The sequence below is a fragment of the Pan troglodytes genome, chromosome 13 (genome assembly GCF_028858775.2).
Source record: "Pan troglodytes isolate AG18354 chromosome 13, NHGRI_mPanTro3-v2.0_pri, whole genome shotgun sequence".
NCBI lineage: Eukaryota > Metazoa > Chordata > Mammalia > Primates > Hominidae > Pan > Pan troglodytes.
The window spans coordinates 18,764,803-18,836,891 of record NC_072411.2 but is presented as its reverse complement, the minus strand read 5'-3'; the positions used below and the strand labels follow the sequence as shown (position 1 = coordinate 18,836,891).

The following is a 72,089-nucleotide window of genomic DNA, read 5'->3' as shown; positions in this document are numbered from 1 at the left end:
CAAATGCCTGACCTCAGGGTGTCACCCGCCTCGGCCTCCCAAAGTGCTGAGATTACAGGCGTGAGCCAACATGCCCAGCTAAGGTTTTCTATAACTTACAACATAAACTAACCTTAATGCCTAGCACTAGGCATAGAACAGGTGCTCAATAAATATTGTCAAAAAATAAACGTAAATATAATATGGAATGAATAATAGAAGACCTAATGTCAGAACTGTTATGTGGTAATACAGTCGTCCCTCAGTATTCAGAGGAGTTGGTTCCAGGACCCCCTGAGGCTACCCAGATAAACAGTTTCTCAAGTCCCTTATATAATACGATGTAATATTTGCATGTAACCTGCACACAACCTCCCATATACTTTAAATCATTTCTAGAACACTTACAATACCTAATGCAATGCAAATGCTATGTAAAGATTTATTATATTGTATGTTTTATTGTTGGGTTGTTATTTTCATTGTATTGTTTTCTCGAATATTTTTGATTCACAGTCAAAATCCTGGATGTGGAGTCCGAGATATGGAAGGCCAATTGGCTGCCAAATAAACGGGAGAGACAACATGTGCGGTGGCTTCAAGGGAGGAGGAAGAGTTGAGTTTAAACTAATGAAGTAAAGGCAGAGATGGGAGACTGAAAGGAAGGAAGGAAGACGCTGACACTTCTTCAGTGTGATTGTATGCCATACACTGTGCTAGGTGCTGTTAATACAACAACCCTTCTGGCTATGTACTGTTTAACCCCATTAGAAATAAAGCAACAGGAGTTCAGAGAATTTAAGTAACTCGATTTAGGTCACTCAGCAACTAGCCAGGCCAGACATATACCCAGGCTGAAGGATGGCCAAGCTCATTAAGTCAGGCAGCTAGAATTGAGACCAGTGGTGAAATAGAATGAGAGCATTGATATGAATGTGGTTTATAAACTTTTAAGGGCTATGAAGATCATTCCAGAGGAATGAAGGAACAAGGAGAGAATTGTGTCAACAAAGACTGGCACATGGCAGGATTCCACTCACTTTCCACAAACTTTGAAGGAAGAAGTAGCTAACTGAATCTGAAGTTTCATTCACTAGAAACTAATAGAGAATTTACAATAATTTATCCTGGATGGAAAGTAAGATCCATCATGTACATGTTAGACAAGAGAAGCATTTGATCCCTTATCTTCCTAGTTAACATTCATCTTGAACACTGATTATGTGACAGTCTTCCTAATACAAATAGCAAGGGGGATGGGGTTGGGGAGCACACAGATAAGAACAAAGTTTTGATGAGCTTTATGGAGACAGGAGATAATTTGTTGATATAAAAATACACCTGTAATCCCAGCACTTGGGGAGGCTGAGGCGGTGGATCACTTGAGGTCAGGAGTTTGAGACCAGCCTGGCCAACATGGTAAAACCCTGTCTCTACTAAAAATACAAAAATTAGCTGGGCGTGGTAGTGTGTGCTTGTAGTCCCAGCTACTCGTGAGGCTGAAGCAGGTAAATCGCTTGAACCAGGGAGGCAGAGGTTGCAGTGAGCTGAGATCACACCACTGCACTCCAGCCTGGGCGACAGAGCGAGGCTCCGTCTCAAAAAAAAAAGAGACGCTTTTGCATGTACTTCCTTTCCACCACCATCTGTCACCTAGGAAAACCTCTACAATCACAAAGCTTATCTGAAAATCTGACTATATTCAGGCAAGATTCAAACCAAGAGAAGTCAAACCTAGAGACACACAGTTATGAACTATAAACTGTTCATAAGGCCCTGGGGTTTTTCGGACCACTTGTGCCCTAACCAGCCTGTGGGCTCCCGTGTTCATTATCCTCCCAAGTGTTCAGGCACATGGTATCAGGCATCAGGCAGTTTTTGTATTAGGAAGACTATCACATAATCAGTGTTAAAGATCAATGTTAACTAGGAAGATAAGGGATCAAATGCTTCTCTTGTTTAACATATACACGATGGATTTTACTTTCCATCCAGGAGAAGTTATTGTAAATTCTCTATATTAGTTTCTAGTGAATGAAACTTCAGATTCAATTAGCTCCTTCCTCCTTCGAAGTTTGTGGAAAGTGAGTGGAATCCTGCCATGTGCCAGACCTTGTTGACACAATTCTCTCTTTGTTCCTGCATTCCTTTGGAATGATCTTCATAGTCCTTAAAAGTTTGTAAACCATGTTCATATCAATGCTCTCATTCTATTTCACCACTGATCTCAATTCAGGCAGTTTTTGTTGCACAAAACCTCAGAAGCTAAAACAACGAACATTATTTGGCACGTGTCTGCAGAGCCCAGCAGGGCTCTACACTGGGCTTGACTGGACAGCTCTGCTGATCTCGGCTGGGAGCATTGAGGCATCTGGGGCTTGGCTATCACTTGGCCAGTCTAGGCCAGCCTTGGCTGCAGTGACTCAGCTCTGCTCCGGGTGTCTCTCACCCACCTCTGGAATCAGCGGGCTACCTCAGTCACATCATTCTCACAACGATGGAAGCAGTGCAAGAGGAAAAGTGAAACATGCAGGAGCTCTTGAGGCCTAGTCTCCAGACTGGCACACCATCTTGTCTGCCTTATTCCACTGACCAACATAAACCACCAACTTGAGCCCAGAGTCTGGGTAGGAAAGCGCTGCACAGATGCATGGCAATGGACATGAATATAGTGAGGGTGAAGATGGGGACCATTACCGGCTCCAATCACACCTAGTCTGCAAAAGACTTGGCTCACTGGTTGGGCTTCCAAGAGGTTCCCTGAGGACAATGACTATATCTATTTATGTTATTTCATCTTTTCAATCACTTTGCAAAACAATATCATGGACTCCAACTTATAAAAGAGGATATCAAGTTTCCAAAACATGAAGAAATAAACTACTTAAAATCATCTGTCCTTTCACATTGGATAGCCCTTGAAATTGAACTCCAGCACCATTATCAGTTGCTAAAGTTCCCGAACCATTCCGGGGAGGGACCTTCTTAATGGTCCAAATCTCAGCCAGGCATTATTCTTGTGATTTCAGGGAGTGCGCAGCTCTGGGCTGAGGCCATTGAGACTTGTATTTGATGGAGAACCAGGCTTTAAGGAGAAGGAAACAGTATTTTGAATACAAGGCGCTTCTCTTATCTTCTATCAATAGATAAAGTTTTGGGATATGCACCTTCCACTAAGGCTCACAAAAGGTTTGGCAGCATTTTGAAAGGGCAAAACAAGTTTTTCTTTCTTTTCCCTCTCTTTTAGGGTGAAGTAGTTGCATTGATGGCCACTCTTGGCTCCCTACAGTGAAGTGACCTCAGACTTTGAGGGTTTTTCTACAGAGGTGGAGGTCAGGATGGGTCCTGGGAGGTGGGAGGGGGGTGCTGTGTCCAGCTCCCCAGCAGATGTACTATTGTGGCTGCCCTGGGGAAAGGCTGAGAACCTATGGGGAGGGTTGAGAAAAAATTTCCAGGAGCTTCATGGTGGCACCAGGCAGGAGGGAGTCCAGGGCCTTCCTCCACACATACTGTGCTTCTGCCTATAATCCACATCATACTCTACCCTGTGTGCATATCACATACTGAAGGAACCAAGCTTCAGTTCAGTTTGTTTCCAGCACCTTCATCTGCTAATGCCATGTTAGGCATGGGAGATACTAAGATGAACCATAAATGGTCCCTGCCTTTAAAGAGATTACAGGGTAGTGGGAACATTAGGAAAAAACAGAAAGGAAAAGAGAAATGCGATTGGGTGGCATAGATTGAATAGCCGAGGCAGCGTGTAAGAGGCAGTAAGATCCTCTGGAATGATGACTTCGAAGCTAGGAGTTGAAGTACAAGTGGAAATTTACCAGACAGAATCTGGAAGACAGACTTCCAAAGAAAGAGAAGATGCTGACTCAGTCTTGGCTATTAAAATGTCCATATTCCAAAAGCATGAGTATTGAATTCAGATGGCTGTCTAGAATCCTCCAACATACTGGACTCATCCAGGACTCTCTGAGCCTTAGTTGCTTCATCTGTGAAATGGGAATAATCTTAGGTACCTGACAGCAGTGTGCTGACAACTAAATGAAATACAGTTTGTGAAAACATTTTATAGGCTATAAAGTGTAACCTCTGCAGATGTTCATTGCTCTTATCATTGTTAGTGCTATTACTATTCATCATTAATTTGGGGCTTAGTTGGAAACTATGGATTCAGAGACAGATAAAGCAGATCACCCTGCCCTCAAGGTGATCACAGTCTGATAATAATGTCACATTATTGTAGGGCTTATTGTGTGCATGTCCTGTTCCCAGCACTCTATGGCTATTACCTCATTTCATCCTCATGCCCACCTGAGAAGCAGGTGCTATGGTCATCTTCATTTTTCAGTTGGAGGAAACAGGGACACAGAGGGATTAAGGAACTTGTAGAAGGCCACTCAGCTGATGGGTGGTAGTGCCCAGATGTGAACCCAGACATGGTGGCTCCAGAGAATGCACCTTCACCACTACCCCACACGAGTAGACAGTCAGCTAAGAGACAACCACAATATGATGTCATAAATGTTGTGAGCCTGTTACAATGCAGTAAGTGTGCCCGATGTCCTGGGATAATAAGGGGGTGTATGTTGAGTGAGGGGGTGGGGGAGTTGTCAGCAAAGTCTTCTTAGAGGAGATGGTCCCTGAACTGAGGTCTGGCTAAAAGGTGGAGCAAATTGTGCCCTGCAAGAAGAGCAATATGAAAAGCCCCCAGAACTGAGAGCAGAACTGCTGTCCTCAGTGTGGGAGGGACAGAGAGAAGGGGCAGGGTATGGCTGAAGATGTGGCAGGAGCCAGGTCCTGAAGGGCTGGGGCACCATGCTAAGAAGCCCCAACTGTCTTCTGAGGGCAGCAGAGTGCAGAGGTGCACTGTGTGTGGAGGGGAACCCGGGGTGCCTCCCTCCTGCCTGGTCCCACCATGAAGCTCCTGAGCATTTTTTGTCAAGCCTTCCCATAGGTTCTCAGCCTTTCCCCACGGTGGTCCCGTAACACCTCTGCTGGGAAGCTAGACAAGCACATACCTCCCACCACCCAGTACCCATCCTGACCTCCACCTCTGTAGAAAAACACTCAGAAGACAGTTGGGGTTCCTTAGCATGTGTTGGAAGACTCACTCCAACTACAGTGTGGTTGACATACCAGGAGAGGGGATTATGGGCAATAGCTGGAGGCAGAGAGACAGTTCAAGTTCTGACACAAAAATCCAGCTGCTAGGACTGGTATCTGAAGGTGGAGTTGTGGCATAGGGGACGGAATGTTTGAGAACTGCTAAGATATAGCAATTGGTGAAAGAGAAAGAGAAAGAGGAATCAAGAGTGACTACTGAAGCCCAGTCAACATAACAAGACTTTGTCTCTACTAAATATAAAAATAAATTAGCCAGGATTCATGGCGCATGCCTGTAGTCCCAGCTACTCAGGAGGCTAAGGTGGGAGGATCATTTGAGCCCAGGAGGAAGAGGCTGCAATGAGCTATGATCGCACCACTGCACTCTAGCCTGGGTGACAGAGAGAGATCCTGTCTTAAACAAACAAAAAAAAGAGGTCCCTGTTCTGGGTGACTGGGTGGGTCAGGATAGCAGGCAGCAGGATCCGAAGGTGAAGATCTGGGAAATGCTGACATTTAAGGGAGGGCCGAGGAGGCAGAGCCCAGGGAAATCTGACACAAGCAAGCAGAAGAGAAAGAGGAAAACAAGCGAGGATCCTCCAAGAATTCAAAGGAAGTTGAAGGGTGACGAATTTAGGTTAGATACCAAGAATTTACTTCCAACAAGAGTCCTGAGTCCTTAACCTAGAGGAGCATTTTTCCTTGTGATAGAAAAAGTCTTTGTTTTTAGTCTTATTTTTTTGTATTTGTCTTTGTCTTTCCAGACTTCATATTTCACTGCCTCACTCATTTAGTACTGATTAATTAATTTCTCAATATTTTTGTCTACTCATTACTGCTCTCTGCACACAGAGACATAACGGGATGGAGGAGGAGGTTCTGCTCATTGGTATTTGCAATGTGCTGAGACTGATGAATGAAACGCTAAACACACTGTCACCATCACCAATAATAGTAGCAACTGACTCAGCCCCCATTTATTGAGCATCTATTACATACAAGGTGTTCTGTTATGAGTTGCAAAAACATGGCCAAAAAACAAGGTAGACATGATGACATTTCTCTTTTGCAGAGGGAGAAACTAAGCCTTGGAGAAGTTAAGTGAGCAGCTGAATATCACACAGCAAATAATAAATAACAATGGAACATATGCATATAGCCCTCAGGCAGCCCCCCAAAAATTTCACCAAAAGACTTCCTTGCCATCCTTGCTGATTTGTGAGCAGAGAATGAGTTATGTGTGGAACGCGGAGAGGGGGTGGGGGTGGAGCAAAGCAAAGAGGGATAAGAGGACCCAGGTTAGGGAATGACTGTTCTCTACCCCAGTATTCGAAGTCATTAGCTGTGCCTTCACACACTTAGCACAGGCTCTTTCAGAAAACAATAAGCACCTGAATGGCTTTTCATGCTAGCCACAGGAGAAACTGAACACACTGATGCAAAAATTCTGGCCAGCTTTCCTTCAAGAACACAACTTATAAATCATTCATTCACTTAACAAATATTTACCAAGCACCTACTAGATTCAAGCATTGAACTGGGCCAGGGATACAAGAACAAACAACAAACCAACCAATCAGTGGGTGAGAAAGAAGAGGGTGTCTTCTTGGGTTGTCTCTGAGGAGGGGACACTTGGAGAGTGAAAATGGTCAGCAGGGGAGGTGGAGGGCCCTTTGGGCAGAGAGGCAGCTTGGCAAAGGTCTCTCTTCTCACACTGGGTTTGCACCACTCCTCACCTCTTTATCTTGCAAACTCCAACTTATCCCTTAAAACTCTGGGAAGGTTTGCCTGACCTCCAGGGCTAGTTTTGCATGTTTCCTGCGGGCTTCTTGTGCATCTTGAGTGCAGTTCTGTAGTAACAGGTATTTGCAGGTGTCCCAGCCTGTCTATCCCTAAGTCTGAGCTCTCTGGAGGAAGGGGGCGTATCTTCTGGCTCTATGTCTCCAGTTCGGGCTCAGAGTAGATCCTCGATAAACATAGTGGAATTGCTGCAGCATGCTGCAATACATGTCTAAGGATACATCAGGACCCTTTGGGTGGTCTTGGGCAATACTGCCCAGTTAACCACTTTGCAGTTCCTTTTTGAGGAAAGTAATGGAAAGATTGGAGGTCCAGGCTCTACCAGAAGGACTTGAGCAAATCACTTAAGGTTTTGTTTTCCTCTTTTATCCAATGCGAGCGTTAGACCAACCTTATGGGCCTGGGATGGTATATGGTTTATCAGAACCCATGCGTAGGCTGTTTGCACAAGAACAAGTCCAAGTTAGCCTGAAGTTATTGCTACTTTTTGACATTGTGATTTTCTTTGCAATGGTCAATGGTGGGATCGATTACTGTGGCTGTTCCATGGGCACTTGAAACTAGAATATATTCCCTGTAGTCCACGTGGAGCAAAGAGACCTTACAGAAGGAAATTAACAAGCACATTTGGTCTTTGTTTAACTCTGACCTAAAATTCTGTGACATAATACTTCTCTTGTCTGTGATTCACTTGGAGTTTAATTTTGCAACAAGAACACAGCTCAGAGTGCCTGGTATGAGCTAAAATGGTAGCTAAAATATTTAGCATTGGTGAGGAACTTTAATTTTTGAACAGATAAAATGATTACATGGCTCAAAAAGAAAAATGATATAAAAAGATGTACATTGAGAACCTTGCCCCACTCATGCTTTTACCTGCCCCATTTTGTGCTCCCATGAGTCACCAGAATCATTAGTTTCTCATCTGTCCTTCCAGAGCTTCTTATGCAAATACAAGCATGTGTGGGATTTTGTCAAAAGCATCTTTAGTATCTACAGAGATTATTACTCATTGTTGTTGTTGTTGTTGTTGTTTTCTCTCCTTAGGTCTATTTTGATGAACTGTCTTTGCATTCTTAGAATAAGCTGACTTAGTCATGAAGTATTATGCTTTAGGAACGCTGCTGCATTCTGATTGCTAATGTTTTATTTAAGATTTAGGAATCAATATTCATGTGTGAAATTCATTTATCATTTCTTTTTGTACAGCCTTTGTTATCAGTGTTATCCTTTCTTGATAAAAGAAACTGGAAGTCTTTTGTTCCTTTTGTCTAGGCTCAGAAATGGTTGAAATAATGTTGGAGTCATCCGTCTTTATTTTATTTTTTTATTTTTTAAATTTTTTTTGAGTCTGTCGCCCAGGCTGGAGTGCAGTGGCCTGATCTTGGCTCACTGCAAGCTCCGCCTCCCGGGTTCACGCCATTCTCCTGCCTCAGCCTCCCGAGTAGCTGGGACTACAGGCGCCCGCCACCACGCCTGGCTAATTTTTTGTATTTTTAGTAGAGACGGAGGTTTCACCGTGTTAGACAGGATGGTCTTGATCTCCTGACCTCGTGATCTGCCCGCCTCTGCCTCCCAAAGTGCTGGGATTACAGGTGTGAGCCACCGCGCCCGGCCCCGTCTTTAAAGATTTGGTTAAATTTGAGAAACTTCTAGCCCTGGTGCTTTTGAATATTAGTTCCTTCTTAATTTTCTCCAAATTTTTCTATGAAAATCGGTCTATCTGCATGTTCTGGAGTTGGTTTCAGTGAATTATATTCACCTAGAAAAGTAGCCGTATCTTTCAGATTCATGTTTATGTACATAAAATTGTGCAAAATAGTTTTAAATATTTCCTTGGTTTCTGCGTTATCTTCTTGTTACTTATTATGTTTGTTCTTTTGTTCTTGATAAGACTTATTTTGTTGTTTTTATTCCCCCAATGACCCAGTTATTCACTTATCATTTAATTTGCTTTTCCTTCTGTTATTTAACTCATTTATCCTTTTATTTCTACTTTCTTCCTTCTAGTTTTCTTTGGTTTATTTTGTTCCTCTTTTTTTTCTAATTTTGAAGTTTCATTCTTAATTTCTTCAATTTCATTCCCTTTATAAAATTATTTTAGGCTACGACATTTCCTATGAGTACTGCTTTCGTTCTATCCTCTAGATTCAGAACATAATACGTAGTATTTTCATTATCATTGTCTTTTAGGAATCTGCATATTGGATTTGTAGCCAACTTTGACCCAAAAGTTGTTTAAATAACAACTTTCATAAAATTCCCCAATTCTGCATTAATTTTTAATTTTACTGCATTGTGAACAGAAAATGATGTCTACATTATTGCTACCTTTTGACATCGAGATTTTCTTTGCCATGGTCAATGGTAGGATTAATTACTGTGGCTGTTCCGTGGGCACTTGAAACTAAAATATATTCCCTAACTTCAGGGCACATAGTATGACATCTATCCATCATATCTACGTTTGTGATTATGTCGCTTAGGTCTTTTTATAATCTTTATTTTCAGTCAAATTGATTTGAGAGGATGTGCTGCTTTTTCGAAACTGAGATGTAGAGAGGCCGAGGAGGTGCCAGTTCCTGCGGGAAGGTAGAGTATGGAGAAATCACAGGGTCTGTAGATCATCTCCAATCAAACATCACTCTGGCCGTAAAGAAAGGCCCCTGCCCCAAAATTCAACAAGGTCTCTATTTTCTCATTTTTATGGGTATTATTTGAAAGGAGGAAGAATCAACTTTTTATTCAATCAGGTAATTTTTTATTGTTTTCTATCTTTCCTATACATAAATTTTGTTTCCCAAATCAAGTTGGAAAACTCAGTCCTCCTTTTCTATCTCCATGGTGGGTAGGACAAGGTCCTACTCATGGCTTGGTGGGGGATTTTAAATGGTGATGTTGCTAATAATTACACCTAAGCACTTACTATGAGACAAGTTCTCTTCTAGATACTTTGTATGTTTTAGATTATTTAATTCTTAACATCAATTTATAATGCCGCCATTTTACAAATTAAAAAAAAAAAAAAAAAAAGCAAGGCACGTGGATGTAAAATAACTTGCCCAGGTTCAAACTGCTAGTGAGCGGCAGAGCCAGGACCCCAGCCTGAGACACTGTGCTCTGTTGCCGCTTTGAGACCAACTCACCCACTGGCTTCACTACATGCGTGAAGAAACAGGGACTTGAGTCTGCTAAGCAAGCTGCCGGGAGAACTAAAACTAGACCCCTGGTATTTGGACCTTTATCCAGAGCCTTCCTGCTGTGCATCGCTGCCCCTCACAATGCACAGAAGCTGTATTTGTGGCAGCAAGAGGTTGTCATTTGCTGGATGACATGGGCTAATGGTTTAATAGCAACTCCTGCCTACCTCACCTCACAGGACTGCAGGGCCAGCACCATAGGAGAAATAAAGATGATGTAATCAAATATTATCTAAATAATGTATAATTTTGAGTCCTGAATAAATCACCCAGCTGTGGAATACATTCATGTTTAATATTACTAGGATATATAAAATGATTTAGGACTGGGGGGATTGTAAGTAAAGAAAACTAAAATTTCACAAGGGCTAAATCCTTCTAGGTGGGAAGACTTGTATTTTTTATAAGCACCTCCTCTCTCTCCAATTCCCATGCACATGACCTTCGTTCTTTGTTTATAGATTGTGGGTGTCACCCTTGGAAACAGGCATTTTCCCAGAACAAGTAAGAACTAATGTTAGCCAATAGGAGAGAATACTAGTCAGCCCTCAGGGGAGAGGATGGCCATTAAAATATAGTACATAAAGGGATGAGCTGCTGGTATTTATCTCCAAGTCCAGCTCGCAGAGCCTTTCTCTGTTGCCAAAAGTGATCTAACATCTCCCTGCATAGCTTGGCTTCAGATGGTGAGATTTTTATTATTTTTTCATTCCATTCCACATTCATTCCAGTAATTATGAAAAAAGAAAGGAGTTATGACGTATTTGGGGAGACTGACCCAGTGTATCAACTTTACTAAGAAAGGACATAATGGTTTTGGCAAGATAAGAGAATTTCATTCGGAAATTCCAAAGACATCCTATCCCAGTGGAATTACTTGACTTGCCAAAAATCAAAGTTGTTTAGCTGGGTGGGGCAGGGACCTAAGCCAGATGACTAAGGGTGACACTCCTGGACAATCCACACAAGAGGCTTTCAGAAAGACATTCTGATGCTGAGACTGGTGGTGTTCCACCTGCATTCATTCACGATGAGCCAGCAAGGTGAGATCGACAGCAAGCCCCAGAAACCTGGCCCTCTAGTGACACAGAATCTCTGTGAGGGGTATGGGAACAGAAACAGTGGTCTTTATCTCAAATCGTGACACTATAAAGTAGTCCCACTACCTGCCTACTTTGGCCCTACAGCAGAAACTGAATAAAATGCATTCCTATTATCTTAAAGAACAAATTGACTCCCAAGCCCTCTAACCTAATATTAGTATGTGGTAAACGCCAGATGAAGATGAAAGTAGCTAAAACTTGGGATGAATTTCTTGGAAAGATTCTAGAATTTCCTTTCCCAGTTCTCCTAGTTTTCATTTCAAACAAGATTCTGAAATGGTTTCCTTGTGGTTCAGCTCAGATTCAAGAGAATTGCTTCAATGGTGTCTCCAACCCCCTTGGCCTAAATGTTCTCACTTGCAAAGAAGATTCCACTTAAGAGGAAGTGCAGCCAGTTAATGCTTAACCACAGCACCTCCTCCTCTACACCAAGTGAGAAAGTTGGGCTGGGCTGAAAAAAGGCTGAAAAAGGGTTAGTTTTGCATGAAACTGAGTGTAGGTATTGTTTGAAAACCAGAGAACCCCAGAACCTCAAATTTCATGGGCCTCCAAGATCATTTATTTCAAACCATATATCTAATTGCTCCAAAAAGAAAAAATCTCTCATCTGTTTGGCAAGCAGGTTTCTCTTCCCACAGAGGAACACAGTCAACCATAGGGCCTCTGTAACTTACATGTCACATGGAATCCAGCCTTACTTGGTAAAGGGAACATCAGCAAAATATCTTAGTCATGGTCATTTGGTTACAAAGAACAGAAAACCACTCAACTTTTAAATCATTTTTAAAGAGTTTATTGGAAGGAAAGCACAGGTTTCAGGGGAAGTAGAAAAATGTCAGATGCTTTGTCTCCCTCCCTCCCTCTCGCTCTCCCCCATCCTCCCCTTTTCCTCATCTCCAACTTCTGCTTCTCTCTGTAACTCATGCCTTTCTCTTGCTTTTGCAGCTTCCACTTCATTATTATTTTTTGGCTCTGACATAGGACAGTTTTTTTTGTTTGTTTTCTGTTTTTTACGTTTACCCTCATTTTTGTCATATTTTATTTTTTTCTGTGGAGAACCAGCCATGGAATTGGTTTTCAGCAATGGACACCTTACCTGACCAAAGCCAATAAATCATGAGACTTTTGCTGAGACTTCAGAGAGGTGGGATGTGGAGGGGAGAGGACATGAGGATGGAGCTGCCAAAGCCATCCTGCCACTGTGAAGCGCAAGACTAAGGCCAACACAGCAGAAAGGGCGAAGGGCTGGAAAGAAGCTAAGTCCTGATGGAGGCTTTCTGAAGTCTGAATCCCAGCTGTCCGTGAGACCAGTCCTGCTTTTCATTTCATGAGTCAATCACTATATTTCTTGCCTAAGTCATCCATTAGCACAGCTGTCAGCCTTGGATTGCCATTGAGTCAACCCCATTCCTCCACCTGGCCTTGCACTCCAGTTTCACGACTAGCCTAGTTAGGAAGGATGTGCTCAGGGGAAGTGCAGTTTAATGTGGTTTCTAGGATATTCTTTCCAGGGTAAAGGGGGGCAGAGGAAGAAAAAAATAATCAACCTCTTCCATTTATTTTCATTAATCAGAGTCCTTGATCTGACAATTAGCCTAATCATATTTTTACTGTCCTGTCTTCACTAAGGTCATGAATGTCAAAATATAAAAGATCAAAGTATGCAGAAATCACTTCAAACTTCATAAATAATGCTTGTGATTTTTTTCATATGCAAGTCTAGTGAAAATTGAGAAAACGATGTGTGCATTTCATAGTTATTCTCTTGTGGACATGCCAACCTCAGTCTTAAAATTGAAGACTATATTTAATGACTTAGAGGTTCAAATTTCAGTCATAAATGAAATTGCATCTGGTAAGGTGTACCTTACATTCTGCTTCTTCATTATGAGACCATATAACCCAATTCTTTGATTTAGAAATATTTCCACTTTAATAAGTCATGACGCAAATAATCTTTCTCCAAAACTCTTGTTTCAAGACATCCAACTTACTGCACAAAATAGTAAATCTCAGGCTCAGAACTCCTTTCTTTGCCAAGAATTATACTAGTGAAGTTGTTCCTTGCCTCAATTAAAACTTACACTTGTTTAGAAAGGGCAAGAGCGTAACTTCCACATATATGTTTAAGTTCCACATCTAACATTGTATAGGAATAAACCAGATTCCACCAACTTTCTGTGTTGACACCCACAGGCAGTGCAGATTGCATCCTGGGAAAAAGAACAAGGGCCTGGCTCTATGCCCAGCTGTACATACTAGCTGTGTGGCCTTAGCAGGTTGTGTATAATCTCTCTAAGCCTCTGTTTCTTCACATATGAAGTACTGACCTTATACTTTATAGATTGTAATATCAACTTTATGGCTTTATTGGGGACTTGAAATGAGGTGGTGTATGTAAAGCACATAGTAGGCATTCAGTGTTCATTACCAGCTACTACTTAAGGTAATAATTGCCCTTCATAATAGAAACATTCATAATTCATAAATGTCCATTTCCTACCAGTTGTCAACATACATGCTATGTTGCTGTAAACCTTGCATAGTTATAAAATTAAATTTCCATCTTTCATAAATTGAAATGTAACATCACGCTAAAGCTACTGAAATGTCTGATTCTGCCACGGACTGGTTGTATAACTCGGGAGAAACATGTAATCAATTTGTGGCTTTGCTTCTGCGTTTGTAAAATGACAAGATTGGGCTGTTCTAAATGAATTTTAGTGCCTCTTCCAACTTTACCATTCTTCTGAGTCTTATATGTCAGTTAAATGGCTGTTTAATATATACGAGTCATCATGGGATAATTGCATGTTTATCGTAAAGAAACCCATACTCCTCTCGGAGGAAGACAAACTGCTGACATCTAAAATTAGTCTCTCAAATAATATTACCTCATGAAAGAAAAAGAAGTGATGGTAGTACAATTCATGCTCACATTTTGTAATTTTGGAAATCTCTAAAAATTATTCTCAAAGGTAGAAAGTGAAATTGAATTTAGGGACATAGAGATACTCACGGAAAAGTATGTAGCAGAACACACCATTAGGTCTACAATCTGCAACTCCATATATAAATAAGCCTCCAAACCCATGTTGCCTTAGTTATTGGAAATCCGAATGACTGACATATTTCTATTTTTCTAGAAATGCAAAACAGACTTGTGTAATTAACCATTCCTTTGGTATTTATTTTGAAACCAACTGTGCATTTCTTGGCCTCTTCACATACAAATAATGCCAACGCCTACGCAGTTCCACCGAATTCTTGAGCAGTTCTCACTCACTCTGCCCATTTTTTTCTTGCCCCCCTCTCCATTACCTCATAAATGGTGAACATTTCAGAAATAACGATCCCATTAGAAGAAGGTCTCTACATGTCGCCTATAAGGTTTGAGAGGAAAAATTCAAAAGATGCCTTCGCATAAAAGTGGGAAAGGGAGCAGAAATGAAATTTCTAATGGACATAGCAACACAAGAAAGCGCTGTGCATGAAGAACCCAGCTTCTCTCTGACAGATGGTACGCCATGCATGCAGCTAGATGAGCAGCGTTCAGGGGCTTGCTCCATTGCAAATACAGAAACAATAAAAATGCATGTTGATTTTTAAACAGATGTGTAATTAAGCATGACATTCTGATAGAGGTTTACCAAGGCAGAACAGCTGGATTTGAGGAGTCCTAATATGGGATACTGTTTAAGTTATTTAAATGTGATTCCTAGGATGGCAAAACTTCAAGAACTTCAACTTGTCTGTGTGTGTGTGTCTTTGTGTCTGTGGGTTTATGTCTGTGTGTACATGTGTGAATACAACTGGATCTATGGCTTAAGGTGGTGCATACCCAGCCGAAATTTTCTTGGAGCTTAGAAAAGCAAAGGTTGCAACCCTTATACTCAGTTGCCTTGGGCAAGCAAGAAAAATATCTGTCAAGACCCAGGTCTTGCTGTTAAGGCTGGAGTTGAGAAATGCCCTCCAAATGCCTTCAAGTCAACATTAGCTATGACAGAAGCAAGACTATTATTTAACAATAGCAGCAAACATCAAAAACAAACTGTGCCTGGCATTTTGACAAGACACTATTGAAAGAGAACCACTTTTTCAGCACTTGTGTAACCGTGGGGGAGAACTTGACAATTAATATCCTGAGGTCTGGTAACAGGATTTCCAGGCTGCTTGGTGGTTTCCTTCTGATACAAATGAAAGGAGTAGGCAAGTGGAGGACATGGGCAAAAATAATCCGAAACAATGAGGCCTAGAGAAAAGGACTGATACATCAGAAATCAGGTACCTTGTGGCTAATTAAAATGTAACTCCTCCCTCAGGAGACTGCACTCGCACGGTGGTGACACTATAAAGTATGAGGACAGAGCCATCATCCCTAGGTGAAAATAAGATGCTGACAAAACCTATCTCCTATCTCCCACCTCCTTTCCTCACTCTCCAGCAGACTCATGCCATCCTGCGGCACCCTACCTAAGCTTCCCTCCATGGAAGCAGCCCCTGCCTGAACTGGCCAAACCCTCATCCCTGCCGTCAATCAATCAATTAATCAGTATAATAACAACCAGCCAGTTTCTGTCCTATGTCCTTAAGAATTTGCTCCCTGTTAACTAACCGATGAGTGGAGCTGTGGCAAGGTGTCAGCAAGCACAGTGATTTGTGTACTATGCTTCCTCTCATTTTGACAGAAACATTAGGGAAGCAACCTAATCCAAAGAAAATGCCAATGTGCTGGCTCCACACTCATGCTTTGAAGTGAATGAGGAGAGAGGGAAAGGAACCAATATTTCACTGGAAAGCCCTTATGAGCTAAGCCTTTGAAATGTTATCACAGTTGATGTTAACAGCCCTCAGACAAAAGTGGTATTGTGCCTCCATCTTACAGGTAGCAACCTGAAGTTTAGAAAGCATGAGGAACATGCCCAGCGTCCCAGTCTGCGAGTAACTCACCCAGAGTTAAAGCCTGCGTTATCTCTCTCCCGCAGCTGACTCTTCCCTGGCTCTCTCCACCACAACCCAAGATCACACACCTTGATCAGACTCAGAATGTTCTTTTTCTTTTTCTTCCTTTTTTTGAGACGGAGTTTCACTCTTTTTGCCCAGGCTGCAGTGCAATGGCGTGATCTTGGCTCACCGCAACCTTCGCCTCCCAGGTTCAAGTGATTCTCCTGCCTCAGCCTTCCGAGTAGCTGGAATTACAGGCATGTGCCACCATGCCTGGCTAATTTTGTATTTTCAGTAGAAACAGGGTTTCTCCATGTTGGTCAGGCTGGTCTCAAATTCCCGACCTCAGGTGATCCGCCTGCCTCGGCCTCCCAAAGTGCTGGGATTACAGGCGTGAGCCAACGCGCCCGGCCTTCTTTTTACATAAGAGCCTGGCAATGATGCTGCTTAATAAAGGGAACACCAGGAACTGTGGTGGGTGTGGCAGTCTTACTTGCAGGCCTCCTAAAAGGAACCCCCATGGACAGCTGTAGATCCTGCCTGAGCAGAAGCATGCCCTGCCTGAGAAGAAACATGAGTGCAGGAGCCATTTAAATCCTCAAAGAGAAGCCAATCCCTATGTTTTAAAAGTCCTCCCTTCCACCCACTTCCTCTACCTGCGACTTTACTACCACCAGACCAGACTTTCGGTTCTTGAGAGAACATGCACGAATCTGTCCACGTGGGTTTCCTGTCCATACCATCCAAGGAGAAAGGCCTTGGCCTCCTCCAGCTGGGTCTGCTCCTTCCTTTGAACCCCATCGGTACCTATGCCCACACCTTTCAGAGCTTTCCTGATCACTGTCAACATGCTGCTCTTCCTCTTACAAAATGCACCATCAATACAGCCCAGGCACACGGCTCCCACAAAACTAGCCACTTATATAGTACGGGTCACATCAAAAATGACACCATCCAGCACAATCATTCATACAGACTTCTTTCACACTAAACCTTTAAACAAGGTGAGAAGTTAAAACCTGTGAAGACTGTCTCTTTTCAGCTGGGTGCAGTGGCTCACTCCTGAAATCTCAGCACTTTGGGAAGCTGAGGTAGGAGGATTGCTTGACCTCAGGAGTTTGAGACCAGCCTGGGCAACATACTGAGACCCAGTCTCTACAAAAAGTAAACAAAAGTAAACAAAATTAGCCAGGCACGCACCTGAGGTCCCAGCTACTAGGGAGGCTGAGGTGGGAGGACTGCTTGCCCTGGCTGAAGGTTGAGGCTGTAATGAGCCATGATCACACCACTGCACCACTGCACTCCAGCCTGGGTGTCAGAGGAAGACTCCATCTCTCAAAAAAAAAAAAAAAAAACCTATCTCTTTCCTATCTGTCAGAAGCTGCAGCAGGGCAGAACATCTGCTATGGAAAGGGGCTTGAGGTCCAAGTCAAGGCCATTCCCAGGCTTTCTAGAAATGCTTTTTATTAACTTTCTAAAGAAACTCAGACTCCAGAGTGGAGGAACACATTCAACATGAATACGTCTACAAAGTCTTACACTTTTCTACTAAAAAGCTAAGATTGCATTCCTATCAGCAATGCCCACAATGCCAAGTCACTTATTCTAAGCGACGGCATTGGAATTCCGTCAGAAATGCATATGCAACATGAGGCAGGAGCAGCAGCGAAGGGACTTTCAGGGACAGCAGACAGGTCTGTGGTGATGAGGAAAGTCTTTGGTCATTGGAGTGAAGTCAAACCAGGGTTTGAAACTCTGCTGTGCCACCCAGAAAAATGTGGATGTTGGCAGCCGTAAAATGGCATCAATACCCACAGAAGTGTGCTGGGGACATTCCCAGGAGGCACCAGGAAGACACCTGGTTCATTCCCTCCCACACATTTCTCCTTCTAGGCGAGAGGAAAAGATGAAAGTGAATCCCTTCCTTCTTTCTCACCACTCCAAGACTTAGATACAAAGTTTACACTTTAGGTAAAAACCATAATTTTGTTTTAAACTTTGCCACCAAAAACTATTTTCTTATAGTCATGTTCACTATCAATCACTAAGGGAGTAAAGTATTCTATTGTGAACAGAGCACCGCAAAACGTTTTACAACTGTGGCAGACATTACCAGGGATCACCAATATTTGGTTCTCCTCTCCCTTTGGAGGAGGGGTTACACATCCCAGCCCCCTTGCAGTTAGGGCCACAGGATTAGTTCTGGCCAATGTGCGGAGCAGAAGTGCAGTACATTCCTTCTAGGCCCAAGCAGAGAAGAGTGAGTATGAGAACCCATGCCCATTCTTCCCCTGCCTTGGCAAGCGAGTGAGGCTGCCTGTCTGCAGTGGGGCACAGTCTCCCACAAACCGGACTGTACATGTCACGTAAGTGGGAAATAAACCCGGTTATTGTAAAGCCAAGTTACACATCAATGAAAACAAGCTGCCATTTCAAAATCAGATTATCAAACAATATTTAAGGATCAATAACTTATTCTTTCTGGGGAAAAAAGCTGAACCAAACTCAACTTTAGTATGAATTTTACACACATTCTGGGAAGACACGCTTCAACATGCCCTGACATGCCTTCTCAAGAACAGACATGATCTTGATATGCACTAGGATCTGGGACTTTGAAAATTCCACAGAGATTTGTCTTTATAAACATCTTTAAGTTTCATCTTAAATTTGTCGGTCTGCAAGCTTCTCAAGCCCAGGGTGTGAGACTACGCACCCCAGGTGCATCCAGCTGATCCTGAGGTGATGGGCCAGCACTCTGCCTCTCTGTAATGTCCTGCTAGAAAATCTCAAGCTTTTTTATTAATATAAGCAGAAAGAATCGTTTCAAAACAGAACTGCCACTGTCATACTTTGGTGGAGCAGACATTCCCAAAAGATCTAGGAGTGACATGTGATGACTATAAAGGGAATAGAAATGAGTTTGATCCAATGGCAGAAATTCCCAGTGAATGCATTTTAGAAACTTTTCTTCTGAAACAAACAGTTTCAGCACTTGAGTTATTTCTTTGCTTTGTCTACTCAACTGCTCATCACAATGAATTGGTCCATGATCACATTCTGTGCAAGTTTCCTCAAAAAGTGTTTCTAAAAGAGAAGCAAATCTTGCAAATGAAACAGTCTCATGGAAGCACAGTAGCAGTAGATGGATTTATGGTTTTCAGAATGGCAATCAAAAATGATTGTTTTTAAATGGCAATATGTTTCCCAAGTGCCCATTACTTTCAAAGCCCACCTTCGGGGAGGCCACAGAATGATTAGCAGCCATAAATGCTGCCATGTGAAAGCAGCAGAGGACACAGTTACTAGAGCACAATTTTGATTTGGAATCAAAACTGCCCTTGTTCAAGAAAATCCTCACAGAAACTGAAACCAGGGAAACAGTGAAAAGGAAAAATCGCCCATATATGGCAATCAGTTTTGACACGAGGCTCATCAATAGCCCAGTCTTTCCAAGGCACATCATTATCTATCTGATCTGCCAAATCTGATACTTAACAACATTGTCTTCAGAACAGTTGACATAGCCTGGAAAAGTCTATCTTGTAAATCACAAAGATGACAGGTTTCACAGATCTCATCAGTGATAAAAAGAAGGGAGGCATAAAAGAGCAGATGCCAGTATACTTGCTGGCACGATGAACTGAATGAACTATATGTATTTCAAGGAGGAAAAAACCCCTCTACATCCCAATTTTTATTGAGGCCCAGTAAGAAACCACTGACTTAACCTATTTATCTCAGCTCCTAATTAAACCGAGTTTTTGAAAGGTAAAGACAAATGACCAGGGAGATAGCATGATTTTGTGGTATAAAAAAGTGGTGGGGAAAGCTGAATCAGGTCAGCCGGGCAGGCATGCTGCAGCTTCTTCCACCTACCCTAAATCCACAGAAATAACAAAAAGAAAAGAGATTTTTAAAAAGAAAAGGAATCCACAACTATACTGCAAAATAAGTACATTCTGTGAACTAGAAACTACAAGGAATCCCTGAAAGCAAGAGTGAGTAGCTGGATGGAGGGAAACCACAGCTTGAAATACTCAAGGAGAGGACTTGCTAAATATGAAACTAGGGGCATCCTAAGCTCAGAGGTAGCTGATGCTGGGAGCTGGAAATGCCAAGGGCAACTGACCTTATGGGTTCAACCAGGCTTCTGTGAAAGCAGCCAGTCTGGCCAACCCTTCTACACTTCTCCTACTTGCCAACCTTGGACCAGGCAGAGACAGCATGGTATCTACCCCATGATGTAAGTGTTAAGTGTGGACAGTCTCAAGAAGCATGGCGATGTGCCCAAGGCAAACCAGGGGCACTCACATCTGGAGATCAGCTGGTGGCAAGCTCATCCCACCCTTCCCTGCAATGGCTCTTTAGAAGTGCTTAGAACTTTAGAAGAGCAATTAATATCCTTAGAAAAAATACAAGAAGGGCAATATACTTCCATTTCAAAGTACAGTAATCTTAGAAATTAAAATTGCTATCAATAAAATTAAAAACTCAACTGATGGGCTGAATGGATGGATACAGCTGAAGAGCAACTCGCTGAGCTGGAACAACAGTTATGTAATTCTTCTAGAAAGTAACACAACAGAGAAAAGCTAAGGGCTATATAAAAAAACAGAAACAGAAGGTCAAATATGTCTAGAATAGAGGACTTTTAGAAGAAAAGAAAAGAGAAAGTGAAAAAAGGAACACTAACAGCAAATATAGAAGTAAATTGCCCAGAATTCAAAAGATATATCTGACTGAACATGATTAACAGAAAAAGACTCACTCCTAAACATATTGTAGTAAAATCTCAGAACACCTAGGATGATAAATATCTAAAAAATAAATAAATACTCAAGCCTGTAATTCCAGCACTTTGGGAGGCTGAGGAGGGTGGATCACCTGAGGTCAGGAGTTCAAGACCAGCCTAGCCAACATGGTAAAACTCCGTCTCTAGTAAAAATACAAAACTTAGCCGGGCGTGGTGGTGAGTGCCTGTAATCCCGGCTACTGGGGAGGCTGAGGCAGGAGAATCGCTTGAACCCGGGAGGTGGAGGTTGCAGTGAGCCGAGATCGTGCCACTGCACTCCAGCCTGGGTGACAGAGTAAGACCTTGTCTCGAAAAAAATAAATAAAAATAAAAATAAATAAATAAAAGAGGGGGTAAAGGGATTCTAATTAAAATCCCAATACAGTCAAGGCACTGAGATAAGTACCTGCTCAAATGGTCAAAAAGCGTATAGATGACACCCTTCCTTCCCACCTGACCTTTGAGATCACTCCAGGTAACATCAATACCAACATCAACATCTGTTCACCCACGCATTGGACCTCTACTCCGCTGCTGTTCATTTCCACTCACTTCAGTGAACTATGTAAATACAGTGGTTTAGATCACTCCTTGGACTTCATCAAGATCTGGAAATGTTCCACTACATTCCTCTCTGCTTACAAACCCCAAACCTACCACCCTTACCCTTAAACTGGATTTTTAATCTCAACACTTGCAGTCATTTGACTTCATCCTATTTCCTCATGCCATCAGGTCAGCACTGCTGATTCAACTTCATTCCCCAATTTGCCTGGATCCCATGAAAACGTCTGCAGATATTTCACTGGGAGTCTCTATTCATTTTTCACATATCCTCGTGCCATGCCTACCAGTGAATTCTCAGCTACAATCAATGTATTTCATCATGACAAGTCTACACTCCTGGGCTGCTGAGCCCACTAAGACATGGCGTTAACAGTGTCAATTGGCTCTACTGCAAATATCTGACCTCTATCCTCACATGGATCCTTGATGGCCTCAAAACTGTCTGGCAAGTCTTTCTTCATCTTTAGTCAGTTACTATGTCCATTCTTCATAGATATTGTCCAAACATCCATCATTCTTTCAAAGTTCCCTGGTTGCCCCAGATCCCCTCACTCCCAATAAAAGACTCAGTATATAATCAGGCTTTTCTTTATTTTGTGAGCTATTTTATTAGTATACAGGGAGGTATTTTATATGTTAAGAAACAGCAGGTTAGAAAAACATTTTCAATGTAAAACAACACCTTCTCCTTTATCATCAAGATTAATTCATCCTTCCAATTGTACTTCATTGTACCAGTTACTCTCTGCCTGAAACTTCCTCCTACCTTGGCTTCATCCCATCACTCTTCTGGTTTTCCTCTTACTCTTTTTTTTTATTTTTTATTTTTTTGAGACTAAGTCTCACTCTGTCTCCAGGCTGGAGTGCAGTGGCACGATCTCGGCTCACTGAAACCTCCGCCTCCCGGGTTCAAGTGATTCTCCTGCCTCAGCCTCCCGAGTAGCTGGGACTACAGGTGCCCGCCACCACGCCCGGCTAATTTTTGTATTTTTAGTAGAGACACGGTTTCACAATGTTGGCCAGGATGGTCTCGATCTCTTGACCTCATGATCCACCTGCCTCAGCCTCCCAAAGTGCTGGGATGACAGGTGTGAACTTTCCTCCTACTCTTGATCGCTCTTCTCTTTTCACCATAACATGCTCCCTATGTGATTTCATCCACTCCTAAGGCATCATTTATTACGGTCACATGCTGATGACTCCACATTTACATCCTACAGCCCAGACTCAAATATCCAAGTGTTTATGATACCTTTATCAGATGTGCCCTACATAACTCAACCTCAACATATCAAACCAAACTTGTTAACTTTACCCATTCACCTGCTTCTCTACATTCTCTTTTGGTTTATGGAAATATCATCCACCTAGTTTCTCAAGATAAAAAAAGGAACTTACCATCGACTCTTCCTCATCTTTAACCTTCACACCCAAGTCACCACGTTCAGGTGATTTTATTCCAAAATGTGCCCCTCATTCTTCATTTCCAATGTTACTACCCATCTCATCTCTCTCACCTGGACTCTACCCCTTATTTTATGCATAACTACACCAGTGAGTGGCAACCTGGGTTGCACATCAGAATCACCTGGGGAACTTTTAAAAATCCTAATGATCAGGGCATACCCCAAACTAATTGTATCAGAGTCTCTGGGGGTGGAACCCAGACACCAGAATTTTCTATAGGTCCCCATGTGATTCCAATATGCAGGCATATTTAAGAATTTTCCAGAATTGAAAACATGAGCCCACAGATTGAAAGTACATACCAAATACCAAGCAAAAAAAAAATAACAAATCTACAACTAGTCAAATCATAATGAAACTGAAAAATGTTAGAGGATAGAGAGAAAATCATGCAAATATCCTAGAGTGAAAAGATAGATTATCTACAAAGGAAAGAAAATTACGGTAATGGCAGACTTATCTGTAACATTAGGTGACAGAAGACAATGAGTTAAAAATCTTCAAAGTGCTGAGGGAGGGAAAAAAAACTATGAACATAGAATTCTACAGCCTGCTAAATTATTCTTCAGAATGAAACAGACCTTTTCAGACACACAAAGCTAAGACTCTACTACTCAGACCATCACTGGAAGAATTACCTTACACAGAATATACTTCATTATAAAGGTAAGTGAGCCAATGGGATTACAGAAGTATTTACTGGTATTAACCAAGTCTGACTTCTGCCTGCAAAATACAAGATGTATGAAACATATGCATCATTGAGAGGTCCCAATGGCCTTAAAGAAGGTAAAACAGCTCAGTGCAAATAAATAAATTTTACATTAAAAGTTTTAGCAGGGCTCTGGCTAATTTGAATTGTTTTCTTGCACTTTTGTAGAATTTATCCCCAGTTTTCAACTGCGCAAATTTCCATAACTTGAAATAATAAAAGAAAGCACTGCCAATCTAGCAATGTTAAAAAATGTTTCCCATTTTCTTTCATTGAAAAAAATAGGTTCTATACATTTATATATTTATCAAAATTTCAAAACAATTTTATTTTTTGCTATAATTATCTTATTTTCTAGAGGACCTGAAAATAATTTAAGAACACCAACGATAGTCATTCAATCTCACCGATACCGTATACAGCTGACCCTTGAACAGCATGGTTTTCAACTGCGTGGGCCCACTAATAGTGCAAATCTTCTTCCACCCCTGCAACAGCAAGACCAAGCCCCCCTCCTCCTCCTCAGCCTACTACTCAGCATGAAGATAGCATGAGTGAAGACTTTTAGGATGGTCCACTTCCACTGAATGAAGAGTAAATACATTTTCTTTTCCTTAGCTTACACTATTGTAAGAAAACAGTATATAATACATATACCATACACAATATGTGTTAATCCACTGTTTCTTATTGGTAAGGCTTCCCATCAAGAGTAGGCTATTAGTAGTTAAGTTTTGGAGGAGTCAAAAGTTATACATGGATTTTCAACTATGTTGGGGAGTGGTGCCCCTAACTCCTGTTGTTCAAGGGTCAACTATATTTAGTTTCCTTTCATCATTTCTTGGTAACTTCAACCACATATGTTAATTTCATTAGATTAATCCACAGTACCATATTCTAAGACTTACCACAAAGAAGAAAAACAGACTCTTAACCCAGATGATAATTACATATTTAATACGTGTTGCTTTTAACAGCAATTTTTAAAGTAAACACATCATAGACCTTATAACTTATTAAAGATTTTATAGTGCTTACAAAGTTGATTCTAAAAAATATACCTTATTTGTTCTAAATGAATAACATTATCTGGAAGATATAATAATAAATTATAGTAGTATGTTTTCCACCACGATAGTTAAGATTGTGTACACATATTCAATATGAAATCCTCTTAGGATTTTCACACCTTCAGCCTGAAAACATAAAAGCAGATTAAAGTTTGGCATACAAGATCTCAGTCTGATAGTAATTGCTTTAAAACTCAAAGTGTAAAAATATCTACTTGATATTCTAGGAAAGCATGGCCACATGCACAGACACATTCTCTCACTCACTCCAACACACACATGTGTGCACACATACTCACACCCCAGAGTACTCAGAAGATCTTGCCCTTGTGGATCAGACAACTGCCATCAATTTCAAAAACTAATGGAAAAAATTAGCTAAGAATATGTTTAAACCATACTTAAGAGGTGCTGGTTGCCATTAAGATCTTTAACATGCAGAGAATGCTATCTCAATACATTCTTAAACAGACTTGAACTATTCACTAATGGATACACGAATACATAAGAAATTATGTATTCATCCACCCCCAAGGCTGCATGTAAGATGAAAAACCTAGGCATTCCACCAACAATGAGTCATATGACTGAACCCAGCTAAAGCTACAGTGGTTTGCTTCACAGAACCCAATAGAAGACAGAACCCAACAGATTTAGAAACCTCATTGTGATCTGTTTGGAGTTTCCTATATGCTCCATGTGCAAAAGCAATGAGATTCTGTATTGCAGATGACAGCTAATATCACTTTGCACTTTTGTGACACTGCAAGAGGTCACTGTATTTCCAGAACATGTATTTATTCTAATTAAATCCTCTAATGGTCCTTACTTTTAATTATATATACTGTTCCAAATTTAGAACCAAAACAATTTAATGCTGATAACCTCTTCTGCTCATCACATATACTTCCAGTAAAATCTGTCAAAACAGAAAATTACTCTTTGGGCTGTCTCCAGTAACGCAGGTTTGAAACCAGAAGTTCATTTTCACCCTGTATCAAAACACTCCAAACTCTATGAAACAACATTAAATTAGAAACTAACCACAAATTAGGGCACTCATAACTCATACTGCTGTGATTAGAAAAATAAAAAGGCACAACAGTAAGCTAAAGAGAAAATACCAGCTCCCCATATGCTTTTTGTTTGTTTGTTTTTGGCTTTCCTCTTATTTTATTTCACTAAGTCTACAAATTGTTCAAAGCATTCTTATACTCTGCATGACAGGAACAATATCTTGGCACATTAACATTGTGATACAATGTATGGCATGTTTAAAAAATTAATTTAAAAATTTCATCTATTAATCAACACTTTTTAATGTAGTACATATATATCTTACAGTTATTTAAGTCAAATATGTAAAGGTTTGCAACTGATTTACAGATGAAGCAATCACAGATTGCAGTAATATGTGTGTGTGTATATATATATTTATCCATATATACACACACGCCAATCAAGGGGAAAACTGCATCCTGGCAATTTTACAGTCTGAAGTTTTGTTGGTATATCTACCATTTCACATCCTTTTCATCTTGCTTTTCTGTACAAAAGATATTTTTTGCCTTCTTCATTCCTGATGAGATTTTTCTGCGATAACTTTACATTCGTACTGCAAAAATTAAAAGGTTAAAAGGTTAACAGATTAAGACTTCTTTTGAATAGCAACTTCCAAATAAACTGAAAAGCTCTAAAAATGAACATTTTATTACTATGTGCCCATTTATTCCTCAAATAATCCAAGAGTTACATAATTACTATGATTAAATGACAAATGTGACCGGGAAAAAAATAATTCACATTCTGGAAGTGAAAAAGCCACAGCCAAAAGCAAGAGAAAGATGAGATTTCTGCATTACAAGCAAGTAGTGGCAGTATATGATTTAGAATTTAGATCAATCTTTTAATGTCGAAAGGAAGCAAAGCAGGTTTCTTTGAGTATTCAATAAGGCAAATTAGCAAAGAATAGTTCATGAACTTAAGGATAGGGCTGTTGTGGTGAACTCAGATCACTGTATTTTCAAATTGCTATATGATATAAAGGAAAAAATCTGTTACATTAACAAAAGCTTCCAGTCAAAACAACATTTTTAAAGTACAGCTATAAAAGTGTACACCCACAATTCAAAATAAAGGAAACCAACAGGGTAAGATAATTGGTTGGCTATTTTACCAAAAATACAGCAAAGTAAATCACTCAATTCTCCTAACCTGGCTAAAAAGGTAAAAGTGACAGCATTTATTCACAAAACTGCTGTGGCCTCTGAATGTCACTCCCTAACCTTTTCCTTTTCCTTCATAACTAAAATGATCAAACGTCTTGATTTGTTAGAGATGGTCCTAATGTATACCTATTGTAGCAACACACTTAGTAGTAGTGACCTTTTCAACTTTTAAAACTGTCCTTTTCTGATATAGTGGAAACCTGTAGATTAGTTTTTTAAAAACCACTAATATCCCCCATATGGTCAATAAATCATATTGCCCTATCCATAACACATTTTGAGTTTTTCTCTCCAGTGGCTCCTCAACTTTTAAAACACCTGTGATTAAATTCTTCCAAATGATTTATTTCAATGGAAGTGCAAAAAAGCAATCAAAGAATGTTGTCTTCACAAATTGCTTTCCCTTAAAGGACTACCTTTTAGAGAAAACTTGTCATTTGTTCCACATCTTATTCAGAAAAGTGAGCATCAGCTTACCATTGCCAGTTGTCGACCAATGTTTCCCATTGTTATGCCTCCAGCAAAAAATATACATGGTAACCAAGAACGAACATAGAGGAAATCTGGAGATGTATATCTAGAATAACAGACATGCCTTTAATACCCACAGAGGAACTGCAATGACACTTAAGATAATTACAATGAAAATAAACTACTCTGTAGATTAAACTGGCTAACCTCATTTCATAATCTCAATTCTGAAAGCAGTTATCATTTATTTATCTAGCAAACAAGCACCAAAAATTGAAGGATTAATACTTACTGATAAACACCATTATATACTAGCAGTTGAGTGACCACAGTTGCCAAGAAGGCAATTCCTACTCCAAGGCCAAAACCACTTCTAGATCTATCAAAAGTCCACCACAGTCCAATGGATAGTGCAGCCAGTGTGAGAGACAACTGTATGTTGTTATCAAAATCCACTTTCTGAGATCAGTGTTAAGAAGTCATCTTAAAAGTTGTAACCAAATAATATCACCTGTTCATTTTTCTAAATAAGAGATGCCTCTGTTGAGAAGGGAATTAATTGCTTCTACTCAAGTACATTCAGTCTCTTAGTACAATGTATGAAGCTAGGTGGGATTAAAACTGTCTCCAGTATTTACCCAATACGAGATACACAAAATACATTAATCAATAGATCCTACCAACTGTAACCCCTCCAAAACAAAAAACAAAACAAAACAAAAAGAACAGTCTACATACATTCCCAATTATAAGGCTTTACCCATTATTTAAGAAATGCTTTCTTTGCTAAAAATGTAACTGGAAGCCTCAGAACACAAGTATCACTAAAGGAACACACTTTTGCAAAAAAGGAAACCAATATTATTTCTCCAACAGGTTTAGAATTACTTGAGAATCATACAGGAACTTGAAAATAGAAGAGTTGACAGCTATTTAACAGGGTACCACATTCTCTCTATGATTTACTGACAGACACATTTTATAGTAATGCAGTTCAGAAACAAGAGTACCAAGGACACAGTATCCCTTTCTATTATGTCAACTGTTCTAGTTTTAATTTGTTGAGGATAAAGCCTTGAAGTGAACATTATCTTACAACCTGCCAAGCTATTTTGGTGCCTGAGACTACTGGTATAGGACAGTTTGCTCAAATGATATTTTATTTTCATCACCTACTTAAGCATCTATTCACAAATGTATGGCCCTTTTCTACACCAAAATCTCTGGGTAAAATTAAGCTTTACAAATGCAGTTTTCTCATCTCTTTGCTAGAGGATTACACTAAAGGAATTTCAAGTGTCATTAAAAGGGCATTATCTATGTCCCAAAGGCCACATCTTGGCTCTATAACCAGCTACTGGGGAAGGCGGGGGAGGTTTGGGAGAACACGTATCACCAAACTGACCATGCTGCAAGTATAGAGAAATCCAAAAAAGAAATTGCAACGAAGCCATTTCCCACTTCCTTTAACACTCTTTTTCACCATTTCCCTACCCCTACACCAAGCAAGTATCCTAAACACCCAGCTTGCTTATTTCTCAGAATCTCAGGACTATCGTGGGCAACTCCCTCAAGGTCCTTCCTTGTTAAGGCTTGATTTAAAAAGAAACCTACAGTTCATATGGGTATGCTTCTGGAAAAGCTTTTCTTATTGTTATGCTGTCATTATACTTAAAGTTCAAAGAAAAGGTTTAGAGCTCTGATTTCCCTATGAAATAAACACTCATGTAAAGAGTGGAATTTGGTATTAAATGAGTTTCATGTTTGCTAACTAAACTTAATTAAAAGTCACAGCGAAGTAAGGAGGCTTCCAGCGTAAATAGATATATCAATCTTAAAATAGTGCCATATGGGCCAGGTGCGGTGGCTCATGCCTGTAATCCCAGCACTTTGAGAGACTGAGGCGGGCGAATCACAAGGTCAGGAGATTGAGACCATCCTGGCTAACATGGTGAAACCCCATCTCTACTAAAAATACAGAAAAATTCACCGGGTGTGGTGGCGGGTGCCTGTAGTCCCAGCTTACTCAGGAGGCTGAGGCAGGAGAATGGCGTGAACCCAGGAGGCGAAGCTTGCAGTGAGCCAAGATTGTGCCACTGCACTCCAGCCTGGGTGACAGAGCAAAACTCCGTCTCAAAAAATAAAAAAATAGTGCCACATGATTTTGTAAAGTCTAAGTAACCTAATATTAGAAGTGTATGCTATAAATTTGGTAAACATTTTGGACTTTACTTGAAGGACAACAGGATATCTAAGATTGCTATATTTAAGTATTTCATTGAGAAAGAGAGTGAACAAAGCAAAGAATTTGAACTTATTAAGTTTTTAGAATTTCAGAAAAGACTATTTAAATTTCTCTACTTAAAAACAAAAATCAAAGTGGAAGTGTCTAAGAGAGAAAGATCTAATCCACCGGACAGAGAGGAACTGACACAGTTTTGAGGTTCCTGGGTAGGAAAATGAGATGTTTCTAGACTTTAGTCAGGCTGTCTCAGGGCTGTTCTCAGCTCTGCTGCAATGTCGCAGTATAAATGACTTAGTAAATTACCTAACCTCTTTAGCTTCTGTTTGTTTTATTATCTTTACAAAGAAAATGTGGAACTAGGTGATTTCTAAGTTCTCTTCTAGATATAATAGTATATGATTTTAACTTTTTAAGCCCTCCTGACCACTAGATTTTTTATAGAATCTTAAATCTCAAAAAGTTCACCAAAATAAACATGTGGAAATGTCCTCAATACAAATGGAAATTAAAACTAATAATAGCCACTGAGGGACTTCCAAATTCACAGACCTGCAACAGCCAGCACAACTATGCAGAGGAAGGCAGATGTGTTTTCAGAATCTAGGACCCTGCTCTTTTCTATGGTTTCTGTCCCCAAGCTTATCCAAAACACCTCCATACTTTTTGGGAAAGACACAGGGGTCTACCTGACACATGACCCACCCTCTCCCTCCAGCCAGCTAACTCTGCCTGCCCCGAGTCCAGTGCAGACTCATAAGAGCAAACTTTCGGCAGCCTGAGTCACACTTCTTGCTTTTCCAAGTACCCAAGGCTCCTGCCACCTTCATTGTCTAAACCACATCTCCTAGAAAAAGACAGGAATAGCATTTCCCAGCTCCTCTTCTACCAAGGAAAGTCAGAGCGAATGAGGAGGAAGTACAAGAGAGGAAATAAAGAGGATGATAGGAGGAAAACCTTATGAGGGCAAACAATTTTTTCTGGGCAGAGAAGGTAGAAAGGGGAAGGGGAATAGGGGCTACCTGAGACACTGTAACAATACTCATTCACCACTAAATAAAATGTCTGAATCCTCAAACAATAAAACTTTAAAAATATGTACGAGGGAAGAAACTTATTTTTGGCCAAGGCCTAAGTTGGTATTTCTACTCATGCCGTTTACGTGGTCTGTCGGTATTGATTAAAACCAATGCATCTAGCTTTAAAAAAAAAATAGCTTCTTTAAGTTAAGAAAAACAAAAGACAAAATAGCACCTGAAGCTACCACATGTCCTTATTAGCAATTCTTAACAAAGAAAGAGAGGAAAAAACTCCTCTGAAAATGTACCTGTTCCATTTTTGGATTAACTACACAAAAGTAATTAAGTAACCAAATTTAAGAAAAACAAGTAAAGTTTTCAAATTTGCAAAGTTTCTAAGTGATAGTGAAAAATACACACTGAAATAAAAGGCTATACCCCACTTTATAATTGCACAGCTGCTACACCGATGTTTCAACAATATGGTTGACATTCTTCTTCTGACTAAGTGGGCATATCATAATTTGACAACAGTGAAGTTGTAAGGGGCTGTTTAACCTTTGGTTTGTTGGAAGCCACTTTGTTATTATGCATTTCATTACAGAGTAAAGGATACAGCACTGGCATGATTTATACCAACAAAGACTGCTACACACCGCATTACACTGGACCACTCTCTTTTAAATTTATGTGGTTCTCCTAGATGTCTGTCAATGCAGGGGTATAATAACCCAATCACAGCTGTGGGGAAAAAAGAAAAAAATTAAGTTACCTCCAATGTTGTACTGGCAACACTTAAGCTAAAAGAATCACTACAACCACCACAAGCATTTTAAAGATTCTTAAAAAAAAAAAAAAAAAAAAAAAAGTTATTTCACATCAATCACCGATATTTTTTAACTTACCTTCCAAAGGAAATGAAATGAGGATAACACCAATGAAGAAAGTATTGCAAATGATTACAACAACATTCTAAATTATAATCAACAAAATACTCTTCAAATGTATGATTCACAATTTAGCAGACTGGACTAAATGATTCATGCTACTAAATGATTCATGCTACTTTTCTACTACTGATACCTACGAGACCTGAAAAGTATCAAACCAGTTAGCAGTTAAGTAATGTTCTCTCTAAACTCCAAACCATAAAATATTTATTATATGCCACAAATCTAAAGAGAATCTAGAAGTATAAAAGTATACAAGCTCATCATACACACAATGTTCTGAAGGTTCTGGCTGGCCTCTTACGTAGATCAGTCTCGCCCCTACCAGCTTCCCGTTTTAGTCTTCAGCATCTGGCACCTTTTACTGACACTCCTTTCCACTCTAGCCCTTTAATGAGGCTGTAGGTCATATTGTCAAAGCAGGAAAACTCACAACAGAAATCTACAGGTAAGACTCATTCTGCACATAGAAACAATGGAGGAAACAAGGTGTAGAGGTATTTAAAATTTTCAGTTAAATTTTAAGTGCACTGTTAAAAGAGAAGAAGAAATCATCTTAGTACTTCTCTTAGTTTTGGAAAGAACACTTTGAATGTTGTGTCATTAATTATATATAACTGTATATAAAATGTCAATGATTGAGTCCCAAAATATTCTCATCCCTTTCTTATTTCTCAAACCTCAACATTTTATTCATTTAGTGGGAAAGAATTTTAAGTGCTAAATTAGTTATTAAAAAGACTATTTAATGAAAACATTCTAATCTTCCTAAAAACAGGATGATTATGTTGTGCCATTCTGGCAATAAAGACACTACTGTCACATCAGTTGAAAAGCATGTTTAAAATAACCAATACCACTTAAGAGGAATCATGAAATTATAACGCCAAAATCTAAGTGCCTGAGCGACAAGAGGCCCTCCCCCTACCCAGTATTAGCCAGCTGTATCTCACAGGCAATGCATTCACTCTTCGAAGAAAAACAGAAACCAATCAGTATCAAAAATCACAGCCTAGCAGACCAATGGTGCAGCATTTGAAAAAGGCTGTGTGACCACCCTTCTATCTCGAGATGAGATGCTGCAATACTGTATGCATTTTCTAGTCCACAACTCTTTTGAGTTAGGCATGTGCTGAGTATAGATGGCTCACAGAACATCAAGAGATTAAGAACATATCTCGGCAATGCAAAGCTCCAGTAACTATTAGTAAATCTAGAAGTTTCACACTATATTCCTATTTAAAAATCTGCTCCAAAATCCTGAGAAGATTAACTGACAGGATTTTAAAATTTCTATACAAATAAAATGGCAACAAGCATCCCTAACAGTTGAAATGTAATTAAACGAATATCACCTCTTTTTTTCTCAAGGGGTCATAAAACTAACAGCTCATTTGTCACCCCTGTCCCCCCACCATATATATCCTCCCTTTGCCTGTTGCTGAGTAAAGTCAACGAAGAGCAGACATTCCAAGTCAATTTTCCTGAGCAACTGATGCCTAGGTAAAGAATTATTACATAGAGAATACTGACATGTATGTGCAAAGATATAAATAAGTAAAATCGACTATATTTTTATGCATGTGATGTCAGACTTGCAAGTGAGAGACAACTGAGGAGAGAAAGCAAAAACACAAAAAGAAATTTAAACTGCCACACTGCCAACCCTGGGATTTGCCAATAAAAATCAAATCCATTGAGTAGGCATGGTTCTCAGTTGCTCACTGAGAGGGAGAATTCGAAGAAGCTTGTCACTTCCCATGAAATGTCTTCTTTCTTTCCTTTAAATAAAGGCATGGCAGAGTCTGATAGCAATATATACAACACTGTGAGGTTCCACTGTTTGAGAGCTCAACAGAGTATGTCTGGGCCTCTTTTCCTCTTCTTGTACTTTTTTTTAAAAAAAACAAGAAAGACTGTTAAAATCATGCCTGTGTAAAATCATATGCAAACACAGTCCTGCTTATAAATCAAATGGTTCTCTGATGCAAAAATCACATTTCTTGTGATACCTTTATTTCCCAGTGACTAGTTACAGTCTACCAAAGCTAAACACTAAAGAAGTTTGTAAAACATCAGTAGTAAGTCATCACTTTTTTGCGGGAGTGTGCTTAAATGCAGGGAGGCACTAAAAGGAACACAGTTAAAGTCAGACATTTTGTAAGAAAACAGGAACTGAATAAACGAAAACACTCCATGAGGTATACTTCGATGCAAAACTATAAGATAATATTTTCCTTCAACAAATACTTAAGCCCTGACAATATGTCTGGTTCTTGGTATTTGCTGGAGATTTAAAAAGGTAAGGCCAGGCGTGGTGGCTCACACCTGTAATCCCAGCACTTTGAGAGGCCGAGGCAGGCGAATCGCGAGGTCAGGAGTTTGAGACCAGCCCGGCCAACATGGTGAAAACCTGTCTCCACTAAAAATACAAAAAAATAGCTGGACGTAGTGGTGGGCGCCTGTAATCCCAGCTACTCAGAAGGCTGAGGCAGGAGAATCGCTTGAAGCTGGGAGGTGGAGGTTGCAGCAAGCCGAGATGGCGCCACTGCACTCCAGCCCAGGTGATGGAGTGAGACTCCGTCTCAAAAAAAAAAAAAAAAAAAAAAAAAAGGCAAAAGAGTAAGATACGATTCCAATTGCAAAGTGACCACAGAAACAATTAAATACAATCCTGCATTAAGGGCAGCTGACAGGACAGAGGGGTCCCAGGCTTCTCCTTGCCTGTGCTAGGGGAAGGCAAGGTGCTGGGCTGTCAGAAAAGCTTCACAGAAAGAGGTGACCCTTGAGGCAGGAGCATTCAGCAGTAAATGGCGCAGAAATAGTGCTGTCATTAAAGGGAGGTGGCTGAGGACAATCATGGACAACTGGAAACTGCTGGTGTTAGGAGGAAGCTGTAAGCTTCAGACACAAAGGGAGCTGCAGGGTCCAGAAAGACTCTGAAGAAGAAAAAAGCAGTCAAGGGCCATATTATAAAGACTTTACCCTGCAGACAATGGGCAATCAGGAAAACAATGTCATCACTGTTGTACCAGAGAGAGGCCATCTTCTTAGCAGTGAGGGTACCACACAAGGGGGCTGAGAAAAGGGTGGGTGCAAAACTAGAGGCCGGAAAAGACTAAAGACTCCAAGCACAGCCATTGAGGGATGGACCAAGAAAGAGACAGAGGAAAGATGTAAAACTTGGAAACTGGATGTAGAAAGGGAGAGAAAGCAAGGAATCTTACAAGGCTCTACGGGAATAGGGCAATGGACTGCACAACAAAACAGGAAAGATTTTTCTTTTCTTTTTACATTAGATATTATTTTCATACGTTTGGACACAACCAGGCTACTTGTGATTTTTGAGGCAACTTCTCTACTTATTTTATCCACACGAGTTGTCTTTTTCTATTTATTCTTTAGAAAGATTTCTTTGTGGCCCTCAATAATGCTGAAAAGATTTCTAATTCCAATTCTGGTGCATGGCATACATAAGGAAGTTAACTTGTAACATCAGCATTATCAAACTAAAAATATGGAATTAAGAAAAAAAAGTCATCAAAATTAGTTTACCAAAGTTCTCTATTAGTTGTCCCACCAGAACCACCACTAGCAAATTTTCCAGGATTGTGCTATAGAGAAAGGTGGCAAATAACAAGGAGCACTTTCTACACACAGAAGGTGGTGATTCTGGAGCCCCTCCAAAAGGTGGCTGCTCTATCTATGAATGTTAGTTGAACAGGAAAATCAAAGGATGATTATCAGTTTTTCTGACTTAAGATGGTAAGACCCCAGCGAGGTCTTGAAAATCCACGCCAACACATATACACAAAAACATATGCATATTACATACACACACAAACTCAAACACACTATGTTTCTTAAATCATTTACTTCTTTTCCCATGATACTTTCCCTAAAATAATGATGCAAGGGATGGCAGAGCAGAGATTTTGCGAGAATCCATTTTCCATCTCTGGCAACTTGGACAAATCTGATATCTTTCACTCTCATCTACTAAACACCATGACTTAACTAACAAAATTGGTAGCAGAATTGGCTGGAATCTAGATTTCCTAATGTCTCTCTACTTTCTTTTGCCCAAGTACCTTATGGTACAAACTGCTTTCAGAAGAAATACTTAAGCAAGAAATGTAAATGCAAATTCCCCAAATGAGGTTAAGTTCGTAAGTGTGACAAACCTAGTGGCTGGGAATAGGAAGGAAAGTAGTGGCTGAACTGTGGTATTAGCATTTGAAATTTTCCTTCCTAAAATGTAAGTTTATGGCAAAAATGCTGACATTAAAGGGGCAGAAGGACAAGACAGCAGGTGCAGCCCTGTTATTCTTCATAGTGGAGGTACAATGAAACCTCAGTTAAGTTCTCCTGCCCCAGCCCAAATGCACAACACACGCCAGGGAATTCCATCTAGGTCTGGCACCCAGTCTGGAGGCTTGAAAAGTGGCATCCTGAGTAGGGGGGAAAGTGTGAGTAGCTTCCTTTTCCCTTCCCCAGCATGTGACATGTGGACCCAGTCACACCACTCACTGGCTCTGGGACCCTGGGCTCACTGGTTTTCTTTCTTCATCCCAGTGAGTGTCCTCATCTCCCCATAACAGGCACAATGCCAAACATCTCTCTCCCAAAGTTGCTCTACAGAACCCTGGGATTACAGGATGTACCTAGCACATTAGCAGACATTCAATAAACAACAGTTTCCCTTCCCTCTGTTCTATCCTGAAAAGACATGTATGTTCTTCCATGTCCCAAAAAGCTTCTACTGGCAGCCAGACTATACTATAGAAGAAAAGAAACAAAGAACTAGAAAAGTTGTTGAGAAAACGTTTTCTCTTCTGAATTTAAATGAAAGAAAAATGCATGAGGACCAGTACATACAGCAGAGTGATACAATTTAATTTGTTTTTTATTTGGACTATTTTTTGCCTTTTCTCTTGGAGAATGATAACCCTGGGAAACTAAGAATCACTGCCTTCAGGACTTCACTTTTAATGTGAACGCTGTAATAGTGAGACATCAGTATATAAACACTGAAGCCTTACTACAACAGTGCCCCTCTAACTGTGCAACAGGATTCTATAATTGTCCAGCAAGTTTCACAAGGCCATTCTAACACTTCCGTAAAGCGCAACCTCACCCTTCAACCTCCCGCCCTTGGATGGAAGCCAAGAAGGACATATATTATGTTGCAAGATATTCATTCATATATGTTAAGTATGAGACACCAAATGGGTATTTAAAAAGCAATTTTCTCCTTCAATCAGGATTATCTTCTACCACATGATTATGGTTTCCTTTTATTACTTTATTATTAAAAACAGTATTAATCTATTGGTCTTGGTCATTAGAAAACACTAAAGTGCTATCCATTGTGGAAGTATGGCAGCAATAAAGTATTGTGAAATGCTCTACTCTATGTATTACACACTGCCCACCACCAAAAAAATATCTAAAGTAACTAATAGGATACTAATTTTAAGCAAAGAGAGTCTACCTTATAGATGTCTTTAAATATTTATTATTCTAAGGTACTTATAAAAACAAGATACCAAGGAAAAAAGCATTTACAAAAATACAACATGAAGCTTTAAACTTTAATTATTCAAGTTTTTATTACTTCAGAAACAAGACTACAGCACACGCATCAAACCCTTAAAACCAAATGGTGGTGCTCATCATCAAAATAACTTAAAATAACACTTAGATGAGATGGGTTGAAGAAAGAACAAAATTAAGGGGTTAAATGCTTCATCCCTAAGGGAAACAGGATTGTTTTTCAGAATTAAATGTTAAAAGCTTACAGGACAGATAGAAATGAGACAGAAGGGAGTACATACGTTATGAGTCCATTTATATTGCATTCTAGAACAGAGATAAATAATTTATGGCAACAGAAAGCAGATCAGTGGTAGCCTGAGGCTGGGGGTGGGGAATGGACTGCAAGAGGACACGAGAGACTCTGGAGGGTGATGGAAATGTTCCACAGCTGGATTGGCAGTGGCCATGTGACTGTACGCATTTGCCTAAACACATCAAGTTGTTCAATTCAAACGGGTCCAGTGTATTATACCTAAATTATATCTCAATAAATATATTTTCTTTTTTAAAAAGGTTTATTGCTCAGACAACGTCCATACTCATTTACCCTATTTCCTTTCTAAGCATTACAGAAACATCCTACACATACCTGAAGCCGTGCCACAGCATGGGGGTACCCACCATGCAGAAGAAAAGATGCTTGCAATCACATCAGGTGGAAAGAGCGTCACATTTCTCTGAATCTGAAGTAAATTTAACACTAATGCAAGAAATACTCCAATAAAAAATAGCACTACTCCTCGAATCATCAAGTTCACACTCTGGCTAGTGACAGATGAAATATATGGGCCACACTTTTTGGGCCCAGGTGACTCTGTCTCTCCTTCTGCCATGGTTTCATAGGTTCAGTAAGCCGTTAAAAAAAAAAAAAAAAATGGAAAGGCTTCCCAGCTGAAAAGCTCAACTGTCTGTGAATCAAAGACTGACGCTTCAATGGTACCACATCTTGTCCTAAAGTAGGACCTACCAGAAATCCTGCAAGAGATAAGAAAAAAGAAATTAATGTGTATCTAATACATGATTATTGTAATTTTACTGATTTCAATACTAGTTAATTTAAATGGACAAATAAGAAAATGACAAGCTTGTATACTAATTTATTCAAATTACTAACAGTTATTTATTGAATAAGTTTTAAAAGTATTTTTATATGCAAGACGTAATAAAAAATAAAGTACTACCTTTACATTTCCTAGGACAGAAAACATGACCTGAGAGACCTGAAGGTTAGAATCATAGTAGAAACAGCTTGCTCCATCTCTGAGAAAAGCAGAACAGGTAATCTGACACTTCCACTAGAATCTGGAGGGTAAAACCCTGCTCTCTGTTTCTTCTCCCTAAATCTCTAAGCCTATCAGTTACAATACTGTATTTTATATTTTACAGATAAGCATATTCTGACTGAAGACGCTGTATTTTTTGCAATAAAATGTTACTTGCTTACAAGGACAACCTCCACAGAAGAACAAAATAACCCGCTTTAATGTTTATTATTTGGTTATCTGCACAAAAACATTCTACAAAACCAGACCACCACGCACACACCTACATATACACCAAACACAGAAACCAGACCTGACTCACTCTCCCCAGGGGCACAACTGTATCCCACTCCTGTCTCAACAGTCTGCCCTTGTTGCAATCACAGAAGGGATTGTAAGAAAGCTGGAGGACGAAGCGAAAGAAAGGAGGTGAAGAAAATGAAGAACAATCCAATGGCTAGATTCTAAGGAGTTTTATCCACTTGGTCCCTGACTCCTGAAACCTAAAACTTCGCTACTACAATCAGTCTAGGTACTTGTTCATTCCTCTAACCAAAGTGATCTTTCCTTTTGGGGCTTTCTATGTGCTGTTTTAAGCACCTGACATGTGGTAATTCATTTAATCCTCACAATAACCTTCAGAGGTAAGTGCAATTATTATGTACATTTTATAGGTGATGCAAAAAAGCAAAGAAAGGTTAAGTCACTTGACCTAGTTCACATCTCCAGTAAGAGGCCAAGCTGGGATTCAAAACCATGCAGTCTGACTCCAAAGCCCTCATTCTTACCATGATGTTCAGTCTCCCAAACTGTCACATATTTGATATGTTTTCTATGAATACTAACAGTTTTTAAATGGGAAAAATACTACACAGGTAATTTACTTTTATCCCATCCAACAATATATCTTTGGCACTTTCATATATCGGTACAGAAATGATATTTCCTTCAATCCAAAAGCAGTTTATTTTAAAAAGTGTAGCACTTATAATGACTACTTTCTAATTAAAGGTATAGTTGCTTTATGGATTGCAAATGTTTTATGAAGGTCTTATTCACTATTGTATTAATATCACTGTGCCTATGCACCCAGAAAAGTTCCTGCTCAGCCCACAGTGGGAGCTCCACATAATCATATTTGCTTAATTAAATTGGGTTAACTCTTTCTGAATCAAACCATATAGGGTAAAGTAGGCCTTTCTGAGAGCAAACCTAGCTCCTAATCATCACTTAAAATTTACACATTTCCTCTGAGTTTTCCAGTATCAAACAACCTGTGAATGAATTTTGGAACAAAGCCCTCATGTAAACCGCAGAGAATGGGGCTGAATTACAAATAACTAGTATGAAAATGAGAATATCTGTAAGTTCTAGTAACCTCCACAACCTGTCAGTTCCATGTGATAAACACTTAAGACAACGGGCCTTTTTACCGGGGCTATGCCACATCAAAGCTCTGTGTTCAACATTCAAGAGGAAATTCTGTTCCCAAGCTAGTCCTCACTGACCTACTTAGTCTATAATGTAATTGAACTCTATGGCTTAAAGGACTAAAAAAACTAATCCACAGTATAGCTAATTCATGGGAAAACATACTCTAAATACCAACTGAAAATGCCCTGAAACATCTCCTCCTGACCTGATCCTGCAGACCATTCCTTGCTGTGGAATCCAGGCATATGAGCATGCCATGCACTCTGGTTGCTTTCAGCAAGGTTCAGTAGCTACAGAACTCGCCATCATCATCATCATCATCATCATCATCATCATCTGGTTGCTTTTGGCAAGGTTCAGTAGCTACAGAACTCTCCATCATCATCATCATCATTATCATCTGGTTGCTTTTGGCAAGGTTCAGTAGCTACAGAACTCTCCTTCATCATCATCATCATCATCATCTGGTTGCTTTTGGCAAGGTTCAGTAGCTACAGAACTCTCCTTCATCATCATCATCATCATCATCATCATCATCATCATCTGGTTGCTTTCAGCAAGGTTCAGTAGCTACAGAACTCTCCTTCATCATCATAATTATCATCATCATCATCATCTGGTTGCTTTTGGCAAGGTTCAGTAGCTACAGAACTCTCCATCATCATCATCATCATCATCATCATCTGGTTGCTTTTGGCAAGGTTCAGTAGCTACGGAACTCTCCATCATCATCATCATCATCATCATCATCATTATCATCTGGTTGCTTTTGGCAAGGTTCAGTAGCTACAGAACTCTCCTTCATCATCATCATCATCATCATCTGGTTGCTTTTGGCAAGGTTCAGTAGCTACAGAACTCTCCTTCATCATCATCATCATCATCTGGTTGCTTTCAGCAAGGTTCAGTAGCTACAGAACTCTCCTTCATCATCATAATTATCATCATCATCTGGTTGCTTTTGGCAAGGTTCAGTAGCTACAGAACTCTCCATCATCATCATCATCATCATCTGGTTGCTTTTGGCAAGGTTCAGTAGCTACAGAACTCTCCTCCTCCTCATCATCATCATCATCTGGTTGCTTTTAGCAAGGTTCAGTAGCTACAGAACTCTCCTCCTCCTCCTCCTCATCATCATCTGGTTGCTTTTAGCAAGGTTCAGTAGCTGCAGAACTCTCCTCCTCCTCCTCCTCCTCCTCCTCATCATCATCATCATCATCATCTGGTTGCTTTTGGCAAAGTTCAGTAGCTACAGAACTCTCCTCATCATCATCATCATCTGGTTGCTTTTAGCAAGGTTCAGTAGCTACAGAACTCTCCTCCTCATCATCATCATCATCATCTGGTTGCTTTTAGCAAGGTTCAGTAGCTACAGAACTCTCCTCCTCCTCATCATCATCATCATCTGGTTGCTTTTGGCAACGTTCAGTAGCTACAGAACTCTCCTTCATCATCATCATCATCTGGTTGCTTTTAGCAAGGGTAAGTAGCTACAGAACTCTCCTCCTCATCATCATCATCATCTGGTTGCTTTTAGCAAGGGTAAGTAGCTACAGAACTCTCCTCCTCCTCATCATCATCATCTGGTTGCTTTTAGCAAGGTTCAGTAGCTACAGAACTCTCTTCCTCCTCCTCCTCCTCATCATCATCTGGTTACTTTTAGCAAGGTTCAGTAGCTACAGAACTCTCATCATCATCATCATCATCATCATTATTCTTTATAGGGCACCCATTTATGGAAGGCCTACTCCCTGCCAGACATATAGTAACTCTACTCTTCAAAACAAACATAAAGGTAGGCATTATCATCCTCATTTTACAGATGAGGCTACCAAGTCAAAGAGATTCAGCAATTTGCTTATGGTCACATGACATGCAGTATCAAAACTGAAATTTCACTTCAGGTCTGATTCCAAAACCCATCCTCTTGCCTCTATACCTTGAATTCCATTCCATCTCAACTGCTCAGACTTCTTTTTCGGCAGATGGTTCTATATAAAAGTGTTTGGTTACTGAAAAGATGGTTAGATGTTGAAATACCATCTCAACTATAATACACTCTCAGATAGTAAGCCAAAACAAGTAGGTGACTATACAATTGCACAAAGACGATGAGAATAAATGTAAAATCACCTTGAAATTTTCTTTAATAGTACTAGATCAAGGTGTAAAAATATGTTTTAAAGTAAAAAGAAAAAATAGCAAACTAACACTCTGTATGAGAACATTAGTTGACTCTTTACTTCCCCAGATCCCAGTAGACACAGCACGTTGCCCTCACGTGCTGCTAACAGCTGCTAGAAGATGGGCATACTTTGAGTAACCCACATTGAGACAGTGTATCATTTGTTTCTGTTTGTGATTTTTCCAAAAGGGAATTAATGGAAAGGGGTATTTTATGTTTAATAGTATTTTTAAAAAGGAAAATAACTTCAGTTTAAAAAAGCTATTTCAGTCATGCTAGCCCCCATCTCACACTGACCAGCATTTGTCAAAGGGCACTGATATTTTAGGCAGGACAATTATTTGCTGTGTGAGACTGTTCTAAGCATTGCAAAACATTTAGCATCCCTGGCTCCCACCCACTAAATGCCCCCTCCCCTATTTGTGATAACCAAAATTGTCCCCACAATGAGAGCCACTGATTGCTACAGACTTCATTCTATTTCAAGACAGCTAGAGACTTTCTGTTTATGTTTTCTACCACGGCTGCTTATTTAACCTTTCCTGGCAGTGCTTGTTTAGTTTTCTACTTCGCCCCAAAAGTTTTCCTTAAAAATAACACATTTGCTTGATGTTTATTTGAATGAGATTCAAAAAGCTAATTTTGTAACTACATCATAATACAATAGTATATAATTACTGGTGACAAAAAATAAAAGCTTTAAGAAACAGCAGGGAACTGGGAAATCATCTATTCCAAGGGGTATGAGACCCCCATGCGAAACAAAACAAAAAAGTTGTATATATACGCATTTTTTTCTGGGATGAAAGTTCCATAATTTATATAAAGTACTCAAAAAAGCCCACGATCCAAACAAAGTAAAGATTCAGTAATCTAACAATTCTCTCACTCTATTAGCAAGGCCAATGACATGCAAAGTGGTCAACTGGATTAACAAGATTAAGACAGTACCATCAGTTCTTATTACCACAAACATGTATCGTGAATGCCAGAAAATGACCAGACTCATCAAAGGGATAGAGGCTTCCACAAAACCATATCACCCCCTACCATGCAACGATGAAATTCCTTTAAAAGCATGTTTATAATATCAGTTGCACACTAGAGGAGTCAGAGGAGTGGGTTATTTTCCAGGGAAAGTAAGCTCCCTTCGTTTACTTTGAAGTTTGTTTTTCTGATTTTGTACTGATACCATTTTCTGAAAACAAAGTGGATCTATATCTTTAAATATTAGTCTTACATTAATGATAAACTTGATGCTCCAAAATTTTTTTAAAAAATCTATATTTGAAAAATTTAGATTACTTGACAAATAATTTGCTGACCAGGGAAAAAGTCTCTGGTATAAAGATACTGTTTAAAGGACAATATGTCAATAGATTCTCGAAAACAATCCTGGTAAATAGGCAGGTGCTGTTAGTTTCCATTTTACAAAATAAAATAGGTTAAGTAACTTTCCAAGATCACAGAACTGTTACCAGGTAGCACCAGGACTAGGCTCACCCACTCTGACCCCATGTCCGGAGTTCTTCCTGCTTCACCACACTGCTTCCATTCACAAACATGGTACAAAACAATTTAAGTGCCACACAAGAAACCGTTTTTAAAATCATGTTGGTAAACTACTATTAATACCAAAATAATGTTTCCAACAATTCACAAAGAAAAACTTTCCACCAGACTTGAAAAATTCTACGCTGAGCCCTGGCCTAAAATTTCTGGAAAGTGCAATACTAAACAAAAAGAAAAAAAGTTGAAATAATTTGCATAGATCAATGATGAATCATCAATACTGGAAAAACATTATTCCAGGTGTATGGCTGCCTATTAATGGATTGATATTATTACTTTTAGGTTAAAAAAGAGTTATAAGTGATTATGAGCTTCGTGAATAAAAATCAAGGTTCATGTTGGCCACTGAAACAACTTAGAGGCAACAAGCATTTGAAAACAAACACACATACAAAATCTTCTAGTAACCTTAAGAACCTGTTGCATTGTAACAACTGCAACACCCCCTAAAACCAAATGACAAGACCATTCCTCTTCCAATGATTAGCAGTAAAAGGAGTATTTTTACTCCCTCAGATAACCCTGTCTCTTCAGGTGCTTAGGTCACGTAAGCTACTAAATAATAAAGTTAAATGACTACCTCACATATTTTTCATCATATGCTCTCTTAATCAGAATAGCATTCTTGAAATAGAATAAGCACTAACATTAGAAAAAAACAGACTTAAATCAATGCAACAGTTTAATTCTCCCTAAATAAAAACACATCTACATGTATCATGGGCTAGAGACGTTAAAAATTTCTAGGAAGAAAAGCAATATTTGCCTTATAAACACTGCAACTCTTTCCTCTCAACATTAAAACCCAAACATAGAAACCAGTAAGTTAGCTGCATTTACAGCCCCTTACAGCTTTTAAATGTCACATCTCAGTGCCTAAAAAAGTTACTCCATCGTTTCGAGATAAGTTTCTGAGAACAAAGAAAACTGTCTTTAAACTACTGAACTGCATTTTATCCTTTCCTTTTCCGTGTGACCATCTGCAAAAGCAACAGTTGTCAGTTAAACAGAATCAACCTCTTTCCCAAGTGGACATGAGTCACAGCTTGGTCACTGTACAGCAGATGTGAACTGAGAACTACGACATAACACAATGACAAAACACAGTACTGAGCACAAAGTACAGGGAAAGAATGAAAGAGAGAAAACAGGAAGAGCACACGTCTGATTTTTGTTTTCTTTGGGGCCCCCATTAGTAGCATTCCCTTCATCCATCTTCATTCAGTGGTTCACTATCAGGGCCAAACCCAAAAGTTACAAAACACCATCTAGCTACTGTTTGGCTGCTTTTATTTTTTCTGCACCAGGACCGGAGCACGCATTCCCCTGCAGTCCTCAGCTCCACCGCAATACTGATACCAAACAGTTTCAGTGGCCCAGCTGCCAAGCCTAACCATTCCTTTTTAAAGCATTTCTTCATCAATCCTACAAAACAGCAAGTTCTTCATGGTATATTTTCCTAGAGCATCTAGCTAATATCATACTTTAACAACTTTTTCCAACGTTAACTGGACATGGGTCATTATCACTTAAGTGTTAGCGCCATTGCCCGCGCCCACTCCCATAATCCACACTGCTTTCCTTCTCCATATTGCCAATCCCCACTAAGCAACCCTAAAATCTAGTAATTATCATCAAATCCACTTCTAGGCCCTGGCAAGAATTATTTGGCTTTACCGAAACACCTATTCCATAGGTAACCAATTCCAGTCAAAAACGCCAGAGTATTACTCCTCAACCCAATGCCCTATCTCCTTAGTGGATTATAAACTTACTACGACAACCTGTCTTCTTTGGATCCAATCCCCGCCCAAGTCTGAGTCTTCTCTCCCAGGCTACAAGCCCCCAAGTCCTGGCAGCTCTATGCTTGACAGCTCGCTGACCACCTCATCAGACCATTGGGTCGCCCTTCTCGCCGTCCTCCAGCCTTCTTCCCGCTCAGACACTCATCCACTGTCCGGGGAGCCTCGACGCCTCCTATACCCCCTCCCCGATCCCGCAGTCCCCTTCTGGACCTTGCGGACCCCTCTCAGGTAAGCGGAGCCCCTTGCCCTGCAGGCCCATCAGTGGTCCTGGCTCCCCGCACCTGCCACCAGGGTTCCCAGGCTGCAAAAACACAAGTAGTTCTTCTTCCCAAGGGCCACCCTCCTCCTCAGGCCGCTTTCCTCAGCACCACGTCACCCGCGCTTCGCCGGGAGACCCCCAACTCACCCCCGCCTCCGCCATCTTCTGGGACCAGCCCCCGTACCCCCTACCGCCTCTTCCTCCTCCACTCCCACAACTCCGCCCGAGCTCCACTGCGCCTGTGCGGCCAACGAGGCCGCGCGCAGGCGATCGGGGCAGAAGAGCTTCCGGTTCCTGCTGTCAATGAGACGTGGACCTGCGAGCCGGGGCAAAAGGGCTTCCGGTCTGCGGGAAACTGGAGACTAGCGGTGGGCGTGGACCGTCGAGGTGACTGGCGGCTGTCGGATCTGCTGTTGTTTGCTGACCAGGCAGCCGTAGGTAATGACGGATGCCCAGACCCTGTGGGCGGAGTAAAGGAATCATGCACTGATACACGCACACTCACCGAGGGGCGCGGCCGTCTGCGTGCCCCTCATCTCGTAGCCGAAAGGAGCGCGTTCCGGGGCAGGCCTCCGGGTACTTCCCACAGAGGACCGGGCTTTATACTCTTTGCTCCTTTTCCTCCCCTAGTAAGTCATAACTTATTTTGGGAGAAGGGCATAGTTATTTGTCTCTCGTCTCCATGCTACAGCACTTTATGTGCTTTTCATTCAAAATCGTTCCTCGAGGACGACCAAGTAATGTGATTTGGGGGACAGTTTTCATAGGAAGGGCTTTATAAGTTTACACCAACATAAAGAAAATTTTAAAACCTTATAACCGCTTATTTTTCAGAAGTATTATTTTTCATTTAATCTAAAACCATACTTTTAGAACATGAAACCAAGCCAAACAGATCTTTGCAGATTGTGCAAGCGAACTTTTTTTTTTGAATGAAAGTGGTGCCATCAATGCAAAAGCAAGCCCATGTAAGTGTTGAAAGGTACTCGTCATAAGGAGGAGTTGCTTCCCTATTCTGAATTTTTATTTATTTTTATTTATTTATTTATTTGAGACGGAGTCTCTCTCTGTCACCCAGGCTGGAGTGCACTGGCATGATCTCGGCTCACTGCAACCTCTGCCTCCCGGGTTCAAGTGATTCTTCTGCCTCAGCCTCCCCAGTAGCTGGGACTACAGGTACATGCCACCATGTCTGCCTACTTTTTGTATTTTTAGTAGAGATGGAGTTTCACCATATTGGCCAGGCTGGTCTCAAACTCCTGACCTCGTGATTCGCCCGCCTCGTCCTCCCAAAGTGCTGGGATTACAGGCGTGAGCTGCCCCCTGAATTTGTTTTTTTAAAGCAACTCTTTTTAAAAAGAGAGAAAAAATAATCTCTCTTGAGTGTATTAGTTATTGAGTTATTCCATTTGGAGGTGGCTTAACCCGAAACGTGTATGGATGTGGTAAGATTACAATGGACTTGAATGTTCTAGATGAAATCTGGGCCGAGAGTAATTGCATAATAGTTTTCCAAAGGACTGTCAGATGGTAAACTCCTTTCATTTACTTTGAACTGATAAACGATAAGATGGATTTTTGTTTTTTGACCTTTTTATCTACATTTACTTCTGAAAATTGAAAAAGAATCTGAATTTCCAACAAAATGTTTCTAGGCAAGTATTTGCATGATGCTTCTCTAACATTTCCTATATCTTAGTGTTTTCTCTAATGTTTTCTGTAGCTTTCAAATTTCACTCCTGTAAGTTTTTACACTACCAGTAAGAAAGATCTGGGCCAATTATACAGAATGGACGATGATTTTTAAAAGAATAGAGAAAGCATTCAGAAAAGAGACAATAATTTGAAAATGTTCTGACATCATGTATTTCCTTAAAGCAATACAAGTCCTCTATGTCCAGTTCATGCCTACTCCAACCGAGCTTTTTTCAGACACTTAGAAATTGCCTTCAAGAAAATCCTTATGGAAAATTGTAACCTAGAGGGGCATTTATTTTCGTTTAAATATGTATTAATTGCAAGTAGTGACAGAACCTAAAAAGCAAAAACCATATAGCACCAGTTCCAAGGTTCCTACATCTAATGCAGTTATTCCTACTGCAATACAAGGAGGAATATAAAATCCCTAGGAGAAATTCAAAGGGCCATCGTCTTCTTTGACCAGATTTGAGGAAAGTTTTCATGGAAGATGTGGTCTTTCAGTGGGCGTTGAGGGTAAATATGCAGATATGGTTAGCCTGTGCATTCTGGTGGAAGCTCAGAGTTGGAAAAACATGAAACAGATTGCAGAGTCTGGCATGTACAAAGAGGTATGGTGAGACATGTGAGTTCTAAACATCAAGCTCATGAATTTGGACTAAATTTTTGTTATGGAAACATGGAAATCCTAAATTAATTGATGCCAGAATATAAATTGGTTAAGAACATCAAGAAATCATAATAACTGAGTTATTTTGAAGTTGGTGTAATGTGGTCAATGGAACGCTGGTGAATGATCCTTGAAACCTGGATTGTATTTTAGCACTAAGACAGTATGTGTGTAATCACTTGCAATAAATTCATTTTTTTAGGCTTTCTTCATCTGTAAAATGAGAGATTGGTTTAGATGATTTCTGAGGTCTTTTTCATAGGTAGAAGTATCAACAATTTGATAATTCTTGACCTCAAGAAAGGTTTTTTCCATTAGCTTTATATGTTGTTTGGTCTCCCAACCAAGAAGATCAAAGATAAGTTAGAAAACAAAAAGCCCTTTACTTAGCTAATACAAACACCCACGAAAGTTTATTGACTTTGTTGGAGTGAGATATTGTAGGAGTCACATTAATTATTGCCTACAGGTTGATGACTAAGCCATTCAGTAAGCCTCTAAGAACCTTGGACTTGGAAACATTACCCAAATTAAAAACATCCAAGATAATTTTTTTACTATTGCAATTTTCCTATTCAGTAGCTAGAACCCCACACACTACAGACCATTCTACTTTTTTGGTTTTGGTTTTTGTTACGGTGTTTTGATGTGAGATATGTTTGAGGGACATAGAAAGTCAAGGAATTTTGCTTTTTTGAAAGATCAGAATGGATTATTTACTAAGCCAGCTATCACCTGAGCACCTGGCAGGTACCAGACACTTGGCACTGGACTTTAGGAGGAAATCAATACAGACAAGCCACATTCCTTTGTGAAGCTACAGTCCTGTGGGGGAAATACAGTAAATGGTGGAATTCATATGTAATTACAAACTGAGACAAGTGCCATGAAGATGGAACATCTCCATATTGTGATGGAGAATAAAGGGGAATACCTGGAGACCATGCGTGAGCTGAAGATTGAGAGGGATCTGCTAAGAGCAGGATGAAGAACAGGTGTGAGGGCACAAAAGCTGAAAAACTTGGTGCATTCTGGGAATTGAAAGAAAGGCAGAGCTGGGGGTAGCAATTGAAAAGAAAATTGCAAATCGAAGTTGTATTTTAACATCATGATTGATGTTAATCACTTTCTGTGTGCCAGGCACTGTGCTAAATTAAGTCTCATTTCACATGCTCAAAACCCATTTGAAATAGATACCAAATAGCAGATGAGAAATTAAGGCTAAAAGCAGTTGATTCTTAACTTTGGCTGCATATTAGGATCACCCATAGATTTATTAAAAGTTCTAGTGCCCGAGCCCCACCTGAGCGTTGAGAATCACTGACTTAGTGTTAATCAGTCCAAGGTCACTTCACAGCTAAGTGGCAGAGAAGGCAGAAATTGAACCTAGATCTGTTGGATTCTAAACCCTATGCTCTTCTTAGTCACTCACTAGTGCCCTGTCAACATTCAAAAGCACGTAGTAAGCAGCAGTTACGTGTGGGAACTCTGTTAAACACTGAGACACAACAATGAATAAGACAGATCTCTTGCCATCAATAAATTCACAGCCTGGTAATGCAGAAGTTAGGTCAGCCCACATCTACAGAAGCAAGTCAACTGAGAACTCTCAATGAGATCAGATATATTTTTCCTATTTTAAGCTAGATTGATGTAGGTAGCTGGTGACAGGGAATCTACGTGGGCAGCTAGTGCGATTGTCTGCTGAGAGGTGGTGCAAACTTAACAAAGGCAATGGCAGAGGATACAAAGAATCATCAGGACTTGATGACTGCTAATGTTAGGAGTGAAGAAAAGAAGGTGGAAGATGATTTCAAAGTTTTGAGCCTGAGAGACTGAGTGAAAGTAACATCATTGATCCAGAACAAGAGTACAAGAATTGAATTTCAGGTTGAGTGAGTTTGAAATACTTGTTTAACATTCAGGTAAAAATGTCCAGTAGAGCAGTGGAAATGTGCATCTGGAGTTTGAATCCCCAAATTGGTCTAGAAATGAAGGTCTGGAATTATTGACTTAATAGGAGGTAGTTGAAAACATGCCTTGCATAAAGTGTATGCTGTGTTTGGAATTTTTTAAAAGACAATAGAGATAGGAGAAAGAAAAGAAAAACCCTGACATTGCCATACTTGAATATGTCAATAAAGCTATTTTTTATCTACAGTGGTATTAAACACAATCAATTCGTGATTATCCATGATGAGTTTTTAATACTTTCCAGGCTTTCCTTGGCCACATAGCAAATGTAATAGATGAGACATAGCCAGAGAATGCAAACCAATTTTAAATATTGGCTAAATATTTAAGAATAATGCTATATGATGCATTCAGAAATGTAATAGGAATATCCTAGAACAGTGTTTTCACACAAATAATTTTTATGTACCCCTCATACTGACTTAAATTATTTTGATCATAATATTACTTAAACCTAAAAAAGTTACAATGTTCTAAACATAAAACTAGAGAGAGAATTCTTAGGCTTAAGCTCATGTACATCATAAAAGCAAAATATTTGCAAAATCACTGTGAAGAAAAGCATAAAGTAAGTAAGCTTAAAAGTATAGTAATGTAAAGGACATCTTGAAATTGATGTATAATGTCATCAATATTGAGGTGGATGGTAGGGGGCAGGGGGAGGTTTGCACATCAACAGCTCCAAAAAAGGAGAATAAGGACATTTATCTTTTAGTGGCATAGCACTTTGGAGGCATTTTTGGATAGGTCTGTACAGAAGCAATGACACCTAAAGTCAATAAATTGAATGTATATAAAGTCAAATGGTCCCTGTAAGGCTTGGTATGTATCATCAGGCAACAAATAAACTAAACAAAGCCCAAGCGAGGTCACTATGAATGAGCAAGCAAATGCAAAATACACCTCTAAGACAAAGCTACTGAGGTGTAAAACATCAGAGTGAGAAGACAACTGGAAAGATTACAGACTATAAACTCTTTGTCAGAGGCAATGATAGAGACCCAGAATATAAAAGCGACACTAGCTATTAATTATTACAAGGGCCCATACAATTTGAGGTCAGAAAACATAACAAGGTGTTCTCTGAAAGATTTTTGTCCTGCTAATTCACCGTACTGTTGTTTCATCTCTGGGACACTCCATTCAAACTGAACTCACACATAATGGGGTTTATATAATGTTAGGTCCCTCCCGAAGACAATGTGTGTATTCTTATCTCTAACTGAACTTAAGCTAGACTCATGGTTGTCTAAGAGTGTATATTATTTTTATAAGACACTGATGGAAGTAGCAGAGAATTTCCTCTGACTTGCTAATTATATGTATGTATACATTTATATGCATTGGTTCACAAAAGCAGAGGGTTTCATTTGATAGCAGATGAAGGACACGATGATCCAATAATTAAACTTACCCAAAAGAAATATGTATAAAGCTAGCTCATGTAACAGACATAAAACACACTGTAGAAACTCAAGGACTTGAATTTAGATTTGTTCTGGGATTGAGACTTGCCAAAACCAAAAACCATCAAAAGAATTTCCCATCAAAGTAAAGAAATTATGTGAAATGATTTTAAATTTAATCCCCTTGGAATTTGAGAAGCATTACTCTTTTTAAAGGCTAGGAATTAATACTTTGGTAATGATTGGAGAAAACTAAAAGAACTTTAAGAAGCAGATCTTAGATTTATAAAATTAATTTTGGTATTGAGCTATGATAGAACCATCATCAGAAAAGCCATTCCAAACTGAGAAACAGTATGTGTAGCTCATCAATGGCCTGAAGACTCCTGGTGATGTTTAATATTCTCAGAGGATGTATTAGCTGCTCTAGCTTCAGTGGATCCCATTTCTCCTTTTAGAGATTGATCCAGTGTCCTCTCCTGGAAATAAGAGCTCAGTTTTATTTGAGGAAGCCTGGGGCATGTGCACTGTTTAGAATAAGGCATATCTGCCTTGCAGGCTGTGCTCTCCACTACCAGCTGCATATTCTTGGACAAGTTATTTCTCTGTTCTTCAATTTCTTCATCATACAAGTGCCTCCTGTTGTAAGGAGTAAGTGTGATAAAGTAGTGGTAAAAGGTCATAGTTTTGCAGATTTATTCTTATTCGCTTTGATATTATCTTTGACAAATGACCTTCCTATGTCTGTTGAATGCCTTCAGTTTGGGAATTCCTCACCTCTTGAGGAAACTGCTTTTATCTTTGCATAGGTCCAGGTACAAGAGAGTTTTTCCTAGGGTTCAAGTCTCTCCAGCTTCTTTATGGCTCCCACACATTGCCACTCAATTCTGTATGCCAGCCTTTCAATTGTTAAATCTGCTTCCAGCTCCATGCCCCCCGAGGATCCTTGTCGTGTCTAAATATACCCAATTTCTTTAGTCATTTTCCATATGACTTGTTCTCCATCCCTTAACCATAGTGGTTGCTTTCTTCTGGATATGCTTCAGTCTGTCACTATCCCTTCACAGGACCACTTTCAGAACAAACACCAGAGCTGCACCGTCACATCTTTTGTTCTATATACTTCTTTTAACATAACATCCTATCACAGTAGCATTTTTGTCAGCCACATCCCACTATTAAGTTGTATAGAGCTGTTAAATTTAGACAACTCTTAAATCCTTTCCACGCGCACAAACCATATTCTTTCTATCCTGTTCTTTCATTGTTGGGGTAAAACTTTGGGGGCATTTGGATTTTTTTTTTTCTATTGGGAGTGAGGGCTAGGTCCTAAACAAAAGGGCTTCCCTGTTGAATTTCTCCTTTTTAAAACATGTCCATAGTTATTACCTATCAAGATACTTTTGGTACAGATTCCAGCATTCAGTATAATAGTGTGCATTGCAACCTGCGTCAGCACGCCATCCTGCCATCAGAACCTTATTCGTAATAAACATTTTCGATAATGCAACACTAAGGACAGGGGCCTGTGGTGGACTCTGGAGGTGTGCCTTTTGGTTAACATAAATCCATTCATCAGAAATCATTATTTGCCTACAGCCATTCTCACTATGTGCCCAGCTCATATTCAGAATCATGTCATTAGAGATTGGTAAATTCGTATAGAAATTCAGGTTAACCACTTCATCTTCACTAACTCATGCTGACTCCTTTGCTGAGGCTTATAAATCATCTCTTTGAGGATTTGTTCTGAAAGATAACCTAGATCTGAAGCCCACCTACCTAGCATTCACAGGATTCACCTCTGTTATTAGAAGAAGACATTTCCCCATTTTCAGGATTCCCTAATTCTCAAGATTCTTCATGATGATTGACAGGAGTTCTGTTTTATCCTAAAGTTCTTTTAGTGTCTGAGAAACGGACCTCATCTAGGTTGTGAGACTTACACACAGCTTCAGTAGCCAGTGCTTACGTATAGATTCCTCACCTACCTTATTTTTTAAAAACCAGTGTTAATGTTGCCCTTCTCTATGTGACAATTGTTCATCTGGAGAGAAAATAGGAATTAAAGCGGTTAGGGAGTTCTCCTTTCCTCCTGTTATCTGTTAACATTGTGAGTGTCTAGGACTACCAGGCTCCTTTGACCTTGGGAATATTTCTGTGTCACACATAAAAATGCGCGCTGTATGGCTCATCACATCAGTCCTGACCCAATTACACTGGTATTGTTTGTAGAGTGCAGTCATGAATGCTTGCACTCCACAGCCTAACCTGTTTCCAGCCTGACCTTAATACTTACTTTCATCTTTCATCCTTACTTCACTCCTTAGACCTGATACTTACCACACTTTGAATTTGTTCTTTGGTCTCCCAGGAGTAAATGCCTCACATCAGCAAATGTGTGCTTTTCTCTGCTCGGACATTCTCACCAGGTGTTTCAGTTATTCATTGCTTTGTATCAAACCAGGTAGCAGCTGTATCACCTCTTAAGTTACACATGGGCACTTCTGCCATACTGTGTTGGCCAACCAGTCACTGAGATTATCCCAGAGAGGAAAAAAGAGGAGATCTGGGCTCCACCTTTCAATGAGAGGAGAGTGAGAACATTTGCGGACAAGTTTTAAAGCCTCCACACTAGGATTAGCAGAGCCCAACAAACAGAGCCTAGGCTCCATGCAGTAAAGATATTTGTTACTTGTTCTCCCTTCTCCATAGAAGTGTAGGCTTCGTTTTACTAACTTAGCATTCTTCATATAGCTCACTTACATTCTGGACATTAGCGTCTAATTCTTACAGGCTTATATTGCTACTTTATCTTTAAATGTGATTACTTGTCTATTTTCTGTTTAAATTCATCACAGAACATCCTCTGAGCCCATATTAGTTTCTTAGGAGCTCCTCCATTGCTTCCACCCCACTGTATTGCCAAAACTTAAACTTTGAAAATATTTAATTTCTTTTCTTAGCACCCCTTTAAATGGATTCTACTAATCCTTTTCTTCTTCTCTCTGTACAATCCACTTTTACACACTAGATATTCGCATCTTGTTAATGCTTGCCATCCCTTTCTTAGGCTGAAGAGGGTATAATGGAGTGGTTAAGAGTCAGACAGACCTGGGTTTTAATTCCTGCTCTCCCTTAATATCTGTTTAATCTTGAGAACATTATTTTACATCTTTGAACTTCAATTAATTTTATGTGATAATTGGAGATTATGAGGAGATTAAATGGCAGTGGTATTGAGGAAATATAAATACATAGTAGGCACTCATTAAATGGTAGCTCTTACCAATATTCATCTCTTATCTTTTTAATTGACAACTGCAATAGTCTCCTCCATTCCGTGCTTCAGTTCCACCTAAAACATACCAAACACCCTGGCAGGTGATTTTGTAATGTCATGTTTTCTTTGTGAGTTGTTGCATATGTTTTTGCCTGGTTTTTGGTTTTTGGTTTGTGTTTTAGACGGAGTCTCGCTCTGTCACCAGGCTGGAGTGCAGTGGTGCAATCCTGGCTCACTGCAACCTCTGACTCCCTGGTTCAAGCGATTCTCCTGCCTCGGCCTCCCAAGTAGCTAGAACTACAGGCACATGATACCACTCTTAGCTAATTTTTGTATTATTAGTAGAGATGGGGTTTCACCATGTTGGCTAGGATGGTCTCGATCTCCTGACCTCATTATCTGCCCACCTTGGCCTCCCAAAGTGCTGGGATTAAAGGCGTGAGCCACTGTGCCTGGCCTTGCCTGGTTTTATCAACAATTTTAGTGAGTTCTACTAGGGTCAGATTCATCCACTCTTTCTTTTCTTTCGTAATCTTTCTAGCCCCTAGCTCAGCTCCGAGCTAAAATGTCTAGAGGTGCATCCTAGATTATATAACTGCCCCCACATTCAACAATTGAGTGTCAGAGCCGAGACTGACTGTTGCCCCAAATTCTCTCTGCAAATAGCTCTAAGACACCTTCCTACAGGGAAGCTAATGTAGAGGAATGTTGCTTGTCTGGAATGATTGCAGTGCTTGCAGGTGTATAATTAGTCACTAGTCAGTGTATAAATATGCTGTAAATTGCTTTATTTGTTAATGTGAAAAGCTCTGCAGAAATACAAGGTATTATAGGAACCAAGACTGAACATGGGAGATAAGGTATTGTGGGAGAAGAACAAGTGAGTGAGGCATCAGTGTGTGTCACATATCCCTCTGCTGGGATGAAGCTTATACGTTCTCCCCGCCTCATTTTCTAAGAACACCGACTCCCCTGGGTGAATAATTTAAAGGACAAATTACCACTCTTCTGGGTACCAAAGCCAGCCATAAGCTGAAATTAAATTAAATCATAAAGCCCTACAAGAAACTGAAGGAAGAGTCAGAAATGTAAAACTAAAGGAATCGAGAGCTAAGGATGAAATATGAGAGTCAGTGCGATGTCCTTGCCTTCCTGTGCTGATGAAGTAAAAAACTGAAAACCACCCTGGTACAGACCTAAAGGACCACCATCAAATATCCATTGTTAAGTACTTGGCAGTGGCTATTGCAATGATTTCAATTCCGATGGGGTATTGGAGGGAGGTAGGAGAGAGAACATTAGATCAACTTCAAGTCCTTGTACTTCAGCTAACTAGCTAGGTGACCTTGAGCCAGTTAGTACCCAATCTGGACCTTTGTTTCCTTCATCTCTCGGTTGAAATAAATGTAATCAGAGTTTGTGTTTCTATTTTTTTCCCCATATCAGCTCAGCGATCATAGTGAGCTAATAAAAACGCATATACAATTTGCCAATTAAAAATATAGAAAGCTCATTATCTCTTCTCAGAGCACAAGCCCTATTACCATAATGAAAAGTTCCCCTGTACTCCTTAGTAAGAGACCAGGAGGTAGAAGGGCAACCGTGGAAATGGAAGACCATAACGTTTTCTTCTAAAACACCGTGTCCTCATAGTTTCCTCCAGAGGGAAACGAGTATATACCTGGTGGCTTAGAGGGGCGGGAATACCCTGTATCCAGGAGGCAAGCAGTACTTTGAATGCCCAAGATTGGCTTCTGAGAAAGAAACTTGGCATGCTTATACTGCAAATCTAATGATCTAGTCACTCTACATCAATGGAATGAGAGAGAATTATGAAATTGTTAATTTAATCTCTACAAAGCAAGGACTTTGGTAAACAGTTTAGCAGCTGATCTGCTGCCAACGTGGAGTGTAGGTTGGAAACCAAGTAAAAGTTGAAAACGAAGCAGATGTTGTTTTCTAGGATGCTATATCACCGAAAGGCCTGAAACACATCCTAGGTCTAGCATATTAAGCTTGACTCTATCAACATCACAGCTAAGCCTGACCAGCATTTACTACCATGACAGTATCACAAGAACAGCAAAACAAAATTCTAAAATTAAGTGGTTCTTTCTCTTGCTAGAAAGCTGTGCTTGACTTCTTGGTGTACATGGATAAAGGCTGTAATAAAGGAAACATTTTAGAAATACTCGCCTACCTGGTAGTCCACAGATCTTTAGATTTCATTGGCCAGCAAAATCTCAAAGGAAGAGAAAGAGAGAACAAGAGAGACCATCATATGGAAGACAAATTTGATGCCATCACTTCAAAATGAAAACATCTGGCTCACGCCTGTACTCCTAACACTTTGGGAGGCTGAGGCAGGCAGATCACTTGAGGTCAGAGTTCAAAGCATCCTGACCAACATGGTGAAACCCCATCTTTACTAAAAATACAAAAATTAGCTGGGCATGGTGGCAGGCGCCTGTAATCCCAGCTACTTGGGAGGCTGAGGCAGGAGAATTGCTTGAATCCGGGAGGCGGAGGTTGCACTGTCACTCTACTGTCCTCCAGCCTGGGCCACAGAGAGACACCGTCTAAAAAAAGTAATAAGAAGAAAACAACTATTATCTACTACCACTATCATTTATAAAAGGATGTTTTAACACTAAAACAAGGAAGGACACTGTCTCAGAATAAGGGGTAGTCCTTTAAATTGCTTTGATTTAGTTATTGGACATACTGACTACATTGCCCTTTAGTTTTGTTAGTAGTCATGGAGCAGTGAAAACTTCATCCTCAAGCAGAATAGTTCATCTGTGTGCATTTGGAAAGCCCTGCTCTTTGGAAGATCCTCTTAAACCTAGAAAGCCCCCTTCTCCAAAAATCCCAGTCTTAAATTCCCTCAGGGCCCAACTTTGAACCTCATTTTTACTTTGAAGGTTTTCTTGGTTACCTATTGACCACAAGGATCTTTCTACTTTCTGAATTCATGCAGCACCTGTAATTTTAATACATAATCTAGCATTTTTATTTCGTGGGAAAGGTTTTTGAAATGTAGAATATTTTGGAGATAACAGTTTAATTTTTAAGTAAACATTTAAAAGCTTTATTACCAACTGATAGAGCCACAAATTAGACATTTCTTTAAAAAAATTCTAATTTAAGAAGGAAAAAAAGTATAGAATTTTAGAACAGAGATGAATCTTCCATTATCCAAAATTCATCCGAAGTTGGCTGAGGTCTTTTATGGTTGACAGTATAGAATCCAATATATTTTGATTGGTAGACTAGACTTACATTAAGAAAGGATCATTAGCCTTTGGATTTTAATGTTGTCTCTTCTCTCCATCTAGATAAGTAAGCATCAGAACAACTCTTCTACTTCCTGTTTCAAATGCTCCAATATTCTCATATAGCTAGAATAACAGAATCCTATGTAACAGAAATTGATCTTAGAGACTATCTAGTCTATATCCTTAACAGATGGCATATCTGTAGCCCAGGTATAGTGAAGTGACTTGCCCCAAATCCCAAATCGATCAGAATTAGAGTTGGGATTTCTAATCTCTGAGCTTGCAGGTATTTTAAGTATACTAGTCTTATATCTCCATATCTCTAGATATACAGTACATTGCACACCATGGTCCCTAAACAAGATTTAAAAGACAAGTTTTCCCCATCCCCTAGGCTATCCTTTTCACTCTTGTCTATTTCCTCTTTCCTTCCTTGGCACCTATTACCTCTGACCTCTCCCCACCCCACCCTACTTCCAAACCCATTAAAATCTAGGTTCTTAGGAAAGGCTATGAGAAACTCATCTACACAGCGTAAATTCCTCATAATTGTTCATGGAGTGATTGCTGTGTGCCAGACATTTTTCTGGGTTGGCTGAATGTGGGACTTCTCCTAGAGTACTAGCAATTTTACAAGGTAGGAAGAAATAAGCCAACAAATTGAATCTTCATTCAAGGCACAAGGGAGACTTCTTATTTCTTTGAAATTACCACATATCAGCAATCATTTTACTTCTAAAATCAGCCAAATTCTTCAGAGTTGGAAGCCTGCCCTCCTTTTGTCCCTCCACTACAATTACCACAAGACTTAGATATTTAGAAATATTTACAAATTCATGTTGACAACGTAACAGACCCTTTTTCATTTTCCTAATTGGGAACTAGTCTTTTCTCCCTTAACAAAAACCAAAGTGTTAACACTTAAATGCAGGTTTGGCATATTTTAAATATTTTTAGATGTTATTCTCAAAACCATGTAGACCCAATCCTAGAAATGAGGGCTCCTATCTCTGGAACAAATTTACTACATGATCTTCTCCAATTCTCTAAACTTGTCTGGCCACAAGTTTTCACATTTGTGAAACAGAAAAATTGTTCTTAATGGAGACTGAGGTATTGGAGGGTTGGGACCACACCTTTTAATCTTCCGTATGTTACCACATAGAGCCTCGTCTCGGGCTCTGCCCACGCAGATGCTCAGGAAATGCTTGCTAACTGAAGATTTTTATGATCACTGATAGAAAGACAGCATAAATGCAAAACACGATTTTTCCCTTGCCCCGAGTTACCCAGGAGCATCATTCTCATTCAGAGATGACCACATTTCAGAAAGTGGGTCTCATAAAACATACAATTTAATGAAGCCATCTGGGAAGATGATCATCATATAAATGCAAGATATTGATATTATCTGGCTACTTGGGGGAAACACCGTCTAAATGAAGGCGCAACTCAGCTGCATAATTCAAATCTAGTATTGATGTACAAGGTCTTTGGATAATGGACTTTGCAGATTGACATTTCTCACAGATCTGAGGCTACTTTTCTCCCCTCCTTTGCAATTTTACTATATTTGCAGTAAGATTTTATTTTACTTTTTGGAAACATCTTTTTTTTCAGTAGGAATCTATCAGTGTCAACTGGGAGTCTTGAAACAGAGATTTTACATCTGTCTTTATTGATGTTTTTAAGCTTCTCTTTTTTTGAAGCAAGAAGTGTTGCAAATAACTAACATAGGCATTTCTTTGCTGCTCCAATAATTATATGGGATGTTGTTCAGTTATTCAGCTTCCCAATTGATTCAGCTGCTTTCTTTTCTTTCATATTCTAGCAAGAAGGCGTGCTCTACTTCTGATATTATCTGGAAGACTGTTCTAAATGAAGCCACCGGGTAATCTGTTCTCCTCTCTTAACAAATGTTACCTCCTTTCTCTGAGAGATAATTGCTAAAACAATACCAAGTTCAGGCATGCCAGCAGTCACACAATGATAACAGCCAGCAGGCTTTGGCACTGTATCTTTTATGTAGTCTGAGAAAGGGACGGAGAATTCCCTCTACAATTAGGACTCTGTCTCACTATCTCCACTGAAGAAATTACCATTGGCATTGAGGCAACAGCTGCCCCCACTGTGTAAACCAAAGTTCTTCTGGGGTCCTCACAGTCTGTCCAGGAAATAATGGGATCCAGTATTTGTGCTTGCCCCTCCTGAAACACTGAGCCTATTTGGCCCTGGCTGTCCCCAACCACCCCCTCACCACACACTCACCAAATAATATGTGAGCACAGTCCATCACCACACTCTTCCTAGAGGTTGGTGGAGCTCGTGGACATTGTCTGAGCATGTGTGTCATGGGTTTGCTCACCCCAGGAGCCACACATGGTGTTCAAACATGGTGTCCCTTTAGAGAATATGTATGGCAGGGGTTAGAGGTGCAGAGGCAGAGGGATTGTTTCACATGCTGTGTCTGGCTGATGACTGAGGTGGGTGGGATACATAGGGAGCTGGCAATATATTCTTGATCTTTAATTCTTTTCATACTCACTAGAGAAATTCCTTTTCCCACTGCTTATCTTCTTGCATCCCTAAATCACAGGCTAGAGGTAAGTGTGTCCAGAGCTGAGGGACAAGACACTTGCATGCTTTATATCCCAAGGGAGAGTTTGCATGCTCAAAAGCAGGGTAAGAAGAAATTCCTGGCCCTCTTTCTCCTTGGCCTCAGCCAGGCACTGTCACTGCTCATCCCTGATGGGAAAGGAATATTCAGAATTTCAGTCTAATAAGGCTGTTGAGACGTCTAGAGTCTTAGAAGTCACATTAGCAGGTACATTCAGTGAGCGCCATGGGCCAGATATGGTGCTAGGTACAGAGCAGTGACATCACCAAGATGGTTCAGTAGGAGATATTAGCCTTCCTCTCCCCACACACACAAAACAAATGCAGGTGACCATTGCACAATGCAGGGTTAAGGGCACCAGCCCCCCGCATAGTCAAAAATCCATGCATAACTTTTGATTCTCTCAAAACTTAACTACTATTACAATAGCTTACTGTTGACCAGAAGCCTTACTTATAACATAAACAGTTGTTTAGCCCATATTTTATATACGTATTATATATTTTATTCTTACAATAAAGTAAACTAGAGAAAAAAATGATATTAATTGCAAAGAAGAGAAAATATATTTACTATTGATTAAGTGGAAGTGGATCATTATAAAGGACTTCACCCTCCTCATCCTACATTGTTGAGGCTGAGAAGAGGAGGAAGAAAAGGGCTTGGTCTTACTGTGTCGGGAGTGTCAGAGGCAGAGGAAAATCTGCATGTAAGTGGACCGGCATAGTTCAAACCTGTGTCATTCCAGGGTCAACTGTGTAGAGGGCTCAAGGGCCTATTAAAAAATCTGCAGCTATGCAGGGGAGTAAAAAATGGCAAATATCTACACAGTAAGGTGCTACACATGGGTTATAGTAAGGAAAGAAATCCAGTTTGTGCCTTCGAAGAGTTCTCAGCCTGGTAGGGGACTCATAGCAGATTTTGTATATACATCTGTTAATATTCTCAGCGTTAATCTTAATTTTAAGAGTCTCCAAAGTTTTTCTTTTTCATGTTGCAAAACATGAAACTAAAATTGCAAAGGTAGTGACAAAAATAGTCTAAATACTCCTAGGGATTGGAACTCTAACATAGAAATAGCAAGTAGAGAGATAATTCCATCCAAATAGCTGACTGTATCATATCAACGACTAAGATGTTGAGAAAAACAGATTTGCGGCAAATAAAAGACATATATACTAGAGAAAACCTTTCCATTTCTCATGAAACATTAGATAATTATGGAAACCCAACATTATTTAATTATTTATTTTTTGAGATGGAGTTTCACTCTGTCGCCCAGGCTGTTGTGCAATGGTGTGATCTCAGCTCACTGCAACCTCCGCCTCCTGGGTTCAAGTGCTTCTCTTGCCTCAGTCTCCCGAGTAGCTGGGATTACAGGCATGTGCCACCACGCCTGGCTAATTTTTGTATTTTTGGTAGAGACAGGGTTTCGCCATGTTGGTCAGGCTGATCATGAACTCCTGACCTCCAGTGATCTACCTGCCTCAGCCTCTCAAAGTGCCAGGATTACAGGTGTGAGCCACCACACCTGGCCCAAACATTTATTTTTAAAAGGTATCTTTATATATAGAGATTGGTCATTCAGATAACCACTTTTTTGTAGCTGATTTCTACTCAGAGCTAGGTTGCCACAGTAGGAAGGCAAAGAAATCTAAGACAATCTTTTCCTTGGGTCACAATATTAGTGAGAAGATGAAGTTTTGCATGTGGAAAAATTAAAGAGATATTGATTCACACGTAAAATGCTTTTAAAATCTTTTGCCTGATATCTAAAGATTCTTTTGAGGAAAAAGATGTACAACCATAACCAAGAAGTTAAAAATTGGACTTAGGGATTTTTGTAGTTAATTGGGGGACAGAGGGATACACATAGTGACAAAAGACATAGCTGATGAAGTGCTATTCTTACAAACATAAAGCAAAATCGTTTCTAACCATTTTTTCCCCAAGTGATTTTCTGTAAGCATCAAAAGTATTGATGATACTTACAATGATATAGGGATTCATAATTCACCATTAAAATGTTAGGGAAATGTTGAGCCAAAAATGGAGTTGTTTCAAAAAAAAAAGGAATTAGAATTTTTTTTAAATTTTCTCTTTATAGCAAAACATTCAGACTGTATGGCAAAGAATAGAGAGAAAAACAAGTCACTCATAATCCTGCCACACAGAGATAATCATTAGCATTTTGGTGTATGCTCTTCCAAACATTTTTCTATGTATGTATACACAAATATTAACATACACTTTTTAATACAAAAATGGAACCACACCAGGCATACTGCTATTTAATGCATTTTCAACTTAATATAGCATTTTGCATATCAATAATACAGATTTAGGGCTGGGTACAGTGGCTCACACTTGTAATCCCAGCACTTTGGGAAGCCAAGGTGGGAGGATCACTTGAGGTCAGGAGTTCGAGACAATCCTGGGCAAAATAATGAGACCCCCACTTCTACAAAGAATTTAAAAATTAGCTGGGCATGGTGGTGTGCGCCTGTAGTCACAGCTACTTAGAGGCTGAGGAGTGAGGCTCACTTAAGCCCTAGCGTTTGAGGCCACAGTGAACTATGATTGTGCCACTTTCCTCCAGCTTGAGTGACAGAGTAAGACCCTGTCTCTAAAATTATAATAATGATAATCATATATACTTAAATTGGTTTGAGCTGAAGAGTGTTCTCAAAACTCCATGTCCACCTAAAACTTCAGCATGCAATCACTTCATAGATGAATAATGAATACTGATGGTCTACAAGTTTTTTGATCATGCGCTCCATTAGTTAAAAAAAATACACTATGCACCGTCAATAGGTATATTTATTTATGTTATAAACATGTACTATTTTGCTATATGCACATTATAAAACAATCTCAAAAATAGATGTTTCATAAAGATAAGATAAAAGTTTTAAAGTTTTGGCATTTTTTCCCCAGTCTAGTTGATCTTCTTGAACACCCCCCACCCTAGGGTTCACATAAAGCACTTTAAAGATCCCTGGTGCTACAGTATTCTCAATTACAAGGTGTTATAGGAATGGAATGGGTTCAAGAATGTTCTGATCATCCGAATGTGCGTGGAACCAACCAGCAAAATATTTCTGGAGGATGCAAGGATCTGTTTGGCACAGGTTGCTTGTTGTTTCGCACTTGCTCATTTTTCCAGATTCTGTTCTACAGTTATCCCTGCATGAAACTTCTCCTGGCATTTCAGGTAGAACTGACAACTGTCTCTTTTGGATTGTCCTATCCCTATGCAGATATCCACGTAACGTTTATAACAGTTGATTACATTTGTTGGTTTCTGTGTCTCTCTCCCCATCTGGATTATCAGCTTCTCCAAGGCAGGGATCATGTCGTCTCCTTCATTAATTTGCCAGTGCTTGTTATCTAGTAGGTCCTTAATAAATACTAGGCGAACAAGTCGACAGAACTAGAGAACAATGCAGTGCATAAAAATTAGGATGTCCCGAAAGCATACAGAAGAAGGAAAAGAAAATTCTATGAGATGCTACCTAGAGCCTCTTCGACATATGATTATGTTTAATTAGATTATAATGTCTGACTTGTTTGCAGCAAATTTCACAGAATCTCCCAGTGAGTTCTCCAGATGCTTCAATGAAATTCATGGTTGCTTTGCTCCTCTGCACAGCTCTTTCTCCGCTCTACAGATGAGGGGAGTTAGCCCTGGATTGGGATATTTATGTACTTGCTAATCATACATTTGTTTTCCCTCTAAGCTTAGTCCTGCCTGCCAAGAATAGCTCAAGATGACAATCATTTTCATGTTTTCAGTCAAACAAAGGCTCCAGACAGATATGAAAAAAGGAAACAAAGCCAGAAGTTTAACATCAACAAGAAGGAAAAAAGAAGAAAATAAGTTTAAATACTCTGCTCTCCATTTTTTGCTATCATATGTCAGCATTTTAGTACTCCTATTCACCCACAATTGCTTGGCACATTGGGGATGAGGAGTGGATAGACTTTTAAAGTAGCTACAATAAATAAGAAGGCTCAATTCTACCCTTTGCTTATATCCCTCAAGAGTCACTGGAGTTTTTAAATCCCTCTCATTCCCTCACCTCTGTGTGTGCCCCTGTGCATGTGTGTCTCTGTGCATGTGTGTTTCATGTTAACTTGAAGCCATGACTAGTAACTGTTACCAATATTTATTTCCACATCTGCTTCCCTGAATTGTTGTTTTCCAAATTAAGTTCTATGAGATGTTCATAGACACTCCACGGAAAAGGGTTCTGTGGTCAAATGTTGGGAAAAGTTACAGTTGTACAAGTTAAAAAGATGTCTTTGCAAAAGGATTTCTCATGCCCTTTAATGTAGCAGTGTACCTTGTCAATCTTCAAGAGGAAGCATGGTTTGCACCAAAGAACCCTCTTTCCTGGGATCATCTGGGCAAACTAGTATTCTATTGATATACTTTGAGAAATGCTGCCAATTTGACTTAAGGGTTTGGCTTAAACTGGGAGCTCTTGTCATCAGAGACACAGACATTCAGAATTACCTCGATCACTTGGATTGGTGACCAAGCTCCTGACAATATGGAGAAAACATCACAAAGAAGCACTCCCAAATACTCATAAAACTTTAAGTCATCCCTCCTGTGGGCTGGCATCTCTATATTCTGGAGCCGGAAATGCCAATGCTGCAGAAAGAGATAGGCTAGAAAAACAGCCAGGTGGAAAGGCAAAAGGACCTAACCAGGGCACCATGGTTATAGGAAAATACAGCTCATGACCTGACTTACACACATAATTTCTGGGCAGTTGTCTAACAGAAGTGGAATGCCCTTCCTTCTTGGGTGGCTTTCATGGAGAGGCCTACTTTTTCCATTTTTACTCCAGCTAATCGCTACATGGAGCCTTCCTAGAACATGTAGCTTTTGATTACACTGTGCTCCCATCAACAATGTCTCCTCTTTACGCTAATTCCTACATAGTCTTCAATCCCCTGCTACTGCATGAAGACTTTCCTTTCCACCCACTGTAACATGTCCTCATTTTCCTGAATACTCATAGTATTTAAGATGGATACCAGAGTTCGGGAAGTATGGTCCTCTGGCCAAATTCAGCCTACCACCTATTTTTATAAATACAATTTTATTAGAACACAACCATGCCCGTTCATGTACATACTATCTGTGGCAGCTTTCTTGTGACAATGGCAGAATTGAGTAGCTAAGACAGAACATACAACATGCAAGCAAACATATTTACTATCTGTCATTTACAAAGAAAACTTGCTGAACTCTGGTCTATACCATTTCTCTAATAATCACATGCAGCCTTGCTTCTTGTTGATACTTATACTTCGGTGTTTCCACAGGTCTTCTCAATGAGTTTCAAGCCCACTAAGAGCAGGGCTATGATTTGTACTTTTTGAGTCCTTTGTAGTATCTAGCACAGAATAGGTTATCAATAAGCTAGCTAATTGATTTTTTAAAGCACAATTAACCCAAAATTCCCTGCAAAAGAATGCTTATTCCTGGTGCCAACAAGGAGAAAGTAAAATATGTCATGTTGTTTTCATACCACTTCAGTCTAGTGGTTTGAGATGGGAAGTGTACACAAGCTGTTTATGTTGGTTAGCTTCAAATTTTCTCTGAAAATAAGATAAACCTCAAAGGGGTGGCAACTTACAACCACACATCACTTAACCATGGGGATATGTTCTGAGAAACACATCATTAGGCAATTTCATCATTGTGTGACCATCATAGAGTGTACATACACAAACCTAGATGACACAGCCTCCTACACACCTAGGCTGTATGGGATAGCCTACTGCTCCGGGGCTGTAAACCTGTATAGTGTGTTACTGTACTGAATACTGTAAGCAATCGTAGCACAATGGTAACTATTTGTGTACCTAAGCATATCGAAACATAGAAAAGGTACAGCAAGAATACAGTGCAAAAGATTTAAAGTGGCACACCTCTGTAGGGCACTTACCATGAATGGAGTTTGCAGGACTGGAAGCTGCTATGAGTGAGTAAGAGTGCGTGGTGAGTGAATGAGAAGGCCTATGGCATTACCGTACATACTGTAGACTTCATAAACATTGTACACTGAAGCTTCATTAAATTTATTTTAATTCTTCGATAGTATGTTAACTTTAGTTTACTGTAACTTTTAAACTTTCTGAACTTCTTTTTAAGCTTTTTGACTCTTTTGTGATAACACTTAGCTTTAAAGAGTATAGATGTACAAGAAATTGTATATCCTTATTCTATAAGCTTTTTTCTATTCTTAAATATTTTTTAACTTTTTAAATTTGTTTGTTAAGATCTAAGACACAAACACACACACCAACCTAGGCTTACACAAGGTCAGGGTCCTAAATATCACTGTCTTCCACCTCCACATCTTGTCCCACTAGAAGGTCTTTAGGGACAGTAACATGCGTGGAGCTGTCATCTCCTAGGATAACAATGCCTTCTTCTGGAATAACCTATCTGAGGCTGTTTTACAGTTAACTTTTTAAAATATAAGTTGAAGAGTACACTCTAAAATGACAAAAATACAGTAAAGCAGTAACACGTTCATTTATTATCATTATGAAGTATTATGTACGGAACATAACTGTATGTTATTGTATGTGCTGTACTTGTATACAACTGGAAGTGCAGTAGGTTTGTTTACACCAGCATCAACACAAACATGTGAGTAATGCATTGTGCCACAACATTAAGATGCCTATGACACCACAAAGCCATAGGAATTTTTCAGCTCCATTATATTACGGGGCCACCATTGTGTGTACGTCCCATCACTGACCAAAATGTTGTTATGCGACACATGACTGTATTTCTCCATGGTAGCTGGGGAAACATTATCTTTTTTTACACAAATTATATAACCTTAGTACTCTTTCCATAAACTATACAGTACACTGATTCCAACTGCCCCAAAGCATTTACAATCCCCTCTCTCGCCACACACAAGACTGAAGCTCTCCATGTATACTAGCAGACAGAAGGTGGACTGGCAAAAATTGATCGATACAGTTTTCTGATGGCCATCACGCCAGTCTTCCTAATGGCCACTTGGAATCCCGGTCCAGCTCCGTGCATCTGGTGGAATGAGTAGCCTGGCTGAGACCTATCATCCCAGGCAAGACTGCTCTCCAGCTGCCTGTCGTCTTAATGCTGGAGGATGCTTACATAAATAAACCTCCAATGGATCAGACTGGAAGGGACAAGAAGCTCTTTGCAAGGCCTTATTATCTATTCTTTAGACCTCTCCCATGAACATTTGTCAGGGCAAATGAAAATCCTAAGCTAAAAGTGCCGAAAGAAGTCTCTTTTCAAAAAGTCAACCAGGAAATCCCCCTCTTTATTAGTGGCTTTTATATGCTCAAGGTGGGGTTAAATCCACCACTGAAAATGTCTATTTAGTTTGTTCAGTGCCAAGGAGCAGGACTGAAAGTTGTGTGTGTGGTTGACACATGCATATGTGCATTTTCATGGCTCCGAGCAGTTGTATGTGCTGGGCTGGATTATTAATTGGTGTAAAGCCACCTAAAATTTGTTCTATCCACAAATACAATTGCCTCAAAAGAGGAAAGACAAGATTCTCACAACTCTCCTGCCGCAGGTCACCAGCTCCAGCACTTCCGTCAGAGTGACTCATCTTTGTTTCCGAATAAATGGGAGCATTGCTTGGGGTTAGATGTGATGGGATCCTATCCTGGCCTGCCCCTGTTCGTGGCCCAAGCAAAAAGATTATGATTTTATTTTCTATTGTGAAATTACAGAAATAGATATATGTAGATCTGTAGAAAGTACGCTTTTATAGTACTAACAATTTTCTGTAGTTACAATTTTCATGGTGTCTACTGGTTGAGAGATGATAGGACTTATTCATGGAATTTACACTCTGGTGGTTTGATAAATATATAACATGTTGAAAAGGAGTTTCGTGGAAAAGTAAACGTTATTCATCAGGGTTTTAGTTTCTCTTATATTTGCTTTCAGCTGAGAATATTGTAAGTTGTTCGTTTGATTTTTATTTATTTTTTTGTTTATTTGGCTTTTTTCTAGATCCTTTACCTAATCTAATCCAAATAAGAACAGCACTTAACAACTCTAAATATGGCATAGGGGGAAATATGTATATCCTTTTCTTTATATTATCTTTTGTTTCACATACTGAGGGCTGTGGAAGGCAACATGTGGTGAGGTGCTATTTTATAGCATGGTTAATGCTTATCAGTAATTTTTTCCCTCTGACCTTCTGCCTCAGACAATTAATTTTCTTGAACTGCTCACACACTGGCAGAACATGGAGGGGGGATAATGTTAGTACTAGTGAATATAATCTTGGAAGAAAAGCTGTGCAATTATTCAAAGACCTAATCTTATCTCTTGTTTCATTTTTATATCACAAGTCTACATTTAAAAGTATTAGATATCCTGTTCTGCTGTCCCACACCTTCAAACCTCAGTAAATAAATGCTGTTAAGTGCCACCAGGAGTGAAAGAGCTTGTAATGAGAAGTGTGAGGAGATATGTGCTCCATTCATCATTCTGTTCAGGCCAATATTGAGGCTCTTGTTATCAGCAGGATTCGTGGCGATGTCATCACGGCTGGCATAAATCTTCTGTCAGTGTGGGTCGGACTGATGCCCTATTAAAACCCTGCCTTCACCTAATCACAGAATGACCTTTCGATGTCTTTAATTAACCTCTGACCTGAACCATGCCAATGTCTTGTTGGTAGGTAAATCTATGGCATGACATTTGCTTATGACACTACATTTGTCTTGCTTTAATCATCATACCTTTCAGATTATGGCTTGAATGAAATACAGTTGGGATCCCTCTTAATAGTTGGATTAATTTTTAAAAGGTTAGAACATAATATTTTCCTCTGAGCTCCCAGTGATATCTTTGCAGACATTTTCCCCTAGGGAGTTAGGGTTCTCCATTAAAGTAAATTCAGGTGAGCCTTCAATTTCACCAATAACAAAATCTTTTCTACCCAAGTTATTTTTTTTTTAATGACCTGGGAGTGGGAAGCATTCTAGGTCCTATGGATGACCAGAGGACAAAAGTTTTAAAACATAGTGTAGCCTCACTTGTCCGAGACAATACAATGTAGCAGTGGCATGGAAATAAACGAAATAGAAATAGAGACGGGGGGAAGGGAGAGAGAAAGAGAAGACTTTTATTTCACTTGGGGAATGTGCTTTTCTACCCTGGAATATGTGTGCCTCAGGTCCTGAGACTTCTTTGGATAATAAAATATCATTCATATCTCATTCTTCCACCAAGAGGAACCTTGTTTGTAAACTCCTGTCTGAATTAGTAAATATTGCAAATGTAAAATATTTATAATGAAGTATACTTTTCCTACATACAAATGTAGTTATAAATTGATTGAAATGGCTACTAATTCACTCAAATTGAGTAGGTTGTTCAAAATAGCAAGTCGTGAGTGGCCTACAAATCATAACATATGAATAAAATAAAAGTTTTGAGCTACCTAAGATTTATCCAATTTTATACTCAATCCGAAGTCCCATGAAGAGCTTAGACCAGATAATCTCTCAGGTCTTTTTCAGTTGTAAAAGTCTATGATTCAGTGTCTCAATATTACAAATTCTGGGTTTATTGAGTCTGAATTCAGAAAGTTTTCCTGCCTTTAAAATACAATTCAAAAGTTATACTGTAAAGACTTCAAGAGCTGGGAAGTTTTCAAGCATCTCACCTGACTTTGCCCTGTTCCCTGCCTCTTTCTCCTACTTGAGCCTTTGTTGACTCACCTGTAAAATGAGGATAGTAATACCTACCACTAGAATCGCTGTGAAGATTAGAGAATACATATATTCCACATGTTAAACAGTGTCTGGTGTGTAGTAATGCCCAGTCCATTGAGGATGCTGATGCATCTATTAGTATCTGCTGCACTTGCCAATAGATGTTACCTTTTAGGCCTAACTTAATCTCTCTTCTTCTAAAATTATACAATGTAATGGTTAATAACTTTGGAGTCACTCCTGGGTTCAAATAACCGCTGTATCACACCAATTTATGGGCTGTATGATCATGAGCAATTTAGTTAAGCTTCCAATGTCACAATTTCTCATCTACAAAATGGGAAAATAATTGTGCCTAATTAATAGACCTATTAAATAAGATAATGCATGAAAAATACCATGTCTGATTTTGCTCAAGAGCTTATCCCCATTGCCTAGTATAGTATCTGGCATAGAGCAAGCACTCAACAAATATTAATGAAGATTTAACTGTTTTATATAATTATTTTATTATTTAATTGTATATTAGTATTACATAGATATTACCATCATCATCATTATAATCATCATCAGTAAACTTGTACTATTGATATCTCACAGCTTCCTTGGTGTAGAAGTGGTAGTCACATATTTAGACAAAAGTAGATTTTAACATTAAATGTACATGGACCCAAAGAGGGGAACTACAATAGACACAGGGGTTTACTTGTGGGTGAAGAGTGGGAGGAGGGTGAGGATGAAAGAAAAACCTATAAGGTACTATGTTCACTACCTGGGTGATGAAATCGTTTGTAGACCAAACCCCAGTGGCATGTAATTTACTCATGTAACAAACCTGCACCATGTAGCCCCCAACCCTAAAATAAAAGTTGGAAGAAAAAAAAGTGGGTTTTGGTTAGGTCCTAGGCTGAAGTAGGAAAGTAATGTTTACTAATGATATCATCTATTCTGTTTAAATATTCATTTATTTAGGAAGACTTGACTGAGCCAGGCTCAGGGGATGTGCCAGGCTCTGGGGATACTATGAAAGCTAAAAGATACACAATCCCAGCTTTCATGGAGCAAAGAGTTTACGAGAGAGAGACTGATGCTAATCAAAGAAGGACACTAACAAATGAACCATTGTATAGCTTTGCCAAGGACCATGAAGGAGAGAGACACAGTTCTGTGAAGGGGCTTTGATGTAGGGAGGTAAGTTGAAGTCTGAAGCAAAGGATGGAAAGGCCTGACCACATGGGGGCTTGTATGACATGTTTTGAAATGTATTTAATAGGGAGTAGGGGATTGTATCACGATGAAGTGTGTGTTTCCAAGAGCTTACCCTGATTACAATATGGAAGGTGAATCAGAACAAGACAAGGAGTTATAGGGAGATGTTAATGTCAATGATTTTGTACTACAGAAAATCCCAAGGAGGTGGTCTCCATGGTAATTCTCTCTTTGAATCTCAGCAGAAAGTTAGGTTGATGCGTTGTTCATAGACACCAAAAAGATAAAGGGGAAGAGACCACTCCCCATGCCCAAATATACAAACTTTTCTTTTCACTATTAGTATCAATACTGAGGACAAGAGATACCACATAGGTCTCTGAATTTACTATTCTTCTCT

The 72,089-nt window shown here is 39.7% G+C and overlaps 1 protein-coding gene across 3 annotated transcripts; it reads right to left on the bottom strand.

The window, feature by feature from the left end:
* Positions 1 to 24,617: 24,617 nt before the first annotated feature.
* INSIG2 (insulin induced gene 2) lies at positions 24,618 to 46,238 on the bottom strand. 3 transcript variants are annotated; one of them, XM_001155360.7, is made up of 6 exons: positions 45,925 to 46,238; positions 37,850 to 38,235; positions 31,329 to 31,453; positions 27,744 to 27,910; positions 27,458 to 27,557; positions 24,618 to 26,367 (listed from the first exon to the last, which is right to left on the bottom strand). In XM_001155360.7, exons 2-6 carry the CDS (start codon positions 38,091 to 38,093, stop codon positions 26,326 to 26,328), a joined length of 678 nt encoding a protein of 225 aa, XP_001155360.1. In that variant the 5' UTR covers positions 38,094 to 38,235; positions 45,925 to 46,238; the 3' UTR covers positions 24,618 to 26,325. The 3 variants fall into 3 exon arrangements, with proteins under 3 accessions (XP_001155360.1, XP_009441443.1, XP_063646425.1); XM_009443168.4 differs by having other exon boundaries at positions 45,800 to 45,975; XM_063790355.1 differs by lacking the exon at positions 45,925 to 46,238 and adding an exon at positions 45,489 to 45,831.
* Between the last annotated feature and the right edge of the window lie 25,851 nt (positions 46,239 to 72,089).

Coding starts and splice junctions, on each gene's coding strand:
- INSIG2 (XM_001155360.7), bottom strand. CDS start 38,093: ATGGCAGAAGGAGAGACAGAGTCACCTGGGCCCAAAAAGTGTGGCCCA. Junction 27,911..31,328: donor GTATAAATCATGCCAGTGCT/GTATCCTTTACT, acceptor CACTGATCTCAG/AAAGTGGATTTTGATAACAA. Junction 26,368..27,457: donor TTGGTCGACAACTGGCAATG/GTAAGCTGATGC, acceptor TAATTTTTGCAG/TACGAATGTAAAGTTATCGC.